We start from the raw sequence: 72089 nt of genomic DNA, 5'->3' as shown, positions 1-72089 counted from the left end.
ATCCCTAATTTTCTACCATTAATCACATGTTTTAGGCCTAAAAATCTAGTGGGTGTAGATAAAAATGGAAGAAAACAAGTTAAAGATTACTTAACCAAGAGGTTATGGTGAAAAAGTTCTTCAAAAATCGCCCAAGAGGTGTGGAGAAGATGAAGTTTGTGAAAAATAATGAAAATCTCGTATGGCATTCTGTTTTTGAAACTTAAAATAACTGGGCGAAATTGTTCATCGCGTTTGCGACAGGCTCATCGCGTTTGCAATGAGTCAGGCCTTAGAGACCTTCACGTTTGCGTAAGTGGGCTCGCGTTCACGGAGAAGAAACTCCTCGAGCCCTCGCGCTCGCATCTAGGTGGTCGCGTTCGCGTAGGGTATAGTACCTCTCCCCCTGCCCAGGCGATAAGCCTTCGCATTCGCGATACCAGGCCCGTGTTCGCGAAGGAAAGGCCCCTCAATGCCTCGCGTTCGCGACCTGGGTCATGCGTTCGCGTAGAAGGAATTTTCCTTCATTACAAATAGCACATCGCGTTCGCGAGGGTCCTCCCGCGAACGCGAAGAAGAAAGTATCAGCACACTAGAACATCTATTTTTTTGCAATTTTCACAAGTCCTAAACCTTCCGAAACACATCCGAGCCCTCGGGGCTCCAAACCAAACATGCATACAAACTCAAAAACATCATATGAACTTATTTGTACGATCAAATCGCCAAATTAACCCCTTAAACAATGAATTAAACCTCAAAATCAATGAAAAATTTCAAAACTTCTTAAAGCATCAAACTTTGCATTTATGGTCCGAATCCCGTCAAACGGATTCCGTTTCTTGCCAAACTTCACAGAATTATCATAAATCACATATAAGAGCCGGAACCAAAACACGGGCCCGATACCAACATGTTCTAATCAAAATTCATTTCAAATTCCTTTAAACAATTTTAGAAAATAATTTTCTTTAAAAATTCATTTCTCGGGCTTGGGACCTCGGAATTCGATTCCGGGCATACGCCCAAGTCCCATTTTTCCTACGGACCCTTTGGGACCGTCAAATCACGGGTCCGGGTCCGTTTACCCAAAACGTTGACCGAAGTCAAATTAATTCATTTTACAGTCACAACTTATCATTTTTATAGATTTTCACATTTAGGCTTTCCGGCTACGCGCCCGGACTGCACACGCAAATCGAGGTGATGGTAAATGAGGTTTTCAAGGCCTCGAAACGTAGAATTTCATTTGGCTTAATTGGGTATTCTTGTGTTGTTGCTGTGTGTATTTACCTTGGGACTATGGGACGGCATCCCGGGAGATCCCCTATATGTATTTATGATCTGAATTGAGGTACAGTATACCAAGAGATCTCTGGCACATATATTGAGGATACCAAGAGATCCTCCGGATACCAAGAGATCCCTAGCATAGATTGAGGATACCAAGAGATCATCGGGATACCCAAGAGATCCCTAGCATATATTGAGGATACCAAGAGATCCTCGGGATACCCAGAGATCCCTAACATATATTGAGGATACCAAGAGATCCCTAGCATATATTGAGGATACCAAGAGATCCTCGGGATACCAAGAGATCCCCGGTTATCATCCTTGTTATGAGTGGTACTTCCTTGTGGTTTGCCTTCATCTCTGTTTCCATTATTGTACTCTTATTATCCTGTGTATATTCTTACTGTAGATTTTCAATTGTACTATTTATCTTATCCTGTCATCTCTATATTTATTTAATCTCAGAAGGGCCCTGACCTTCCCCGTCACTACCTAACAGAGGTTAGGCTTGGCACTTACTGAGTACCGCTGTGGTGTACTCATGCCTCTTCTGCGCATATTTTTCATATGCAGATCCAGGTACTTTTACTCAGGCCAATCATCCTTGAGGGATGCGACTACTTAGAGACTTCGAGGTACATCTGCCACGTCCGCAGACCGAGGAGTCCCTTTCTATTCTTGCCTTTTAGTATTTAGCCCTTATGTATTTTCTGTTCTTATTAGATAAATTCCGGAGTTAGAGCTATGTAGTATTTCCTTTTCTTAGCTTGTGATTCATGGGTTTCCGCGTCTTGGATTTGGATATTGGTTTTGAGATTTATATATGGTATATGCCGAGCGGCACGTATAAACACTGTTATTGCCTTATTTCTGTTTTTAAATTGTTTACTTTCGCAAGTTTTGGTTATCTTCCGCAATTTAGGCTTACCTAGTCGTAGAGACTAGGTGCCATTGCGATGGTTCAAAGAGGGCGAACCGGGGTCGTGACAATAAATCACACTACCTTATTTTTATACATCTCTTCCCTACTATATTTTAAATAGTTTTTATATTAATATTTTACCTATAACCAAAATAATATCATATTTTATTTTAAATTGTAACTTTGAATTAGTCTAAAATATCAATACATAAGTTATTTGATTATTACGTTCCAAATACATTGAGTTCACTTATAATTATTTTTGTATTAGATGCAGTTAAATTTTCTTTTCTTTTTAGTTTTAAGATACAAATTTAATTTTTAATTATCATTGGTAAAATTACCTATATTAGAAATTAATTTATATTTTTAAAATTTTAATTTAATCATAGAAATATATTTCTTAATTATTTGAACACATTATATCTAAATTTTGTAGTAATATTTTTACTGTTTTTTATTTCTTTACATGATATTTCAAAAATAAAAAAATTATGAAATAAAAAAATCTCATCTTATATTTAAAATAATTCTTATCATTCTATTTTATAAATTGGACCGCATTTTCAAAATATTATGCTATGCTTTCAAACTTAATCATAGAAAAATATTTTCTTAATTGTTTGAACACATTATATCGAAATGTTGTAGTAATATTTTCACTCTCATTTTATTTCCGTACGTAAATTTTTTTCTTTTTTAGTTTTAAGATTCAAATTTAACTTCTAATTTTCATTAGTACCTATATTATGTATTTTTAAATATGTATTTATTTTTTTATTTTTCATAAATAAAACTTCAATTTCATGATATTCTCCATAGTTTGAACATTCTCAACATAGTTTTAAGAACTTTCTAATCTCAAATTGAATTAGTCTTACCTTTTCTTTCTAATAGTAAATTTTTAATAATTTAATTTAATTTTGCTATTTATTAAACTAATATATAATTTTATTACATTTTATGTGGCTTTTCATTAATTTGTAACTTTATTTAATATCGTTATCACTACTATTCTTTATATAATATAGATAAATATATATAATTTTTTGTAATCATAAAATAAAAATTTATTTTGTTTTAAAAATATTTCTCGAAAATTTTAAAAAAATTTAAGTTTTGATAATATTTTTAAATATTGTATATTTACATTTATTTTATTTTCTAAACTTATGATTTACAAATTTCCTCACATTATCTCTAATTTATTTTTATTATTCAATATTTTAGTTTTTGGTTTTATCTATTAGACTAGAGTTATGTAGACTTATCCATATTATGATTTTTCTTATCATAATAAAAAAAAATTTCTCATCGCAAATTTAAATAAGTTTTACCCTTTTCTATATAATAAAAAATCTGAATTTTTATTTTTTCTCTATTTATTAATATATATATAATTTGTAATCATAAAATAAATATTTATTTTGTTTTAAAAATATTTCTCGAAAATTTTAAATTTTTTAAGTTTTAATAATTTTTTTAAATATTGTATATTTACATTTATTTTATTTTCTAAACTTATGATTTACAAATTTCCTCACATTATCTCTAATTTATTCTTATTATTCAATATTTAGTTTTTGAATTTATCTATTAGACTTGAGTTATGTGGACTTATCCATATTTTGACTTTTCTTATCATAATATAAAAACTTTCTCATCTCAAATTTAAATAAATTTTACCCTGTTCTCTATGATAAAAAACCTGAATTTTTATTTTTTCTCTATTTATTAATATATATATATATATAAATTTTTGTAATCATAAAATAAATATTTATTTTGTTTTTAAAATATTTCTCGAAAATTTTAAATTTTTTAAGTATTTATATTTACATTTATTTTATTTTCTAAACTTATGATTTACAAATTTCCTCACATTATATCTAATTTATTTTTATTATTCAATATTTTAGTTTTTGAATTTATCTATTAAACTTGAGTTATGTGGACTTATCGATATTATGACTTTTCTTATCATATTATAAAAACTTTTCTCATCTCAAATTTAAATAAGTTTTACCCTTTTCTCTATGATAAAAAATCTGAATTTTAATTTTTTTATCTATTTATTCTTTATTTTTAATATTATATTATTCAATAACTAATATTACTACATTGTCATGTGAATTTTTATTAGCTTGTTTGAATTTAATATCTATTTCTACCACACTCATTGTAATATAATATTTATAAAAATTTAAAAACTTTCTCATCTCAAATTCAAATAATTTTTATCATTCTATTTTCTAATTTGGACCGTATTTTAAAAAAGTATGTTATACTTTCAAATTTAAACTAACTACACTCAGTTCAAATATTAATCATAGAAAAATATTTTCTTAATTATTTGAACACATTATATCTAAATGTCGCAGTAATATTTACGTATAAAATATTCGTTTGCATGATTTATCAATATTAATATGACTTTGTTATTCTTGTTATTAAAATATTTTTTCTTGATTATTTAAATTTTTTACCTTATAAATAATTTGTATACTTTATGTAAGATCTTAATTTGCTGGTTGAATTTATTTAATTTTTAAACTCAATAAATTTTTAATATCATAAGTAAATTTTAGTTTTATTTTATAGCTCCAAAGTACAAATAGTCATAGCTTATCTCAATTTATGTCTTTCTATATTTTCTATTTTTTTATTATAATTTTTAATTAATTTTTTACCTCCATATTTCTAGCTAATATAGAAGAAAATCTATGAGTGAATCAATATATATATATATATATATATATATACACACACACACACATATATATATATATATATATATAAACACACACACACACACACACAAATATAGATATAAAGATTGGATTTGTCTAAGATCTATTTGGATTATGTATAAGATTTATTAAACTATTTTCATTAATTATGTTTCATGTCACGACCCAAAATCCACTAAGGGTCGTGATAGTGCCGGACACCGCTATCAGGCAAGCCAACCAAAACTACTTAATTAAATTCTAATTTTAGTGTTTGCTGAAATCATTTTCCTTATACATCTAAATAATAAATAATGAAATTTACAAAATTAACCATGGAGTCTTTAACAAACTTAATATTGAATAATCCAAAAATCATCCCAGAACCCGGTGCCACAAGTGCATGAGCTATTTCTAGGAAGCAATATAATACAACAACCGTCCGGAATACAATGGACAGGAAGCAAATACAATACGCTAAAAGAGACTATACTAGATGTGGGTAGCCTCGAGAAATGCAGCTGACCTAGTCCCCGTATCATCCACGCTGCTACGCCCAGTAGGCCACTAGAAGTACATGTACCTGTGCAACCAAAAAAAATGCACAGCAAGTGTAGCATGAGTATGAAAACAACGTGTACTCAGCAAGTATCCCGTCTAATCTCGAAGAAGTAGAGATGAAAGGTCGTCTTGATACTTACTAGGGTCAAATAATATAATAAAGTGCTATGCTAAGCATGTGGGCCACCATTAATCAACATTTTATAGCAAGAGGTAAAAATCATGTTCTTAACAATATTCCAGTTAGCTATTTACATTTCAAAGTATTAACATAACAAATCGTGTATAAACTTTCACATAGATATCATGCGCACATTATGCCGAGGTCGACGGCCAGCTCCAACAGGAAATAAACTGTGCACTGCCGAGGGTCAAACGACACGAACCATAGATGCATCTATTTAATCTATCAAGGCGTTCGGCCCGTTCCAGAAATAAACACACACAAACACTCAATCAATAAGTCAACATGGAACAATTATCCAAAAAAAGCCAATTCACTTTTAACAATTTAAGAAAATGAAGTTTAAATCTTTTTAGAAATTTATTTACTAATTCGATGTGATTTAAGCAATTCAAGCTGTCAATAAGATTACAAATAGTCCAAGTATAGCATGCTTTTGGGTCCTAGACTACCCGGACTTAACCATAATAGTAGCTACGCACGGACTCTCATCACCTCGTGCGTACGTAGCCCCCACAAATAGAAGCACATAACCAATTATATCACCTATGGGGACAATTCCCTCTTACAAGGTTAGAAAGGAGACTCACCTCGCTCCGAAGCTCCAAAACCGGTTTCCAAGCCCTTTCAACGACTCAAACCGATGCTCCAATGCTCCAAAACTAGCAAATAATTATGTAAACCCATTAATATATGTTCAATTACTCATTACAACCCAATTTATAAAAAATCCTAACCCCGATCGAAAAGTTGACAAAAACGTCCTCGGGCCCACGTGTTCGGATTCCAAAATTTCTCGAAGATAAAGTTTACCCATGAACTCACGAACTCAAATATATGATTTCTCGTAATTCCATACCCAAAATCGTGGTCAAATTCCAAGAATATCAATTTTCTAGGTTTTCCCTCAAACCCCAAGTTTTCTACAAATTTTCCATGCCCAAATCCGTATATAATCATATATTTAACTCAAGATAGGTGGAGAATAGCTTACCTTATCATTGATGATGAAGATCCTCTCTTGAAACCCTCCAAGAATCGCCCAAACCAAGAAAATATGAGAGGAAATGGCCAAAACCCGACTTTCAAACAACCCACTGCCTTCAGCATTTTCCGCACTTGCGGTCTCTTGACCGCTTCTCCGGTTCCGCAGGTGCGGTTTGAATACCGCTTCTGCGGTTCCTCACCAGGCTGTCCTTTCCGCTTCTGTGCCTTCTCCACCGCAGGTGCGGTCCCGCATCTGCGGCAAAATGACCGCATCTGCGGTCCCAACTCTCCTCCACCAATACCGCATCTGCGGCTCCGCACCTGCGGCCCATTTCTCGCAAGTGTGGTTATGACAACAACCAGCAACTTCAGCCTTCCAAAAATTCCATTTTTGATCCGTTAACCATCCGGAATCCATCCGAGGCCCCCAAGACCCCAACCAATCATACCAACCAATCCCAAAACACATTACGGACTCGCTCGAGGCTTAAATCATATCAAATAACGCTAAAACCACGAATCGACCTCCAATCCAAGCTTTATGAACTTTAGAACTTCAAACTTCTACTCTCGATGTTTAAACCTATCAAATCACATTCGATTGACCCCAAATTTTGTACATAAGTCACATTTGGTATTACGGACCTACTCCAACTTCCGGAATCGGATTCCGACCCCGATATCAAAAAGTCTACTTTCGGTCAAACTTCTAAAAAACCTTCAAATTTCTATCTTTAGCCAAATGACCTACGGACCTCCAAATTCACTTCCGATCGCGCTCCCAACTCCAGAATCACTATACGGAGCTACTCCCAGACTCGGAATCCCAAACGGACATCGATAACGCCGAAATGCACTTCAAGCCTAACTTATGAAATTTCTTACAAATTGCTAACTTCCACAATATGCGTCAAACGCTCCCGGGTTATCCAAAACCCGATACGGGCATACGCCCAAGTCCGAAATCATCATACAAACCTATTGGAACCTTCATATCCTGATTCCGAGGTCGTTTACTCTGAAATCCAATCTTAGTTAATTCTTTCAACTTAAAGCTTCCGAAATGAGAATTCTCTTTCCAAATCAACTCTGGACTTCCCAAAACTCAATTCCGACCATGCGTACAAGTCATAATACCTGAAGTGAAGCTGCTCACGGCCTCAAGCCGCTGAACGACGCGCTAGAGCTCAAAACGACCGGTCGGGTCGTTACATTCTCTCCCACTTAAACATACGTTTGTCCTCGAACGTTCTAAGAACTGCACTGGAGTTGTCCGAAATTACTGTTTGAAACCTCGAGCACCTACCTGTGCTACCACAACTCAGCTGGGCATCCTAGCTCGATCAATCTGAAGATATCCTTTTTCACTTAAGCAAATAAGCCGTAGAGCCCAATTCCAACATCCGAAATCCTCTGCCATGCCTGTTTCCAACATACGCTCACCGTATCAATCACTACACGCTGCACCAAGACATGATTGCATACTTTTGCTGAATTCACACCTTGCACCACTTTACTCACATAACCACAATAACATTCACTAGTCAAATTAGTCGAAATTCCACGAATCTGATACTCCCATTGCACCTCAAGACATACATAGGTCTTGCTCTAACTCTTACAATACCGCCACGACGGAAGAGATGTGTAGAAATTCATAACCAACTGCCGAATCCACAATTCATTGGGTTTATACTCCTGACAGGAACCATCACCTCGTTCTGAACCAAATAATGGTATTTGCTCCTTAATATACTTCGTATAATCAGACTACAATGATCCTAAATCCAATAATCTTGTCTCACCCAGTACGAACTGCTCAGGCGATAAGCCACCCCGGACATGATCAAAAATCCCATATTATGCCATAATGTGCCAATAGGCTACCAATCCGAACGCGATACAAAAGGAAATAAATTCTGAAATCAATTACCCAGCTCGCGAATCATACATGCGATGCGGTCAACATAATTAAACAAACAGTCCGCTCGCGAATCATATATGCGACGCGGGCACACAGCTAATATGAGTTTTCCTCAGAAAGGTAGGAAACAAAATACATAAAAACAGATATAGGAACTTGTACTCAACATCACACTGTTTCGGCGCGCAACCCAACCCAAAAAACATACCCATGGCGGCGTGCCACCCGATCCACACATAAAATTCACAAAGGAGTTACACACTGAGCCAGATTTCTCATTACAACAAAATACCGAATATCGATCACAAGCACGCTAAGTGCATAATACCATCCCTGGGGAGACATATAGTGTCATAAGCTACAAAACTCAAGCACAACTGAGGTGCGACACACGATCTGAATCTCGAGAGCCATCTTGCTCATATAACATCATCTCTACGCAGAACCTCAACACATAAAAAATTCACCAAGCCGTCTCACGACTCACACGGTGCAATACATTATTACATGAAATAGCTGACGATGAAATAACACCCCATGTCTGAATACTCCTCCATAAGGAGCGCTATGCTGAAATGAACACATTCGGCCTGATATAAGGCCCATATTCACATTTAAATCCATCCACAGACCTCAAGCTAATTCTGATCGCACTGAACTAGGCTAATAACCTTTCAAAGGCCTATGATAACTCCTCTTTTTCTCATAACACATAAGAACTACCATCATAACCGGAGTAATCCTCCACAATCCACAACCCAATAAACTGCGTGCCCTCCAGGCATCAATTCTCAATTCAACAACATCACTACAATCTTCATACTAGGTTTAACCTTCCCGTGGGGCACACTCCCACAACCTTCCATAACAGATAACAGGTCTGTACACCCAAACCATCGGTCGTACTAACGCTGCAAAGTGATCAAGAATCCTTAACCAGGATGCAAAGCCTTTTTCACAAAACACTGATCTCAGGTGACGCTGAAGACAATACCAACTTACCTTAAACATCGAAACTCCTTTCCTGCTCATCCGAGCTCGTGACTTCCTTGCCAACACCGAACTGCAACCTTGATCTTCACTTCGGATTCCATACTACTCACTACACCCAACATGCCAATATACGATAGAACACATTTTTTATCATAACTCCGGGACCACTAATAGATTAACACTTCGTAATATAAAAACATTTCAATCAACTCACCTCAGGAGAACCATCAACACACATGTGAATTCCCATATCTGTAAAATATACAAATCTCTAAGTAGTTGACTAAGCCACCATAGCCCTTCCGGGATCCGCCTATACACAACAGGCCATAACAGTAGAATACTTCTGAATAACATCAATTACGGCGGCCGACAAGCCTCACACGTATCCCCACAAATCACTTGCATAACTTGATCACGCTGAACGAACTGATCATTGCCAGCAATAGGCCAATTCAACTATGGCTAACCATCTATCCTCTTTCAATTTACCCTGATTGCCTTAAAATGACAATAACTCCATTCCACACATAACACACTCCATCCGCACTCTCTCCCCGAGTGACCCTGAATCACGAGATCATGCCATCTCAAATCCCACAAACCATTTCATACCTCCCACATGCTACGGTGCAAGTCAAAACATCATAGATCATTTTGTGCCTCTTCTCATAAGCTGCTACTAAGTTTGATTCTTAACCGTACCTATAGGCTCAAAATCATTAGGCATCACACTTTAACTTTGGAATTCACTAGGACCGTTATTGAGAGCCACCCGCTCTGACTCGGCCTCGAATATAATCAACTCCATGAATATTCCATCACATAAATACCCTCTTGGCGAAGCACCCGGTAGAATCACTTCCCTTGACACCCACACTTATACGAGGCATAATTCCTGAATCCTTCCCCAAGTCTGAACATGAGCCAATAAGGCCAACCATAGCACACCTTTAATAATTCCTTTGCTCAAATTACCACTTATGCTCTTTTCCCATAGCTGAAATAACCCATCAATATACTAATAACCAGAAATCTCACAAATAGTCAACTATGCAATCCAACCGTAGGCGGTGGGACTCTCCCACTTAGCTTAAAGCCACTATTATATAACTCTAGAATCCACCAGATTATTTATCTCTTATTGACATGACCTTGCGCAATCAACCGCCAAAATTCTCGGAATCCTTCTGTAAAACCCCCTTGTTATACTCTGTATCATCAACCATATTCGCACGACGGATCTCTTCGCTGAATAGCCAACAAAATTCTTTGCAGAAGCCTCGCCAATCACGCGACCTCTAACCCACTCACAGGGAATAACCCACATGTAGAAATCACTTCCTGACATCTTCCAACGCTGTTGCACGGGGTACAATCACTACGACATTAATAACCCATCCTGAGTCTGAGCTCACTCTTCAGCTGCACAAGTTCATTCACCCCTCGTGGACATCAATTAAATGTGCGGCAACATTCTTCCAATTCAAGGTTATGTTGTATCCTTCTTCATTTCAAGAAGCTCCTTCCCGCTATATCAAATCTCCTGCCGCATAATGACTCATACCTCAAATTAAATCCATAGACCCCAATCACCAATCACTAAAATGCCCAAGTCATCCCAGGTTCTCCTTAGGATGCATAGCCATCCTACCACAATGCCCATATGCAACTCCCCCACTCTCCCACTTTGGCAGAACTCCCCTCTTTAATCGACTACTCGACCTTTGTTTCTTATACTTGGCCTTCTAGAAATTTTAACCACCGTCTGACACACCCCACATATACTTCCTCATCCCTTGCTGCTCAGTTGTTGCCTTAAATAAAATCTATCTTCGTAGCACTTGAACCCACAAATCGCTACTAACTTTAACCCCTTCCGAAGATTATCTTTCTCGAGCCGTCAACATTAGAAACACCAATTCAATCCTGAACCACCGCACACCGCGATATCTAACAGTCGTTTCTCCAATATTATTTCACAATATATTACCCCAAAGGTAAATTGCAGAAAACCATAACACCTGCGAACTTAACACATACAATCGAGGACGACGACACCACGTCGCAGATGAAAAATCCCATCACACTTGAAATCACCAAGTCTTGTTACTCCATCACCCCAAATATAGACATTCATAGGCCAATTGCTTTTCCTCCGCCGAAAATGAAATATCAGATCTCTGAATCATGCATTGGGTAGACTTCCTTTCAAATCATTCACCGCCTGACACATAGGCAAGTATCCTACCCTCAAGTAAATCTGTGCGATAACCAATTGTGAGCATCATAGCAACTTGTGCATAGCCTCCAAGCTCTTAGAGGCACCACTACCAAGCCGAAACGATAGAAAAATCCTCTCGCAAGGCGAGGACAATAGCCCAAACAACTATACCGGGAGAAACATCCCGCACCACATCTGTAATACCATTACAATTCTTCAATTCTCGATTTATAACAAGCGGTTCGCGTCGCACAAGATTGAATAGGAAGGAAACAAGGGCATAAGCCTCAAGGAATCAAATTGCACGATGAGGAATCAAGAAGGGAAGTACTCCTAACAGCCCAGTAGCCTCCCCAGGATAAGTACAGACGTCTCCGTACCGATCTGCAAGACTCTACTAGACTTGCTCATGACTTATGAGACCTAAGACAACCTAGTAATCTGATACCATGTTGTCATGACCCAAAATCCACTAAGGGTTGTGATAGCGCCGGACACCATTGTCACGTAAGCCAACCAAAATACTTAATTAAATTCCAATTTTAGTGTTTGCTGAAATCATTTTCCTTATACATCTAGATAATAAATAATAAAATTTACACAATTAACCATGGAGTTTTTAACAAACTTAATATTGAATAATCCAAAAATCATCCCAGAACCCGGTGTCGCAAGTGCATGAGCTATTTCTAGGAAGCAATACAATACAACAACCGTCCAAAATACAATGGACATAAAGCATATACAATACGCTGAAAGAGACTATACTAGCTGCAGGTCGCCTCGAGAAATGCAGCTCACCTAGTCCCCGTATCATCCACGCTGCTACCCCTAGTAGGCCACTAGAAATACATGTGCCTGTGCAACCAAAAAAATGCACAACAAGTGTAGCATGAGTAAAAAACAATGTGTACTCAGCAAGTATCATGTCTAATCTCGAAGAAGTAGAGACGAGAGGTCGTCTTGATACTTACTAGGGTCAAATAATATAATAAAGTTCTATGCTAAGCATGTGGACCACCATTAATCAACATTTTATAGCAAGAGGTAAAAATCATGTTCTTAACAATATTCCAGTTAATTATTTACATTTCGAAGTATTAGCATAACAAATCGTGTATAAGCTTTCACATAGATATCATGCGCACATTATGCCGAGGTCGACGGCCCGCTCCAATAGGAAATAAACTGTGCACTGCCGAGGGTCGAACGACGCTAACCATAGATGTATCTATTTAATCTACCGAGGCGTTCGACCCGTTCCAGAAATAAACACACACAGACAGTCAATCAAGAAGTCAACATGGAACAATTATCCAAAGAAAATCTAATTCTCTTTTAAAAATTTAAGAAAAGGAAGTTTAAATCTTTTTAGAAATTCATTTACTAATTCGATATGATTTAAGCAATTCAAGCTGTCAATAAGATTACAAATAATCCAAGTATAACATGGTTTTGGGTCCTAGACTACCCGGACTTAAATATAATAGTAGCTACGCACGAACTCTCGTCACCTCGTGCGTACGTAGCCCTCACAAATAGAAGCACGTAACTAATTATATCACCTATGGGGACAATTCTCTCTTACAAGGTTATAAAGGAGACTACCTCGCTCTGAAGCTCCAAAACTGGCTTCCAAGCCCTTCTAACAACTCAAACCGATGCTCCAATGCTCCAAAACTAGCAAATAATTATGTAAACCCATTAATATATGTTCAATTACTCATTACAACCCAATTTATAACAATTCCTAACCCCGATCGAAAAGTTGACAAAAATGCCCTCGGGCCCACGTGCCCGAATTCCAAAATTTCTCGATGATAAAGTTTACCCATGAACTCACGAACTCAAATATATGATTTTCTCTTAATTTCATACCCAAAATCGTGTTCAAATTCCAAGAATATCAATTTTCTAAGTTTTCCCTCAAACCCCAAGTTTTCTACAAATTTTCCATGCATAAATTCGTATATAATCATGTATTTAAGTCAAGATAGGCGGGGAATAGCTTACCTTATCATTGATGATGAAGATCTTCCCTTGAAACCCTCCACGAATCGCCCAAGCCAAGAAAATATGAGAGAAAATGGCCAAAACCCGACTTTAAAACAACCCACTGCCTTCAGCACTTTCCGCACCTGCGGCCTCTTGACCGCTTCTGCGATTTCGCAGGTGCGGTTCGAATACTGCTTCTGCGGTTCCTCACCAGGCTGCCCTTTCCGCTTCTACGTCTTCTCCACTTCAGGTGCGGTCCCGCATTTGCAGTCCCGGCTCTCTTCCGCCAATACCGCATCTACGGCTCTTCTAGCCGCTTCTGCGGCCCATTTCTCGCAGGTGCGGTTATGATAGCAACCAGCAACTTCAGCCTTCCAAAAATTCTATTTTTGATCCGTTAACCACCTGGAATCCACCCGAGGCCCCCAGGACCCCAACCAATCATACCAACCAGTCCCAAAACACATTACGGACTCGCTCAAGGCCTCAAATCATATCAAACAATGCTAAAACCATGAATACACCTCCAATCCAAACTTTATGAACTTTAGAATTTCAAACTTCTACTCTCGATATTTAAACCTATCAAATCACGTCCGATTGACCCCAAATTTTGCACACAAGTCACATTTGGCATTACAGACCTACTCCAACTTCCCGAATTGGATTCCGACCCCGATATCAAAAAGTCCACTTCCGGTCAAACTTCTCAAAAACCTTCAAATTTTTATCTTTAGCCAAATGACTTCAAAATGACCTATGGACCTCCAAATTCACTTCCGATCACTCTCCTAACTCCAGAATCACCATACGGAGCTACTCCCAAACTCGGAATCCCAAACGGACATCGATAACGCTGAAATGCACTTCAAGCCAAACTTATGAAATTTCTTCCAAATTGCTAACTTCCACAATATGTGCCAAACGCTCCCGGGTCATCCAAAATCCTATCCGGGCATATGCCCAAGTCTAAAATCATCATACGAACCTGCTGGAATCTTCAGATCCCGATTCCGAGGTCGTTTACTCTGAAATCTAATCTTAGTTAATTCTTTCAACTTAAAGCTTTCAAATGAGAATTCACTTTCCAAATCAACTTTGGACTTCCCGAAATTTGATTTCGACCACGCATACAAGTCATAATACCTGAAGTGAAGCTGCTCACGGCCTCAAACCGCAGAATGACGCGCTAGAGCTCAAAACGACCGGTCGGGTCGTTACATCCATTTATAATTTTTAATTATTAATGTTGTCCTAAAATTTCCAAGTGGCTTCATTTTAGCTTGTCACTTAGCTTAACCACAATGCATACTACTCTTCTTTTAATATAATATATATATATATATATATATATATATATATATATATATATATATGTATGTATGTATATATATATATATATATATATATGTATAAATATAAATATAGATATAAAGATTGGATTTGTCTAAGATCTATTTGGATTATGTATAAGATTTATTAAACTAATTTCATTAATTATGTTTCCATTTATAATTTTTAATTATTAATGTTGTCCTAAAATTGCCAAGTGGCTTTATTTTAGCTTGTCACTTGGCTTAACAACAATGCATACTACTCTCCTTTTAATATAATATAGATTATAAAAGCACGAATATAATATCAGTTTACAAAAATAACCTTAAAAATAAATTTTATATTAGACAAAATGATCATTTTCTATTTTCCTAATAATTAGGATTTTGAAATCAATTAAAATTATGTTTATAAGTCTTTCCTTATTTGATTAATATTCATTTTGGTTTGGATTCTACGTTGAACAAAACTATACTATAAACTTAATATCATAAACTTTTGCTTTCTCCCGAAACTATATAGAGACAATAAATAGTTATTGTCTGAAGTCCTCCCATCCAATGAAATTGCATTAAAACAACCCTAATTATAATTAAAATATTCTTGAGTCAACAAACGATAAAATACCATTCAATAGCTGTATTTTTTCTTCAAAAGATAATTCCGTATTGGAAAAATTAATTATATTTTGCTACAATATATGCTAGATAAAATTATAATCACCATTAATAATTTAAAATTTAGATGCGTCGATGGTTATTATAACATTTGTTATAAATTAAGAAAAATAAGACCTATTTCCTTCTAATAGGAAGTTTCTTTTGAAGTTAAAGACTGCCCAGAAAATCTACTTCTTCGGAAAGAAAAAATCCTTAATCTTAATTTGAAATTATTATTTTAATTTTCACAATCAAAAGATTGATAAAGTATTTTTAATACAATAACAGTAATAATTATGTCTCGGTCCAAAATAAAAATGAACTAAACAGCTTTAAGTTATATATTAGTTATATACAACCAAACAACTTTAAGTTATATACTGATTATATATAATCAGCTAAATAAATATTTTCAACCAAAGAAGTAATAGTTTTCACAATATTTATGCAAGTTATACATAGTTAAATTATTCCTTTAATCTTGGTAATAGTACTTGAAAACTGAAAGTTCTAGACCGAATAATAGAGGAAAATGAGAATATATGTTTAAATTTGTTGCATTAATAAGAAGTGAAAGAGAATAAATAATAATTACAAGTAATAACTGATATTCAAAAAGAAGTTTATGGCTTTGGGGATTTCTCAGAAACTTAGGCATCACAACTACTTCCAAGGTAAGGGCTATTGTTTTAAAAACTATCTGTATTGAATAAAAGTGTACTAATATTTAAGATTTTGCTTAATTTTAGAACTTTAAATCCAACCAAAATTGTTATTTGATTACAGTAGTAACATTAAAGTCCTAAAACTAAAAATATCGAACTTTCTCCTAAGTCACATGACAATTCCACAACGTGGCAATATTGTGTTAGAATTGGAAAAAAGAAATTAGAGCTAAACCTCAATCACCTTAGAATAATTCTTTTTACTTTTTCTCTTTCAAAACTATATTACAAAAAGTCAACTCTAATATTGCTGGATTGTTCTTTGTAGATAGATAGGATGAATAGAAAGAATATTCTTATATTGTACATAACTTGAAACATCGAAAGGCATGATATTGTTACCTATAATAACAAGTGGTATATATAGCAATAACGAATTTATCAAGAGGTCATATGGTTCACTCTAAATCCGACATACCTCTTTAAATAATCGACACAACCATCATAAAAATATCAAAGTATAGTGAAGATATGCTATATCGATAGAAAAGAAAAACTAATCTGGGATAAACCACTTATATGGAGAAGCGTCATATCATCGACACCAGCGTCATGAGCTTTAAGATATAATGGATGCCGAGGAATTATTGGGAAAAAAGATAATTTTTGAAGGTAATTTATGTCAAGTGCTATCAGTAGTTCCTAATCAATAAATACATAAATTATAAATACAACATGGTAACTTCATATTTATGGCATCAAATTGAAAAGATTAGGCTAACAAAAAAATATAAGAGTGTGAATGAATTGCAGAACAATCTGTATGTTACACTTTCAAGAGGCATATCAAGATCGATAACAAGAGTTCTGGTTAAGGCAAGCAGCCAAATCATTAGGAGGAAACATACACACATAAAAATATCGTCAACAAAGAAGTGTTCGATAAGATACTATCACATTAAATGCTTTTAAACTATACTCTCTCCGATCCATTTTAAGGTCAATATGGTTAATTACATTGTTAATTAATGCTAAAAAGTGAATTCCTTAATATGTCCGAAAGCAATCAAAAAACCACTTAAAGCGGACTAGAGGAAGTAATACATAATTATCTAACTAACATGACAAAATTGATTATTTGTGTAAGTTTGATGTCCTTTTATTTTAAATTCATGTACTATACAAATGTAATAATATTTTTTGGCATTTAGATGATTGTTGTATTATTATACATAAAATTTCTCTCATTAATTAAATTTTATTGTTCCTTCGTATAAATAAATGTTTAAACTATCAAGTGTTGTTATTAACGTGCAACACATGTTCCTAGATACTAGTACTATATTAAAAGTACGAAGGCCCTAGTGAAATACCTATACTATATTAAAACGACATACCTATATTTGAGAATAATAATAGTTTATAGTAATAATAAATACTATAATATACTTTAATTTTTTTTACGTGTTGTAACATATACTTGTATTAATTAGATAAGTGAAGCATATATAAGATACTCTAATTTATATATTGAAATTAATAGAACTAAATTGTACTGTAATTTATAAGAAATTTAAGTTAGTTTTCAGTAATCTTCCTACATATTTCTTTAAAAAATTTCCTTATTTGAACAATGTAGGAAGTTCGAATTTTTAAGATTGTAAAGTTAATTAATATAATTATAATACCTTATATGTTATTCTTTAGGATATTGAGACAATTTTATCGAGTATAAAATTTATTTTTAAAGAGTAACGATATATGACGACCCGGCCAGTCGTCTCATGAGTTACCGCTCTGTTTCCCCCATTTCTTCTTCTTTATGCTTCGTTATCCGTATTTTATGGTATCGGGTGGGTTGGTCGGATCGAATCCGGAATGATTTTGGTAAGGTTTGAGACACTTAGTCTCTTTTAAGGAAGTTTGAGTTGGAAAAGTCAACCGGATGTTGACTTATGTGTTAAAGGGATCGGATACGAGTTCCGATGTTTGGTTAGCTTCGGGAGTTGATTTATGGCTTAGGAGTATGATCAGAATGGGTTTTGGAGGGTTGGAGTAGTTTTAGGCTTGAATTGGCGAAGTTGATATTTGGCGATTTTCGGTTGATAGGCGGGATTTTGATATAGGGTCGGAATGGAATTCCGAGAATTGTAGTAGTTCCGTTGTGTCATTTGGGATGTGTGCGCAAAATTTCAGGTCATTCGGACGTGATTTGGTTGGGTTTTTGATCAAAAGCGTAATTCGGAAGATTTTAGAAAGTTTGGCTTGAATCTGATGTGTTTTGGGTGATTTGATGTTGTTTGAGGTGTTTTGGTGATTGGAACAAGTTTGATAAGGTTTTAGGATATGTTGGTGCCTTTGGTTGAGGTCCCTAAGGCCTGAGTGAGTTTCGGGTGGTCTATCAGATCATTTTTGGAGTTAGGAAATTGTAGAAAATCTGTTCAGCTGTTGTAGAGATTTTACCCTTCGTGTTCGCGAGTGGAGCCTCGCGTTCGCGAAGAGGCAGTTGAGGGAGGCAAGGATTAAGCCTTCGCATTCGCGAGAAGGGCTTCACGTTCGCAGAGGGCTGGGAAGTGGTGCATCGCGTTCGCGAGAAGGTCTTCGCGATCGCGTAGAGGAATTTGGGTCAGATGAGTTCGAGGTCAAGTATTCATCGCGTTCGCGAAAGGGTGAGCGCGCTCGCGAAGGGTAAGGTAGAGGAAGCATCGCGTTCGCGATGGTCATGTCGCGTTCGCATAGAGGAAAAGTTGGTCAAAGTAAGTTTGTGCTTTGCGAACGCGAGGGTTTGACCGCGTTCGCGAAGAGGAAAATACGTCTGGGCAGAAATGTTTTTAAACCCATCTTGTCCGCGAGGATTGGGTTTATTTCCTCCATAGTTGGTCATTTTGGGAGATTTTTGAAGGAGATTGAAGAAGGATTCAAGGGGAATCATTGAGAGGTAAGATTTTTGGACTTAAAACTCGATTACTATGTGAATTTCACCTAGAAAATCATAGAGTCTAAGCCTAAAATTGAAGAACTAGGGTTTGAAATTGGAGACCAAATATTTGGTATTTGAAGGGTCATTTGTGTATGGAATTTGATGTTCTTGGTATGTATGAACTCGTGGGGAGATAAGGAATCCGTTGATGTGAAAATTTTTGAATTTTGAGATGTGGGCCTGGGGGTCGGGTTTTGGTAATTTCGGGATTTATGCCCTTTGTTGATTGTTTTCGCTTGGGCTTGGTTCCCTTAGAATATGTTGACGTACTCGTTCTGATTTTGGATAGATTCGACGCGCGAGGAGGCCGATTCGAGGGGCAAAGGCGTCGCGAGCTAGAGATTTAGCTGGTTCGAGGTGAGTAATGATTGTAAATGACACTTTAAGGGTTTGAAACCCCGGATTGCACATCATAGTGCTATATTGAAGTGAGGCACACGCTTGATGACGAGCGTGGGGTTATGCACTATTGGGGATTGTGACTTGGTTCGTCCCGGTTGATGGTTTTACCGCGTATTTGATTGAAAACTATTTGCTATCATCGTTATTTTGGCTGAATGCCATATTTAGGCTTAGTGCCAACTATTTGAACCCTTCGGGGATTTTTATTGATATTTTCTCACTGTTTTTACTTTATACTTAAACTCAGACATGTTATTTTTTACTGTTTTACTACTCAGCCAGTTTACTCAGTTTTAATACTTAAATGATATTTTAATTGATGTTTGGGCTGAGAAAAACCGTTTTACTATTACCCGAGAGGCTTGAGATGATTTTTGACAGAGTAAGGCTGAGGGACTACGTTGTGAGGAAACATTGATACTGATATGAGGCCGAGGTCCTGAGATATGTATACCACGAGGTGTGATAGGAGGCCTAGGGCCTAGTTCGATGCCACGAGATGGCTTGTTATTGCACTTGGGCCGTATGGGGCCCCTCCCGGAGTCTGCACACTCTCAATGAGTGCGGGTACCCATTGTGATATGAGATTGAGCCCGAAGGGCTGGCATTGTTCTGAGATATTGCCCGAGGGGCGGATTTGTTGATACTGTGCCAGAGGGGCGAACTTCTATTTATTTACTTGACCTTAATTACCTGTTAATTACTTGTTTACTTGTTGAAGGAGAATTTACTCGACTTTCCACTCTTTTTTTGTGTTTAAATGGTTTTACTACTTCATTGTAGAATGCCTTGTGCCTTACGTATTTTCTTACTTTCAGTCGTTATTTACATTTGTTACTCACTGAGTTGGAGTACTCACTTTACTCCCTACATCCCTGTGTGTAGATTCAGGCGTAGCTGGTTCCGCTCTAGAGTGCTGATCCCTCTAGCTTCAGGCGGACTTCGTAGATTACGAGGTAGCTGTTGACGTTCGCAGTACCGTGTCTCTACTCCTTTATTGCTTCTATTTCCCTTCAGATAGTTGTACTAGTTATGGATTTACCATAATTGTATTATGACTTATAGATGCTCATAACTAGTGACACCCCGGTTAGGATTGTGTATGGGTGTTCTTCCGCGTATTAATGTTATCATTGTTATTTTGGATTTATTTTATCATGATTTGACTCCCACTGCTCGCACATTTGAGCAGGTCGTGCAGGGACTTCAGACGCCGGGGTCGCATCCAGCCCAGTCGGTTGCAGCTGCTCAGGACTATGTAGTTCCTGCCATGCCGGAGGACGAGCAACGTAGGTTGGAGAGGTTTGGTAGACTTCAACCTCCGTCATTCAGTGGTGCAGAGGGCGAGGATGCCCAGGGTTTTCTGGACAAGTGTTAGAGGATGCTTCGTACAGTAGGTATTCTGGAGACCAGCGGGGTCGCTTTCACTACATATTAGTTTTCAGGAGCTGCTTTCACTTGGTGGGAGGATTTTGAGAGGCGTAGGCCTGTTGGTGCAACACCCCTTACCTGGCAGCAGTTCTCCATTCTCTTTTTGGAGAAGTATGTGACGCAGTCTCGCAGAGAGGAGCTGCACATGCAATTTGAGTGGTTGCGTTAGGGGGAGATGATCGTGTCGCAGTATGAGTTGAGGTTCTCTGAGTTGGCTCATCATGCCATCTGGTTGGTCCCAACAGATAGAGCGAGGATCAGGAGGTTTGTTGATGGTCTTACTTATCAGCTCCGTATTCTCATGACCAAGGAGAGGGTGACTGGTGCTAATTTCAAGGAGGTTGTGGATATTGCCCGTGAGATTGAGTCTGTTCGCCGTCAGGAGCGAGAGGAGAGGGAGGCCAAGAGGCCTCAAGGATCTGGCAGCTATAGTGGCACTCCTTCGAGGGGCCAGTTTCAGCACGGCAGAGGCCATTCATTCAGGTCTGCTCAGCCAGCTCGCCCAGGTTATCGTGGGGCATCTTCAGATCATGGTTATCATGGTTCTCAGCAGGGCCAGTCATCACTTAGTGCCCTTCCAACTCATAGTTCATCCCGTGCTCCATCAGTTCAGGGCTCTTCTATGCCGAGTGCATCTGCTAGTCACTTCGATGTGAGAGGTTTCCTTCAGTCCCCTTTTCCAGCACCTTGGGTCACATGTGGAGGTAGTGTCCTCGTCGTTTTGCTAGTTCATCCCAACAGAGGGGTTAGTCATCAGCTTCAGCGCCTGTTGCTTCATCACCACCCGCTCCGCCAGCTAGGGGTGAAGGTCAGTCAGCCAGGGGTCTCCCTAGAGGGGGAGGTCAATTAGGGGGCGGTCAGGCCCGTTTCTATGCACTCCTAGGCAGACCCGATGCTATTGCCTCAGATGCTGTCATTACAGGTATTGTTTCAGTCTATCACAGAGATGCCTCTATATTATTTGATCCTGGTTCCACCTTTTCCTATGTGTCATCATACTTTGCTCGTTATTTGGGTACTCTCCGTGAGTTTCTTGCTTTACTTGTTCATGTATCTACCCCGGTGGGCGATACTGTTATTGTAGACCATGTGTACCGGTCGTGTGTGGTGACTATTCGGGGTCTGGAGACATGCGTGGATCTATTGCTATTGAGCATGGTAGATTTTGATGTCATTTTGGGCATGGATTGGTTATCTCCATGTCGTGCTATTCTGGACTGTCATGCTAAGACAGTTACATTGGCTATACCGGATGTGCCACGGATCGAGTGGCGAGGGGTGACTGATTATGTTCCTAGTAGATTGATCTCATTCTTGAAAACCCAGCGTACGGTTAGGAAGGGTTGTCTTTCATATCTAGCGTTTGTAAGGGATGTCGGAGCTGAGGCTCCCAATATTGATTCTGTCCCAGTTGTGAGGGATTTTCCTAATGTGTTTCCTGCAGACCTGTCGGGCATGCCCCCGAACAGGGATATTGATTTTGGTATCGACCTAGTGCCGGACACTCAACCCATTTCTATTCCGCCGTATCGTATGGCACCAGCGGAGTTGAAAGAATTGAAGGAGCAACTTTAGGAACTCCTAGATAAGGGGTTCATTCGGCCTAGTGTGTCGCCTTGGGGTACACCAGTTCTGTTTATGAAGAAGAAGGATGACACAATGAGAATGTGCATTGATTACAGGCTTGAACAAGGTAACAATTAAGAACAAGTATCCTTTGCCTCGCATTGATGATTTATTCGACCAGCTTCAGGGAGCGAGGGTGTTCTCCAAGATTGATCTCCGTTCAGGTTATCACCAGTTGAAGATCAGGGACTCGAATATTCTTAAGACGGCTTTCAGGACCCGATATGGTCATTATGAGTTCTTGGTGATGTCTTTTGGACTGACCAATGCCCCAGTAGCGTTCATGAATTTGATGAACAGCATGTTCCGGCCTTATCTCAACTCGTTTGTCATCGTCTTCATTGATGATATTCTGGTGTATTCGCATAGTCAAGAGAAGCACGTGGAGCATTTGAGAGTCGTGTTGCAGAGATTGAGGGAGGAGAAGCTTTATGCAAAATTCTCCAAGTGTGAGTTTTGGCTTAGTTCAGTGGCTTTCTTGGGGCACGTGGTGTCCAGCGAGGGTATTCAGGTTGATCCAAAGAAGACAGAGGCGGTTCAGAGTTGGCCCAGACCGTCCTCAGCCATAGAGATTTGCAGCTTTCTCGGTTTGGCAGGCTATTATCTCCGGTTTGTTCAGGGATTCTCATCTATCGCACCGCCTTTGACCAAGTTGACTCAGAAGGGTGCTTCATTTGTATGGCCGGACGAGTATGAGGAGAGCTTTCAGAAGCTTAAGAAAGCTTTGACCACAACTCCAGTGTTAGTTTTGCCATCAGCTTCAGGTTCATATACCGTGTATTATGATTCTTCGAGAGTTGGGATTGGTTGTGTGTTGATGCAAGAGGGTAAAGTTAATGCTTATGCTTCTCGTCAGTTGAAGACCCATGAGAAAAACTACCCCGTTCATGATTTGGAGTTGGCTGTCATAGTTCACGCATTGAAGATTTGGATGCATTACTTGTATGGTGTATCTTGTGAGGTGTTCACTGATCATCGCAGTCTCCAGCATTTGTTCAGGCAAAAGGATCTTAATTTGAGGCAGCGAAGATGGTTGGAGTTGCTTAAGGATTATGATATCACTATATTGTACCATCCGGGAAAGGCCAATGTGCTGGCCGATGCTTTGAGCCGAAAGGCAGTGAGTATGGGGAGTTTGGCATATACTCCAGTTGGGGAGAGACCTCTTGTGCTTGATGTTCAGGACTTGGCCAATTGGTTCGTGAGGTTAGATATTTCGGAGCCCAGTTGGGTATTGGCTTGTGTGGTTTCTCGATCTTCCTTATATGATCGCATCAGAGAGCGCCAATATGATGATCCGCACTTGCTTGTCCTTAAGGAAAGATTTCAGCATGATGATGCTAGAGATGTGATCATTTGTGATGATGGGGTGTTGAGGATGCAGGGACGGATTTGTGTGCCCAATGTGGATGGGCTTCGGGAGTTGATTCTGGAGGAGGCCCATAGCTCGCAGTATTCCATTCATCCGGGTGCCGCGAAGATGAATCAGGATTTGAGGCAGCACTATTGGTGGAGAAGGATGAAGAAAGATATTGTGGGATTCGTAGCTCGGTATCTCAATTGTTAGCAGGTGAAATATGAGCATTAGAGACCGGGTGGTTTGCTTCAGCAGATAGTTATTCCTGAGTGGAAGTGGGAGAGGATCACTATGTACTTTGTTATTGGACTTCCACGGACTTTGAAAAAGTTCGATGCTATTTGGGTGATTGTGGATCGGCTGACCAAGTCCGCGCACTTCATTCCTTTGTGTACTACATATTCTTTAGAGCGGTTGGCAAAGATCTATATCCGGGAGATTGTTCGTTTGCATGGTGTTCCAGTTTCCATCATTTCAGATAGAGGTACTCAGTTTACTTCGCAGTTTTGGAGAGCCGTGCAGAGAGAGTTGGGTACTCAGATGGAGTTGAGCACAACTTTTCACCCTCAAACGGATGGGCAGTCCGAGCGCACTATTCAGATATTGGAGGACATGTTGCGTGCTTGTGTCATTGATTTCGGAGGGTCATGGGATCAGTTTCTACCGCTTGCAGAGTTTGCTTATAACAACAACTACTAGTCGAGTATTCATATGGCTCCATATGAGGCTTTGTATGGGAGGCGGTGCAGATCTCCAGTTGGTTGGTTCGAGCCCGACGAGGCTAGGCTATTGGGGACAGACTTGGTGCAGGATGCTTTAGAGAAGGTGAAAGTGATTCAGGAGAGGCTTCGTACAGAATAGTCGAGGCAAAAGAGTTATGCTGATAGGAAGGTTCAAGATGTGTCCTACATGGTTAACGAGAAGGTTCTGTTGAAGGTTTCACCCATGAAGGGTGTTATGAGATTTGAGAAGAAAGGAAAATTGAGTCCTCGGTTCATTGGGCCTTTTGAGGTGCTTCGGAGGATTGGGGAGGTGGCTTATGAGCTTGCTTTGCCACCCAGCTTGTCGAGTGTGCATTCGATATTTCATGTTTCTATGCTCCGGAAGTATATTGGGGATCCATCTCTTGTTCTGGATTTCAGCACAGTTCAGTTGGATGATGATTTGACCTATGATGTGGAGCCAGTAGCCATTTTGGGTCGTCAGGTTCGAAAGTTGAGGTCAAAGGATATAGTTTCAATGAAAGTGCAGTGGAGAGGTCGGCCCGTGGAGGAGGCTACTTGGGAGACCGAGCGGGAGATGCGGAGCAGATATCCTCACTTGTTTGAGGCTTCGGGTATGTTTCTTGATTCGTTCGCGGACGAACGTTTGTTTAAGTTGGGGAGGATGTGACAACCTGGCTAGTCGTCTCATGAGTTACCGCTCTATTTCCCCCATTTTTACTTCTTTATGCTTCGTTATCCGTGTTTTATGGTATCGGGTTGGTCGGATCAAATCCGGAATAATTTTGGTAAGGTTTGAGACACTTAGTCTCTTTTAAAGAAGTTTTAGTTGGAAAAGTCAACCGGATGTTGACTTATGTGTTAGAGGGCTCGGATACAAGTTATGATGGTTTGGTTAGCTTCGGGAGGTAATTTATGGCTTAGGAGTGTGATCGGAATGGGTTTTGGAGGGTTAGAGTAGTTTTAGGCTTGAATTGGCGAAGTTGATACTTTGGCAATTTCCGGTTGATAGGCGAGATTTTGATATAGTGGTCGGAATGGAATTTCGAGAGTTGCAGTAGTTTCGTTGCGTCATTTGGGATGTGTGTGCAAAATTTCAGGTCATTCGGACGTGGTTTGGTTGGGTTTTTGATCAAAAGCGTAATTCGAAAGATTTTAGAAAGTTTGGCTTGAGTCCGATGTGTGTTTGGGTTATTTGATGTTGTTTGGGGTGTTTTGGTGATTGGAACAAGTTTGAATAAGGTTTTAGGATATGTTGGTGCCTTTGGTTGAGGTCCCGGGGGCCTCGGGTGAGTTTCGGGTGGTCTATTGGATCATTTTTGGAGTTAGGAAATTGCAAAAAATCTGTTCAGCTGTTGCAGGGATTTTACCCTTCGTGTTCGTGAGTGGAGCCTCGCGTTCGCGAAGAGGCAGTTGAGGGAGTCAAGGATTATTCCTTCACGTTCACGAGAAGGGCTTCGCGTTCGTGGAGGGCTGAGAAGTGGAGCATCGCGTTCGCGAGAAGGTCTTCGCGATCGCGTAGAGGAATTTGGGTCAAATGAGTTCGAGGTCAAGTGTTCATCGCGTTCGCGGAAGGATAAGCGCGTTCGCGAAGGGTAAGGTAGAGGAAGAATCGTGTTCGCGATGGTCATGTCGTGTTCGCATAGAGGAAAAGTTGATCAAAGTAAGTTTGTGCTTCACGAACGCGAGGGTTTCACCATGTTCGCGAAGAGGAAAATATGCCCGGGCAGAAATGTTTTTAAACTCTTCTTGTCCGTGGGGATTGGGTTTATTTCTTCATAGTTGGTCATTTTGGGAGATTTTTGAAGGATATTGAAGAGGAATTCAAGGGGAATCGTTGGGAGGTAGGATTTTTGGACTTAAAACTCAATTATTATGTGAATTTCACCTAGAAAATCATAGAATCTGAGCCTAAAATTGAAGAACTAAGGCTTGAAATTGGAGACCAAACAATTTGGTATTTTAAGGGTCATTTGTGGATGGAATTTGATGTTCTTGGTATGTATGAACTCGTGGGGAGATAAGGAATCCGTTTATGTGAAAATTTTCGAATTTCGAGACATGGGACCGGGGGTCGAGTTTTGGTAATTTCGGAATTTGTGCCCTTTATTGATTGTTTTCGCTTGGCCTTTGTTCCCTTAGCATATGTTGACGCATTCGTTCTGATTTTGAATAGATTCAACGCGCGTGGAGGCCGATTCGAGGGGCAAAGGCGTCGCGAGCTAGAGATTTAGCTGGTTCGAGGTGAGTAATGATTGTAAATGACACTTTAAGGGTTTGAAACCCCAGATTGCACATCATAGTGCTATATTGAAGTGAGGCACACGCTTGATGAGAGCGTGGGGTTGTGCACTATTGGGGATTGTGACTTGGTCCGTCCCGGTTGATGGTTTTATCACGTATTTGATTGAAAACTATTTGCTATCATCGTTATTTGGATTGAATGCCATATTTTGGCTTAGTGCCAACTATTTGAACCCTTCGGGGATTTTTATTGATATTTCCTCACTGTTTTGACTTTATACTTGAACTCAGTCATGTTATTTTTCACTATTTTACTACTCAGCCATGTTTACTCAGTTTTAATACTTAAATAATATTTTAAATGATGTTTGGGCTGAGAAACACCGTTTTACTATTGCTCGAGAGGCTTGTGATGATTTTTGACTGAGTAAGGCCGAGGGACTACGTTGTGCGAAAACACTGATACTGATATGAGGCCGAGGGCCTGAGATATGTACGCCATGAGGTAGCTTGATTGATATGAGGCCGAGGGCCTGAGATATGTACGCCATGAGGTAGCTTGATTGATATGAGGCCGAGGGCCTAGTTTGATGCCACGAGATGACTTGTTATTGCGCTTGGGCCGTATGGGGCCCCTCCCGGAGTCTGCACACCCCCACTGAGCGCGGGTACCCATTGTGATGTGAGATTGAGCCCGAGGGGATGACATTGTTCCGAGATATTGCCCGAGGGACGGATTTGTTGATACTATGCCCGAGGGGCGAACTTCTATTTGTTTACTTTACCTTAATTACCTGTCAATTACTTGTTTACTTGTTGAATGATGATTTACTTGACTTTCCACTATTTTTCTGCGTTTAAATGGTTTTGCTGCTTCATTATAGAATGCCTTGTGCCTTACGTGTTTTCTTACTTTTAGTTGTTATTTACATTTGTTACTCACTGAGTTGGAGTACTCACTTTATTCCCTGCACCCCTGTGTGCAGATTCAGGTGTAGCTGGTTCCGCTCCCCAGTGTTGATTCCTCCAGCTTCAGGCGGGCTTCAGAGATTACGAGGTAATTGTTGACGTCCGCAACCCCGTGTCTCTACTCCTTTATCGCTTCTATTTCCCTTCAGTCAGTTGTACTAGTTATGGATTTAGCAGAATTGTATTATGACTTATAGATGCTCATAACTAGTGACATCCCGATTAGGGCTATGTATGGGTGTTCTTCCGCGTATTTATGTTATCATTGTTATTTCGGATTTATTTTATCATGATTTGACCGTTTCTTAAATGCTTAACTGTTAATAATTGAAAAATGGGAAGTGTCGGCTGACCTTATTTTCACGAAAGGCACCATTACGACCGGATCCGGATTTGGGTCGTGACACGATTAAAACTTTGTAAGATTGATTCTTAATGAAACTCCAACATGAAAATCTATTTGATCGATTTTCTATCCTTTAAACATATATTTGGCCAACTAAACATTTTTTTAGCGCATAGCATTTATCATTTTCAGGAAGTTTTCTTTAATTTTTATTTTATAATTTTATTTAACTTCAATAATTTGTCTAATAACATTTAAGCAATGTTTTTAAAATATGTGTTCTTTAATATGAGTACACGCGCAAGGTGCGTATCCTAAGACTTGTTAACCTCTATAGCGGAACAATCAACTGCTTAAATTAAAATAGTCAAAAAATATATAATATTTTTATAAGTAATATATAATAGTATAATTATATATAATTAATATATACTTTATGCATACCGATTAGAAAGTAAACATTGAATTCAGATGGCTATTTGCGTAAAGATCACAGATTTCCGTTCCTTCTATGTTTTCCATTTTTGTAGTGTTTTACTCGTCCCAAAATTCCTTATGACGAACTACTCCATTAATGATTCTTGATAAAATTGATTTGATATATTAATAATTAAAAGGATACTTAAAATGGCGTGCATTAATACATGCATAGTTACACATGACACAAGATACTCTTGCATAGTTTATTAGTGTTACTCTTAGCCTCTTAACCCTTGCCTAAAAACAAAGGCAAAGTTTGTCCTTCTAAATAAAACTAGCCCACCTGTTAAACCTAAATTTAAGATTTTAAAATAAGCTAGCAAAATACGAAACTTGTTTTCATAGTCCCCCTTCCAAATACTAGTTTTTCAAGGAAATGGACCGGTTATATATCAGCACTGAAAATTAGTCAATAAGGAAGCAGAATTCTCCTCAGTCAATATTGCCGTCTCCGATCCATGCCCATAAAAGAGTATTCAATGAATCAGAAACTGATGAATGAATGATTTAACACCCCATCCTCCTTGGCCCCTTTACTATTTGCCGTATATAGACAACCCAACTTCTATCATTATATTGACACCTTGCAATTCATTGACGATATTGTTACAGCGGGCCAAGTGTGGAGTTGCGATCAAGCACTGCATTTGCCTTGAACTATATACTATAGGTAGTTCGCACGCGCATACATAAAATTTCGATCATTGATCACATAGTAATTTATTTACAATATTCACGCTTATGTGGCAGATATTGAGATGTAGTCAAGGCGCTACATTTGCCATACACATATCTTGTTGCCTCACGTAGAAATCGTTGATAATATAAAAAATAAGTTTAACGGAATCAGTTGATTTTTGTATTAGGTCGACGTTGTAATAGAGGACCATTATTAATATCTTATAAGAATGCCACGAAGGAAGTTAGTAAATATTGTATTATACATGTACTCTTACGTCTACTAACTTAAAATTTTAAATATGTTTCTATAGACATTTATCATTAATTAACAAATTGGCCTTCCGCTTTCTCACTAGTAACAAGTGGTCAATAGATAGCTTTAATTCTACTTATAGCATTCAAATTAAATCAAAGAAAGAAAAATAAATATAACTGTAGGACTAATCTTTGTACGAATTTCATTACTTTTAGAATTATACCATGGATTCCAATGCTCGATTATCAAATAATATGGAACTAGCTCTAACAGTAATTGGAATTGCGTAGCATGATTGTTTACATAAGGAACAAAAGTTTGGTACCATACTTAACAACAAAGTATTGACCAAAAAATTGGTTGTAATTTCTTTATACGGCAGTCTAAAAACTAAAAAGTCATACGAACAAACTAATCATATCAAATTCCTAAACCAATGATGACCATAAGATTTTTAGAACTCAAGTATTACCCATAGTGTAAAACATAATTTAAACAATCAAATTACTTAGAACTAAATATAGAAAAAATCTACACTGAGGATGGTCAGTAATTAAAAAAGAAAATGTATAACATGGTTGAGTCAGTCAAATTACAGTGCACATGGTTTTGAGTCACACTCGTTCAACACATTGAGAGTTAATTGAAATGAGTTGTAGAAAATGTGATGAATGTTAGTTGGATGTCGGGGTGCTTTTAATGCTCCCAGAAACCATAGGGGTGTTAATGATAATTCAGTAAGTACCCTCCACTCTCCGTTCTTAAGGGCATGTGTTAGCCATGTGGAGGTGGTTTTAAACCGAAAGCGACATATTCCATTAATTCATCTTAATTAAAAACAATATAATTTGAAGACAAAGAATCAAAGATTAAGAGGGTGTTTGGCTAAGCTTATAAGTTGATCAAACTGGCTTATAAGCACATTTTGGCTTATTTACACGTTTGGTAAACATTCAAAGTGCTTATAAGTCAAGTGCTTATGAGTTAAAATCAGTCATACATCATAAGTTGGTCACCCCCAACTTATGACTTTTCAGTTTATAAGCACTTTAGTTTGACCAAGGCTTTTGCTAGTTTATCCTTAATAATATATTTTAATTCATAAAATATTTTTCCCAAAATAAATTTTCTAACTTTCTCTTCATTCCGTATTGGTTGTTCACCCTTTTCTTTACAAAGAAACTGTTTACCGTGAGAATGATAATATAAATTTGATTATGAGACTCTAAAAATGCGTGATCTATTTTTATGCTAGTTGTTAAGCAGATGATGCTATGTGTGGGACTTAGAAACGATATAAGAGTTAGGAATAAGATGATAACCAGACCGATAGATTAACGATCGGGGCCTCGAGCTTGTCGATTCGGGACCTCGAGGTCGATTCCGGGGCTCGACTGGGAGCTATCGTAGACAGTCGAAGTATGACTAACAGTTATAATAAAATCAACGAAGGCTCTTTATGGCCAATGATAAGCAATAAATGATGAACAATAACGAAGATAATAAATGAAAACAATAATATCAAGAGAATATGTTAGAGAGAAAGGAGAATGTTCTTGTATATTTTGTGTGGAACAACTGAAGCAACAGAGATTTACAAAATGACAAGGATCCCCTTTATATAGGAGGGGAATCCCAACATAGTACAAAATACATTAATGACAAAGAAGCGGAGATGGGACAGCTAGATGACACCCTGATTCAGGTTTAGAGTAGTCCACTAGGCTCTGTCAGTCCTTGTCGTATACCTTGGGAACTTCCCATTTCTACCATTACCTTAATCACACTGCCCCGGGGTCGACTGTCGACGACTCTCGAGGGAGGATACTCGGTCGTGGCCTCGAGCCTTCGAGGTGATCTTTCGAAGTGCCTTAATGGTGAGAAATTAGACCCTTCGATTTCACCGTATACAGAACTTTTTAATTTACAATTTTTTGTAAAGTTTGTAAGAGTATTTTAATCATTTCAACAAAATAACAGCTTATCAGTACTTTTCTACCAAACATATCAATTGATTATTATCAGTTTCAACACGTCTATCCAAACACGTAAATGTTTATTTAAAAAATCAATTTCAACACTTAAAAATACTTTTCAACACTTCAAGCTTATTAGCTATTTACAATCAACTAATCCGAAGGGGCTCTAACACATCCATAAAAATAATAATTACATATTAAAATCAAATTTTGATATTAGAAATACTTAAAAGTATAAAAAATGATTATTGAAGAATCAATCACTCAAGATCGTAATAGTACCTTTTTTTCTTCTCCAAAACGGAAAACTAAAAGAAAAAAGATACACATAGTGACATATATGTTGAATAATAAATAGTATATGAAATGTGTCTTTTGTATAAACTTTTATCACTTAATTATAGTTAATTAATATACACATTGCTTCAATTTGTGCTCGTGTTAATTAGTTTAACTTTTAGCAAGCTATTTTTCCTCACATTATCAAATTGTTTTCTAATTTTAACGAACCTGCAGTACATTCATCTTCTGAATAGTAATATTATGACGATATTAGTTCAAATGTATCCAATATTTATATTAAACTAAACAGTTAGCTTAATAATTACTCCGTCCATCATAAATTAACAATTGTTTTAGCTTAGAAAATTATCCTAAAATAATTATCACTATAGAAATTTAAAATTAAATTTATTAATTACTTTAAATTATATCATTAATATTAAAGAAGTAGTAATTTCTTTTTAATATTGCTTATTTCTCAATAAATACTTAATAATTATTCTGGTGGTCTCAAATGGTTACTCTGGTGGTTACAAGGAAGACTGGTGATGGAATGGAGAGGTGCAAGGTAAAGTAAAAACCAAAAAACAACGTATTTGAAGCTAGTGGAAAGTGTAGATGAGGAGAAGAAGAAAGCGAATAGGGAACATTATAAGTTGGCTAAGAAAGAGCAAAGCTAGCAGTTACGGCGGCCAAGACTGTAGCTTTTAGTCATTTGTATGAGGAACTCGAGGGCCGAGGTGGGGAAAAGAGGTTGTTCAAGTTAGCTAAGGCGCGAAAAAGGAAGGCGCGTGACTTGGACCAAGTGAAGTGCATCAAGGATGAAGAAGGTAGAATTTTGTTGGATGAGGGGCTTATCCGTCAGAGATAGCAGACCTACTTCCATAGTCTCTTGAACGAGGAGGCGGACATGAACATTGTACTGGGTGATTTGAAACTCTCTAGGAGTCGTTGTGACTTTGGGTATTGTAGGCGGATTAGTGTTGATGAAGTTGACGGGGCTATGCGTAAGATGAGCAGAGGCAAAGCGATCGGGCCGAATAAAATTCCGGTGAAGTTTTGGAAAAGTGCGAGCAAGACAGGCTTGTAGTGGTTCACTAGGTTATTTAATGTCATTGTTAGAACGAATAAGATGCCTGAATAGTGGAGGTGGAGCATGATGGTTCCTGTATATAAGAACATGGGCGATATCCAAAATTGCAATAACTATCGGGGGTATTAAGCTGCTTAGCCATACTATGAAAGTCTGGGAAAGAGTGATAGAGTTAATGGTGAGGAGGAGCGTGTCTATTTCTGAGAAATTGTTCAGATTTATGCTGGGGCGTTCGACTACAGAAGCCATCCACCTTGTTAGGAGATTGATGGAGCAATATAGGGAGAGAAATAAGGACTTGCATATGGTGTTCATAAACTTAGAAAAGGCGTACGATAAAGTTCTGAGGGAGGTTTTGTGGAGATATTTGGAGGCTAGAGGTGTACATGTTGCCTACGTTAGGTTGATTAAGGACATGTATGATGGAGCAAAGACCCGAGTGAGGACAATGGGTGGGTTCTCGAACCATTTTTCGGTTATGATGGGGTTGCATTAGGGGTCGACACTCAGCCCTTTTTTTATTTGCTCTGGCGATAGACGTACTGACGCGCCACATCCACGGGGAGGTGCTGTGGTGCATGCTATTTGCAGATAATATTGTATTAATTGATGAGACGCAAAATGGTGTGAACGCGCAGTTAAAGGTATGGAGGCAGACACTGGAGTCTAAAGGTTTCAAGTTGAGCAGGACCAAGACAGAATACTTGGAGTGTAAGTTCAGTGGCGAGACTCAAAGAGGGGAAGGGGAGGTGAGGCTGGACTCGCAGGTCATCCCTGGGAGAAGAAGTTTTAAGTACTTTGGGTCTATTATTCAAGGGGATGGGGAGATTGTTGAAGATGTAACGCATCGTATTGGGGCGGGATGAATGAAATAACACCCGCTTCCAGTATTTTGTGGGACAAGAAGGTGGCATCGAAATTTAAAGGTAAATTTTACAAAGTTGTGGTCAGACCAGCGACGTTGTATGGACTGAGTGTTGGCCAATCAAGATCGCACATGTCAAAAAGATGAAGGTAGCAAAAATGAGGATGTTGAGATGGATGTGCGGGTACACCAAGTTAGATAGGATCATAAATGAGATTATTCACGATAAGATGAGTGTGGCCCCTATTGAGGACAAGACGCGGGAAGCGCGACTTAAGTGGTTTGGTCATGTGAGGAGGAGGAGCACAAACGCCCCAGTGAAGAGTGTGAGAGGTTGACATTTGAGGGACTATGGAGAGATAAAGGTAGACCAAAGAAGAGGTGGAGAGAGGTTATTAGGCAAGACATGACGCAACTTCAGCTGACTGAGGACATGACCTTTGATAGGAAGGTATGCAAGTCGAAGATTAGGGTAGTAGAGTAGGTAGTCTAGGGTATTTATAATAATAGTATTGGCACGCAGTCTCGCTTTCTGTTGGTAGTAGGTTTTTATGACTAACCATTATTTTCTTTCATTGTTGATCACCTTACTATCTTGTTATTTTATTCCGCTTTTATATGGCTTTTGGGTATTGTCCCTTCTTGTCTATATTTTTATTAATGTGGTGCTTATACTTTCATGAGCCGAGGGTCTATATGAAACAACCTCTCTATCCTCACCAGGCAGGGGTAAGGTCTGCGTACACACTACCCTCCTTAGACTCCACGATTACTGGGTATGTTGTTGTAGTATTTTGTACTCCCTCCGTTCACTTTTACTTGACACGTTTTGACTTTTCACGCATCTTAAGAAATAATAAACGAAATACATAATTTATCATGATACCCATATTAATTGATGTATATTTTATTGGATTTGAGAAAATGATTTGAAATGAGTAATAAATACTGTGGGTATAACAGGAAAAAAAGTTTATCTTCTCTTAATATGCGTAAAGTGACAAGTAAAAATAAAAAATTATTTTTAGTATACCTACCAAGTAAAAGTGAACGGAGGTAGGAGTGGTCATCGGTTGGTTCGATTATGAATATTATCGGTTTTGCCTATCGGTTATCGGTTAATAAATATCATAACCCGATAACCAAACTAATAAGATATTGGTTATCGATTATCGGTTAATCGGTTATCGATCATTATCGGTTCGGTTATCGGTTTACCCGATAAGATAAAACAACTAAAACAATTTTGCAATGTATAAAACAGTTTCGCAAAACAGTTTTATAATATTTTAAGAACTTTTTTGCTAAAACTTATTTTTGCTAAAACTTTTTTCAAAACTGTTCTATTTCACAAGAATTTAAATTTATTGCAACATCCAATAAAATAAACACTAACCAAAGTTTCTATCTTTCATTCTTCAACCCAAAAAATATAAACAAAAATTCCAATATCAGTCAGTGACAAAAAAATAGAATATCAGTCATATTTTCACTTCGACACTTTCTGCAAATACAAGGGATCTAAATGAATAACAAATACAAGTGTCAGCCACGATGCACATGTTTGTGATGCAATTTTTGTAAATGTCAAATGAAAAAGTGAGAAGTTTAGTCACTACCCTTCGACTGCTTTGAAGACTGAACAACTTCATCAAATAGTTATGAAATACAAATTTTATAATAACTGACACAAGATAACTTTGTAACAGCTCAACAATTAAAGCACACGACAAATCTCACTTCAGCTTTCAAACAAACTAAGAAAAATCCAGAGCCAGAATGCTTTCAAACAAACTAAGAAAAAGATGAAGATGAAGCAACTAAAAACTTACACGAAGAATCAAGATGAAGCTGAAGAATGCGGCTGAGAAATGTGACTGAAGAGTAAAGTGAAGATGCGATTGAGAAATGAAGTGAAAATGCGACTGAAGAGTGAAAGAAAGAAGCTGAGAAATGCGACAGACCTCGGCGTGAGGGCGTGATGCGACTGATGCCGGCCTGAGTCTTGACGGGTTGACTGGTGAGGGCGTGAGGCGGAGAAACTGAGAAAGAAGGGAAATCAAAGAGTGAAATATAAATTATGAAACCCTAGTATGTATATACTTAAGGGTAAACTAGTAAATTAGTTAATCCTTATTGGGTTATCGATTTTACCTAATAACAGAATTGTCAAACCGAGTCCGAACCGATAACCCAATAAATTTTTTTAACTCGTTACTGAATCGTTAACTCAATACCGATAACCCAATAAATAATTAACGGTTCGGGTTATCGGTTTTACCCGATATATGCTCACCCCTAACGGAGGGAGTACTATTTTATTTTTTATTAATAGGCACGAAACCGTTTAAAATGAGATAGAGGGAGTATAATAAATGCGGGATATACTTATATCCCTCTGTCTCAATATGATTTGTATATCGCTATAATTTGGTGTAATTATGGAAGGTAATTTATTTTTTTATTTTTTTTGAGTTTGGGGTCCACTTTATCGGTCCAAGGGCCCAGGGGTCAAGGTGGGAGGAGCTGCACAGTGCAGTTGAACCACCTTTTATCTGCCTGCAATAAATACGACGTCATTTTCACTTGCAATTAACTCCATCATATTCCAGTTTCCCAAAATTATAATAACAACGACGCACTTCCCGGGATTGCTTCACTCACACACCCTCCTCATAAATTCTCCTACCACCACCACCGCTACCACCTCCACTACCTTCCACCGCCGTGGTGGCCTACCGAAGCCCTTTCCTTAACTCCTAATCCATCTCGAAAAAATTATTCGCAATTTCTCCATTTTCTAATTAGAACTTTTTGAATATAAAATGCATATCGCTATGATTTGTTGATCGATTGATCTAGAAGGAAGTTAAATTTTTTTTTTTTTTTTTTTTGGAGAATTTGTGCGGATTTTGAAAGACGAAAGTTATGGAAGTAGAACAATTGAAGCTTGAAAATACTCCGGCGATGACGTTTGATGAAGTATCAATGGAGCGAAGCAAGAGTTTCGTTAAAGCCTTACAGGTTTCACTACTTCTTTCTCATTTGCCAAATTCGAGATCAGATCTGGTTCTTGTTCAACTGTCTACAATATTAGCTTCGTTTTACTTGGAATATTTTAGCTATTTAAATAATAATGTTGACTGTTGACATTGCAATGTAAATTTTCATCTGCTGTGCGAGATGCTCAAATGAAAAAACAAACTATTATGATGATAGCTTGGGTAATGAAGGATACACTTTACAAGTTCAAATTACTTTAAATCTGACTGATTCGCTTGACTGTTTAGCTACTCCTTTATGTATCTTGTTTAGTGACTTTTAACTCCAACCATTTCGTGAAGCATACCCAGTTTCCAAGTCAGGCAAAAAGATGAGGGTTGTGGTAGGCTGACAACTAGTATATAATATAGCAATGGTCATTTATTGAATTCATTGGAACGTGTTCAATGAAATGGGTCTGGATATGGTAGAATTGGTACAACGGATTCATATAATGTTAAGAAATGTTCATGAGGTGAAGATTTTTCAAGATCATATAAGGACACATATTGCCCATCCCACAACTGATGTGGGACTTCGAACACTCTCCGGACGCCCAAGACTCAGGACTCGACATTTGGAGCATGAACATGGGAGCCCTAAATGGGTAAACAAAGACTGTGCTCTGATAACATGTTAAGAAATGGACATTGGGCCTAACTTAATCACAAAAGTTCATCTTCCGCACAACCGATGTAGGACTTCTAACATATAACCGACCCAACTAGTTTGGGATTGAGATGTAATTGTTGATTGATATGTGGAGGTGCAGTGTTGTTTGCATATTGCATCATTTTGTTTATAATCCGTCTCCTTTGTTACTATTATATAACCTCCTCCTCCTCGAAGTAAAGAAGGGAAGGAATCAGAATAGGCTCGGGAGCTAAGAGAGATTGGAAATGTTTAAATAAGATTTTGTATATGTGTTGGTCAATTGTGTGCATCGAGTAGGCCGTTGGAGGGTTGAAGCTGGAGCTGTTGAGTGGCTGCTTATGTTAACATTCTAATGCCAGCTTATGAATACTACATGCAAAATGGTTTGTCACTTTAAAGGTGCAGTTAGTGAACTGTGTATAATAACACTGCTTCATTTTCTCCTAATATATTACATATAAAAAGTACGTAGTAGTTTTGGGCCCGAGTAGAGCAGAATGATTTCAGAAGATTGTATGGCCAAACCCACCCTTCTTTTTAGGATTGAGGAGTGTTTGGTTGATTGATATTAGTATTGTTTTGATAAGCGATTGATTGATATTGACATATATATGTATAAAATGTACTATAAGCACTTTTATCTGGTTAAGATGACAGGAAAGATATCTCAGATTCTATTAAAAGTTTCCAAGTTATGTTTCATATCTGCTTACAACTTGTTTCCATCTTAACCATTTGTCAACTTTTGCAATAACTTTGGTCTAATTTAGTGTGTTGCCTGTCTCAGGAACTCAAGAACTTGAGGCCGCAACTCTATTCTGCTGCAGAATATTGTGAAAAGTCTTATCTTCAAAACGAGCAGAAACAAATGTAAGAGTATTCCCATTAGCTTAATATTTTCCACTCAATCTCTCATGTTTAGGTTTGCAGCACTCTAATCAAAAGTTAGAAGCTCTTTGATCTCTGGCTGTACGGGCTCTTTTAGTTTTCTCAGCAAAAATCTTTACTATGTTTAGGCAAGCTCCAAAATGCTGGTGCATTTATTCTTGGTCATGCTACGCTCTTCCTTTGCTCCTTTGTGCTCTTACTCTAATACTACGTTTTTTCAGGGTTCTTGATAACCTGAAGGACTATGCTATAAGAGCTCTTGTCAATGCTGTCGACCACCTAGGAACTGTTGCTTATAAATTAACTGACTTGGTTGAGCAACAAACACTGGATGTCACAAGCATGGAGCTAAAGGTCACTTGTCTTGATCAGGTAACTTAGTGGAACTTTCCCTAATGAAAATTGTCTGATCGAGAATGAAGACAGATATAGCTGAACTTAGTCTTTTGATTTAAGCGACTTCTCACGTGCAAAACATACACCGAGAAAGAAGGCCTCAGGCAGCAACAGCTATTAGCTATCATCCCAAGGCATCACAAGCATTATATTTTGCCAAGTACGGCTACTTTTTGGTCCTTGTTGCATTTCTTTCAAAGCTCTTGCTGTTTTCAGACCTTTTTGCCTGACTCGCACACTTCTCTCTCTTCTGATTGGCACACAATTAGATTCCGCTGGCAAGAAGGTGCACTTCAGCCCTCAAGTTAAGGTGGATTCGAGGCAACATTCACAAGCAAGACCCCGCCTTTATCCTTCAGGTGGCTGACTTCTTGATGATACTGTCCTGTCATCTCTTCAGCATTTTATTTCGTCGTTCTTATCATATGTTCTGTATTAGGTACACCTGCTGCAAAAACTCTCTCTTGGCATCTGGCAACAGAAACTAAATCGACATTGAAAGGGACTTCACGTACTTTTATGAGGTTAGTGTTGGTATTGATCTTGAAGGTTCGAGGAGATTACTGTCATTTTATTTTGGATAATATTCTCAAATATTTCTAGAGGTTGTAGAAAACTGATCTTTCCTTACATTTCAGTCCTGAGGAAGCAAAAGGTTCTGAAAAAGCATCTGCCGCATTCAACTTATTAGGTATATTGTGAAGGTTCTATGTTCACTTGTGATTTCCGTGGTGTAGATATTTGATGCAATAGACTCTTGATTTCTCACTGTCAATTTTCATTGAGCAGATGAAGAGAATACACGGAAAAAATCATATGCAGCTCGTCCTCAGTCACCTAATGTTGGTCCTGCATCAAGTCTAGCAATGCAGACATTGGGTGTCACGCGGCAGGTAATGTCAAATGCATTGGAAGTGAAAAAAGAAATAAATTGAAAAGAACAGTTCCATATATTATGCCATCTGTTCCTTATATTACATGATGTCCTTCCTGAAACTGCGCTATAGTGTTGTTATATGCCAGCTGCTTATAGAACGCCTTCACAGAGCTGTCAATTTTGTGGGTGTATGCGCTCTTGCTTTATGTAAGCCAAAGCTAACCTCACTTATAACTGAATTACCATATTTCAAATCTACCTTGATAAATGTGAGAGTTGTGGAATTACGGAATAGAAAATATAATTCAGACGAAAGTGTATTAAAAGATTTTGGTGAACATGCAGACGTGAGTATCATTGTTAAACAATGCTATCTGAGGATCATAACATTGTTGTACTATGAGCATCTATGTGATTTAGTAGTCCAAATTTTGTGATCTGTCATTGTCTTGTTAATCAACCAGACAAGTTAGCAATTAATATCTCAATTAGTTAACAGTTTCATCTCTGCAAAAAATTTAATTCCAAGGGGGTAAAGATGCACCTTTGGAGAGGTGAGATCTATATCTGGGAGGTATATTTTGGGGTAAGAAAAGTGGGAACAATAATGTTTGGATTGCAGTCAGTTTGTCTGCAGTTTCATCTCATCTCTTCAGATATAAAACATTTGTGATCATCTGTCTATGTATGTTTATATGGTTTGCCTCGTTTCTTTTTGTAGTCTAATTTAATATGTGGATTTCTTATATCTCAGAAACTTTGCTTCATATTGCATCATTAGTCTTGACCTGAACGTTGTTCAGTCTTATAGTCTGTTTGAAGTTACCTACTTTGCTTGTGGGCATCTAATAGGACCAGACTGAAAGTGCAAGTCTTAAATGATCAAGCATCCCCCCTCCTCTCTTCCCCTCTCCCCCCCCCCCTCTCTCTCTCTGTGTGAATTGCTTTCCATACTTATCAAAAAAAATAAAATGAATTCCTTTCATCGCAATAGCTAAAACGAAAATTTGCTTTTGCAGGGCACCCTGGAGGGTAGCAAACCTCTAACACCATACAGATCATTTGATAATCCAAGACGGGACATCATCCGTGCACATAATCGCAGCAGGAGTATGCTCTCGGCTTTCTTTGTCAAGCATAAGACACCGAAATTGAAGACCAGTGCTGTCTCGTAATCTACTCAAAAATGAGAGCGAGCAAGTTCAGAGGTCCCATCCATCTAACTTTCCATCTGTAAAACAGAAGTTGTACTAAGCCATGACCTCGAGAACACCTACTTTTAAGATCATTCACAAACTTTCCACGATTATAGGCAATTTGTTTCATCATCCATTTCTTTCGTTTGAGAATCAATAAAGAGCAGTGTGTATATTTGTAAGGTAAAAGAGATGTTAATATCCGTCTGCTTGTAGAACACATTGTTGGAAAAGAATGTTGGAAAAATAAGAACACATTGTTGGAAAAATAATTCTCTATAACTGCATTGTCCAGTATTCTTGAGCCGAGTGATAAATCCTCAATGGTTATCAATGTTCTTGCAATCATGAAATGAATCATGCCTCTTAACCGTGCTGATTTTAAACAAAAAAAGAAAAAAAGTAAATAAGAATGTCCGGTAAATCTGACCAATTTTGTAGAGTCGTTAAATTTTCATTGGTAGTTACATTTTTCCAGCAACACAAGTATAGTAATTAAATTTCTTTTCCCACAACAAAATACTGGAGATAAAAATGGGGAACTGAAAGGTTTCGTGTAGTTTAACCCTTCATTTAGTTTTGATCAGTTGTGTCCCCGCTAGAGAAAATTAAAATGCGTCTTTGGCAGAACGAATGACATAATATACGATTCGCCACAAGTTGAAGCACACAAGACAAAGGCTCTCATAATCCAATTTGGATAATCTTTTGTCGGAAAAAATTTAGAGAAGTGTTTTGGAAAACTTTGCCACAGAAACATAAAAACTTACTCCTTCCGTTTTAATTTATTAGTCCTTCCTATAAAGAATATCATTTTCCAAAACAACAATAACTCCGACTCAGTCCAAAACAAGTTGGGATTCTAAGGATTTTTTTTTACACTTCAACCAACAAATAAATTTTTGTACATGTGACATTTGTAATCTGAAAAATTAGACCCACTACATTGATTGGGTTTCTGCTTTATCAGTATATATAAATTATTATTTTTTTAAAATAATACTCGAGACAGTAATTAACAAAAAGCTTATATCTCGAAAAAATGATTAAAGTGTCAAACCGAACAAGCTCAATTCATAAAAAGATCTCTCTTATTTTATCTTTTCTCCTTTGGCACTCTGTTTTCACTTGAACCAACGCCAAAAAGTTAACTCAGCGAGTGGGGATCCGGTTCATAGTAAGCGCCTCATCAGATTCATTACACTGTGTTTTCAATCCCGGACCCCATCTGAGATCTGCGTTTGATTTATAGAATTTCCCCAAGTTCTTTCTTTGTAATTCCACAGTGTAATTAACTTCCCCTTTTTGCTATTGCAATTCAATCCAAATCTAGCAACAATGTCATCAGCGTCTTTACACCAAAGACCTCTTCACAATCCTCTAACAGACTCAAATCCAGTATCCCCACGATCCTCTCAAACTTCCCAAAAACCCACCTCATTTCTTCAATACCGCACCACCCTTTTGCTCCTTCTTTCCCTTTTGGTAATTCTCGGAGTTCTTTATCCATATATTCAATTCCCTCAAAATGGGTTCCTCTCTTACACCTCAAAATCCAATCTTTTTGAATCCAAGTGGCGTGACTATTCCTTGCCTAAAGCTGCTGCCTTTGTGGCCAAGAATAATACCCTTATAGTCTGTATTGTTAGTGAACCTTACTTGCCTTTCTTGAATAACTGGTTGATTAGCATTGTGAGGCAAAAGCAACATGAGAAAGTGCTTGTTATTGCTGAGGACTATGCTACTTTGTTTAAGGTTAATGAGAGGTGGCCTGGTCATGCTGTGCTTATTCCTCCTGTTTTGATGTCTCAGACTGCTCATAAGTTTGGGTCTCAGGTACCTTTCTTGAGCTTTTGCATCTGTGTTTATTATACTGTATTTAGTTTCTCCCCCTAATTTGACTTAGAAACTTACCAGTATTTGGAATGAAATGGACCCGATAAGAGCACGAACATATGGAATGTTAATTTCACTGACTTCAACTAGTCTAGGATTGAGGATTAGGTAGTTGATTGTTTGTTGTGTTTAGAGAACCTTTAGTTTTACAGAACCCCTAATTTGCCATAAAAGATAAATTGCTTACTAGTATTGGAATGAGATGGGCTCAATAAAGCAGAATGTATAGATTCTTTTTGGGATGAAACCTTGTTGATTGATTGATTTGCTGCTGGATTTGTTGTATTTCTCGCTTTTTTTGTCGATTGGTTTGAACAATTTTTAGTTTCGATATGCTTGTCTGCCTGCAAATGTGCAAATAGATTCTCAGACTTTGTCCATTAATATTTTCCATTTATGAGTATTGGAATTTAATAATGACCATCATGTAGAGTTACTGCATAATTGGCATTTTACCCCTTCCATATTTGAATGTTTACAGTTTGTAGGTAAAATGTGTTTGAGAGTGACAAGATCCTTGCATTGTCGTTTCTTCATCATTCAGCCGATTAATGCATTAAAGCATCCATGATACAAGTCGAATCCTAGATGTAGAAATTGAAGAAATTGGAGTGCTGATGATTAAAACTTGAGAATAATAACAATAATGAACATTGTGTTTCCACTGATCCTTTACTATCTGTCTTTGACTCTCCTGAATCACAAACTTGTCTTAGAATTATAGAGGAAACTTTTAAAAGAATTAGAGAGGAAACAAGCGTTTTTCTGGAATGTTCTACTTGCTTTGAGTTAGTTATTTGTTTTCTACTGAAATGACATTGATAGTTCTATTTTTAAGGGATTCTTCAATTTTACGTCCAGAAGGCCTCGCCATCTTCTGCAAATTCTGGAGCTTGGTTATAATGTCATGTACAACGATGTTGATATGGTTTGGTTAGCGGATCCATTTCAATATTTAGAAGGAAATCATGATATATACTTCATGGACGACATGGCTGCGGTAAGTGCTGAAGAGGATGCAAATGCTTTAACTTTTCCTTGTATAGTTTTGGTAATCAATGTTATGTTGCGTCATTGAATTGGAGAAGCTGGATTTATTTATTGCGGTAGTTTTTAACTCTCATCATCTTGCTTCACTGCAAACTATGTCCTTGTTTTCTTTTCCTTTAAATTTTACTTCTCTGCTTTTTTTTAACTGAGAACACAGGTCATTCTCTGGTAGTTATGACAGTTTTTAATTGGTTGCATCAATTTATACTTTGTATAAACTTTATTGTCATGACATTGTTGATTTGACTGTTAGTGATGAAAGATTTGCTCTCTTCCTTTCTTCTGGAATGCCAGGTAAAACCTCTGAATCACTCTCATGGTTTGCCACCTCCAGGGAAGAAGGGTCGACCTTACATTTGTAGCTGCATGATCTATCTGCGACCCACCACTGGAGCAAAACTAGTTCTGAAAAAGTGGATTGAGGAAATGCAGATTCAACCATGGTCCAGAGCAAAAAAAGCTAATGACCAGCCTGCTTTTAATTGGGCATTGAACAAAACTGCTGGACAGGTGCATTGCTTTCTTTTATTTCGTATTCTACTGCCATGCTTCAGAACCAGCTCAAGAAGCCTTATTTCTATTGGAGTCCCTTGTTGCTTTTGCATTTCATGACTTATCAGGTCTTTGTTTTTCCATGCCTCATTGAATGGTTTCAGCAGGAAGTACTAAATATGTAGGCTTATTTCTGATCCAAAATTAAGCTTGATCTAAACATAAAATTAAGCTAGGTTCTCAAGTAGCGATGTTTTCTTTGAAGCCAACTGATGTAGGAAGGCATAACCAACTTCGTCTATTTAACCCCTTTCTATCCTTTCTTCTTCTGTCCCTTGTTCCTTTCCCCCCATTTTCTCTTTGTAGTTTGGCCCTGTCGGCTGAATAATTATAGGCTAATTGTATGTGATTGAGGTTGAAGAAGAGGTGTTAAAATTAGATGTAAGATATAATCTGATCAATGCAGTTGCCTGGATCTCGTTTCAGAGGCAAATTAATTGTTTTTTTCTCCTGCATGCTGGCTGCAGTTTCACAGATAAGCAGGTCTGGACCCAAATATATAATCAATGTACATATACACAACCATATTTTTTACTTGTGCTTTCTCTCCTTTGTAATAATTAGTCCTAGTAAATATGTAGATGTCCCTCATTTGTAGCTTAATAACTGTTGTTGTAATCCTACTCACTTTTGTACGCAATAGTTATGAGAAAATATTGAGAAAAAGACGATCACATGGAGCTTCTCAAGTGTTAATTTAACCAACTTTTGAAACTACAAACATATGTCATGTCCTTTCTAAGAACTTAAATTACACATATGTCATAGGTTGAGTTTGCACTTTGATTCTAAAAGTTTCCTGCACAATATATGCAACGGCTCTTCCAGTTTTTGTTTGATTGTTTACTTTCGTGCTTTCTTTTTGCTTACTTTGCATCCAACATTTTTTTTATTTCATTTCATTTTTCTTTTGGCGTAACTGGTAAAGTTGCTGCCATGTGACCAGGAGGTCACGTGGAAACAACCTCTTGCAGAAATGTAGGGTAAGGCTGCGTACAATAGATCCTTGTGGTCCGGCCCTTCCCCGGATCCCGTGCATAGCGGGAGCTTAGTGCACCGGGCTTCTCTTTTTACTATTTTAGTTACATTTGATCAGGGTTAGCAGATAACCTGTTTGTGTAATACATGATACTGCTGCAGGTCGACATGTATCTGCTTCCTCAGTCAGGATTCCCGACAGGTGGTTTATACTTTAGGAACAAGACTTGGGTGAAGGAAACCAAGGGAATGCATGTAATTATTCATAATAACTATATTGTTGGTTTTGAAAAGAAGATAAAACGATTCCGTGATTATGGTCTCTGGTTGGTGGATGATTATAGCTCTGAATCCCCACTTGGCAGATTAGAATAAATAGGAACGCCTTTTTATCTGGTGTGTAGGGGCAAATATCCCATGATGTCCTTTTGGCAAACAAGTAGAGCAGTTATTGAAACAACAGCAGCCCAGATTTCTGTCTCCCATAAGGCTTTGGAAAGTTTTAGCAGCTGGTGCACCTACATTTCCAATCTCTCAAATCACTTCATTGTGTTCTGTTATGCAAAGCGAGGCACGACACAGTATCCCCTACAAGATGCATACATTTTGTACTTCCAACCCAGCTTTGAGGAGAATTTTGCTGTTAGTTTGTATTAGTGTTTGCTTCTTTTCTCATAATATACGAGTCTCTGTGCGGAACTTCAAAATTTGTTCGGTCCTATTAATTATACTCCAACATTGATTTATTTGTTCAGTCCTATTTATTATATAGTCCGATATTGATCTATAGCTTTTCAGTGTGCAGGGATAAGTAATTTCATGGAAATATTGAATGAAATGTTTAATATTATTGCACGAATGCATCCAATTTGATTTGTCAACTACGCAAGTCAATCTTTAACACAGGGTGTGTTCGGCGTGATGGAAGTCATTTTTTGCGGAAAATTCTGAAAAATGTTTTCTGGTGTTTTATTGATAAGTGGAATTTGGAAAAAAATATATATATTGAAGATTAAAAATGATATTAGCAAATCATTCCCGAACACACCCATGCTATTGTTAAGTTTTCTGTGCAATGTTTTTTACTAAAATAGCAGGTGCACTTTCATGACGGTTTACAAGCCTAACCTTTTTCATTCTCTTATTACCATATTCTTTAATTATCTTTAACCTTGTAGTCCCTCCATTCACTTTTAGTTGTCAAATATTCTAAAAATAAATTTTATTTTTACTTGTCACTTCTCGCATATCAAGAGAAAAATAATTTATTTGTTCTGTTTTGCCCATAACATTAATTACTCGTTCTAAATCATTTTCCAAATCCATTAAGACTATACACCAATTAATATGGATATTATGGTAAATTCAGTGTTAAAAACAGCGTTGTCACACCTCCTTTTTCCGCCCCCGCGAGGGTGCAAGGGAGTTTTCTCCAATTAAAGGACAGTCGAAACGAGATTTGTTTGTTTGTTTCAGAGTCGCCACCTGGGAATTTTAAGGCGTCCCAAGTCACCGGTTTTAATCCCTGAATCGAGGAGAATATGACTCTGTCTATTTAACAGTCTGCGCACCAGAAATCCGGATAAGGAATTCTGTTAACCCGGGAGAAGGTGTTAGGCATTCCCGAGTTCCGTGGTTCTAGCACGGTCGCTCAACTGTTATATTCGGCTTGATTATTTTGATTTGTAAAATACATTTTTATTGCATGATTTTATTGTTACCGCTTCTATTTAGATTTAAAGACCCTTCTTTGAATCGAATCACGCGTACGTATATTCGTGTTATAAATTATATATTAAAAAAAACATGCAGAGTTGTGTCACGCGCACGTGTACACAATAATATAGATAATATTTTTATTAAAATAATTATTTTCGAAATTATGCTTTAATAAAATCAAGAACATTCGCCCTTTTTGTATAATTAAGTAGTGAACCTCACATCTCGGGTTTTTATGAAATTAATAATGATATTCTCCGAGGAATCCCTTTTATTAAATATTCGATCGAAGTTGCGCGAACGCATAATCCGAATTGCTTTTAGAAATATAATCAGGTTACGCGAACGTATCCCTAATCACAAAAATATTCTTGATAAGGTTCTCTACAAATTGTTATTATGTGTTGACCGCGAGCCTTGTTTTACACATATGAATCATATACCTCAAATTTTAAAGAATTAATGACGTGAAAAAGAAAACAGACAATATGTATCTAAAACTAACATTTTTTCGTGGATACAACATTTGGATGTCCATAAATCGAATCGTGTATAAAATTGGGAAAGAACTTAAAATGATAAACAAATTAATAGTTTCCGCAGAATCTTCATTGTTTCATTTAAGGCGAACTCTTCTTCTATATATCTTTTACATAAAATGCCACGATTCGTTTATAAATCCCATGTCCTTCTCATGTATTTGTTTTAGTCCAAAGTTGCAATGGTTTGGTTAATGTTTGCAATGGAAGATAAGAGTCAAGTTGATAAGAAAGAGAACTATTATACAAATTGATTCAATAAAATTACATCACATGCAATATAGTTGTACGTTTGAACCATTCCTAATATTCTAAACTCGTAACGAGCTGTATCAACTCACCTTCCACATATGATTATATATATACTCATCATCATGCCATATATGAACATGCAACTTATATCAATCTAAACCAAAATCAGATTTTTACAAGATATACTAATAATGTAATTTATTGATACTTCCATTCTACTTTACATTTAGCTAACAATATTACGGGATGTAATTAATGGCCCATTTTATGCCATGTTCCCTATCTTGATATTTCAATCATGACTTCACTTAATGAAAATTCCGAAATAGATGATATTATTACAACACTTAAACGAACTTTAAGAGGTAACAATTACCTTATATTCATTACGCCAAACGTACTACTATATTAATCAACTGAAACAAAAACCAAATTTTTAACTAATGAACTTGAACGAATGAAAAACAGAATTATAATTCCCGAACTTCATTAATTTGTCATGTTGAAGCTTTTCGTGACATGAATTTACAGATATGTACCTGATATTGGAAGCAAAAGAAAATGAAGATGAGAATCAGCAGCAGTAATAACAGTACAACACAGCAGCAACAATCCAGCAACAGTAACAACCCAGTAACAGACCGGTGGAGTAGTAATCCCAAAAACAAAAGCTTTAAGCTTTGAATGAAACAACAACCATTAATACTAATTTCAAACAAAGAAAGAAAGCAAAAGATTTTTAGTTTTTATTTTTATTTTTGAAAGCTTAAATATTTTTCGGAATTTTTCTTTCTCTTAAATGTTCAGCCCTTTTTTCTTCTCTCTTTTTCTTCTCAGATTCGTGTGTATTTTTTCTTGTCTGTCTCTCTCTATTCTCTCTATGTATTCTGATTTCAAGACTTCTCTTTTATAACACATCCCATAAATCTTTCAATTAATTAAAATCAATACTTTTTCTCTACCCAACCCATTATCTTCTCACTCATCCCCATTACATTAAATAAACATATCACACCACCCCATTTCATTTTGTCCCCCATGCCTAACATAAAATAATGCAAGATTCCCCCTTTAAATTTTGTCTTGTCCCCCCTTTATATTAAATAACCATATCACAACCCACCCCATTTCATTTTGTCCCCCATGCTTCAAATAAACAATTACAAAATGTACAATTCCTAAACTACCCCCTCCGACCTTACTGAAATTACCAAACTACCCCTGAACGTACTACAAATTTACCAAACTACCCATCAGCTATAACACATCAATTAATCAAACTTAACCAAAATATAGACAATATGATCAATTTCTAACAATGTTCAAACAACAATATGAACACGGATGAACATCATAACAACAATATCACATGAACACGATTTTAACAACATTTCAACAACAAATCACATGAACACAAATTGAACAACAAAGAACAACTAAAATTTGATTGAACAATATTTTAGCAACAAACAATCCTATTTTCGGATTCAACAACTACAACAAACAAGTATATTTAGATTTCTAACTTCAATCATATTGAACTTAAAATCAATTCTAACAACATTACAACCAACAATTCCTATATTAAACTTTATGAGACAAATTCAAGAAATAATCACAAATGGTAAACAAGAAATCAAGCTATACAAATTTCGGATTCAAGAACAATCAAACAAAGTATGAACATGAATTAAATCTATTTTAAACAACAAACATGATGGATTTAAACGATTAAACCAACATATTTCTCTAACACAACTAAATTCTTTAAACAAATAACAAGATCGACGAAGAAACAATTATGAACTTAAACTTGAACTTAACAATATTAACAATTTCTAACAATACATAAACACATGAAACAAATTGAAGAAATAGTTAATTAAATTTCAATTTGAATCTAACAAACATCAAACTAACAAATATTCACTTAAACAATAATACAAACATGAAATGAATATGAAAACAACTAATTAAACTTCTATTTTGAAATCTGAAAATTAATTTAACAAACAACATGAACATGAACAAAACCAAAAATCAAATATCTAACCATAGACATGAATAAAACAAACATTCGCCGATTTTAGATTCGAAAAATATCAAAACAAAATACGGACAAAATAAAATTCAAAAACTACTAAACGGATTGAAACGACGAATGACTAACCAACGACGAATGACATCGACCAAAACTCATCCGTGTATGCGAGGCCGAAGTGAAGAGGACGAAGGTGAGGCGGCAGCGTCGGGGGCAGCTGAAGCCACTGCCGCGACAAAGCAGCAGCGGCGACGACCCAGCAGCGGTGACGAACTAGCAGCGGCGTCCAAGCAGTGATAGCAGCATCAACGACAACCATGGAAGCAGCAGTCCATCGAGGAGGACGACGGGGAGAATAAGCAACATCGGCAGAAGCAGCGATGGGGAGGTTGACGATGAAGCAGCTGCGACAGAAGTGTTTGGACGTAAAGTTGCTGAATGCAGCTGCGCGAGCAGCAGCAGTTCGGTCGCGTTCGGAGGTCGTTTGGTCGAAACAGAAGCAGCATGGTCAGCCATGGACGTCGAGCTCAAGCTTGAGCTCGACGAGCTTCGTCAATGGCGGATAAGGCTAGGAATTTCGGACGAAGAAGAAGGAGATGAAGACGATGTAGCCATGGGTGGTCGGATTTAATGGAGGATCGCCGGAGAGGTTTTGGAGAGGAAGAAGATAGGGTGGCCATTGTTGGCTTTCTTGAAGCTTGAGGAAGAAGAAGAAGATAGGAGGGGGGGGATGGCTTAGCTCTTAAAGGGTTTTTGTCTTTTTTTTTTTGTTTTGTTTTGAAATGCAAGATAGGGGTATTGGGTCTTTTGGGTTATGGACTGGGTCGACCCAGTTCGAAATGGACTGGGTCGTAGGGAAGATTGGGCCATTTTTTGGGCCTGTGGCTTGAAATTGAAGAAGAGGCCTAATTCCGACTTTCTTTATATTTTCGCTCTCTTTTCTTCTTTTATTTTTTCTAAAACTAAATTATAAAAATACTTAAACTATTATTAAGAACTAAATTAAGTTATAAAAGCGCAAATTAACTCCCAATAACAATTAACGCACAATTAAGTATTAATTAAGCATAAAATTGTATATTTGGACATTAAATGCTAAAAATGCAAACGATGCCTATTTTTGTAATTTTTAATTTTTGTAAAACAAATTTAATTACTAACAATTGTAGAATTAAATCCTACATGCAAAATGCGACATATTTTTGTATTTTTTATTAATTTAGCAAATAAACACGCACAGACAAATACAAATAATTATTCAAAATATCACAAAATATCACAAAATTGCACACCAAAGAAAAATCATTTTATTTTTGAATTTTTTGGGAGTAATTCTCATATAGGGCAAAAATCACGTGCTTACAGCTGCCCCTCTTTGCCCGGAGACACGAAGGGTTTTCGTGCAAAGATAAAGCGAGCGATTTTTGCCCATCCGAGTACTCCGTTGAAGCATTTTTTTGAAAAAGATTTGACCGAACCTTTGCTTCAAAGGTTTCCTACATATCCTGGGCTAAACAGGAATCAGGTCAATGTAGTTCGAGAAATTTTGGTAGCTGGGACTACCGTTGGACTGCAATGTTACTGTTGTTGCATGTTATTACTACTGCTTACCGATCTCCTTGTTACACCGTGCTTAAAAAAAACAAGAAGCTAGGCTAGAGTACAATTTGTTTTTGTTGCCTTGCTTCCTTGTCTGCTTGCATTTCTTTCGGTGCTTTACTTCTTTTGACACATGTACTTGAGTTTGTACTGTGACCTCTTGTTGCAACCTTCTGTTTCCCGGTGCCGGGGAATTTTATTGTTTCCTGCTGGGGATTCCTATTGTAACCCTCTGTTTTATTGTCCTCTGACTTGATCTTGAAATGTATGCCTCTGTTCTATGGGCGGGCTCCCAACTTCAATATTTGAAAATTAAAGACTTGAATGTATGCCTCTGTTCTATGGGCGGGCTCCCAACTTCAATGCTTGAAATGTAAAGACTGAATGTATGCCTCTGTTCTATGGGCGGGCTCCCAACTTCAATGCTTGAAATGTAAAGACTGAATGTATGCCTCTGTTCTATGGGCGGGCTCCCAACTTCAACAACAACTTTAAAAATAAATGCCATTCCTCTCTTCAGGCGGGCTCCTGACTTCAACAACAACTTTGAAACTAAACTGCCATTCCTCTCTTCAGGCGGGCTCCTGACTTCAACAACAACTTTGAAAATAATCGACATTCCTCTCTTCAGGCGGGCTCCTGACTTCAACCAATACATAGCCATTCCTTTCTTTAGGTTGGCGAGATTTCAACAACTTTTAAAAACGCCTTTCCTCTCTTCAGGCGGGCTCCTGACTTCAACGACAACTTTGAAAATAATCGCCATTCCTCTCTTCAGGTGGGCTCCTGACTTTAACCAATACATCGCCATTCCTTTCTTTAGGTTGGCAAGATTTCAACAACTTTTAAAAATGCCTTTCCTCTCTTCAGGCGGGCTCCTGACTTCAACAACAACTTTTAAAAACGCCTTTCCTCTCTTCAGGCGGGCTCCTGATTTCAACCAATAAATCGCCATTCTATTCTTCAGGGGGCTCCTGATTTCAACCAATAAATCGCCATTCTATTCTTCAGGGGGCTCCTGACTTCAACCATTTTTTTTTCAATTCAAACTTCTTTTTTTTTTAAATTATCCTAGGAGAAAATTCATCAGACTAGGATTTGATATCTTATCTTAGGAGAAAGATTCATCGGACTAAGATTTGATATCTTATCTTGGGAGAAAAATTTCATCGGACCAAGATTGTGACTCTAGGAGATAAATCGTCAGACTAGGTCCATTTTGTTGTGATCTTAGGAGAAAGATTCATCCGACTAAGATTTTATTATATTATCTTGGGAGAAAAATTTCATCAGACCAAGATTTTGACTCTAGGAGATAAATCGTCAGACTAGGTCCATTTGTTGTGATCTTAGGAGAAAGATTCATCCGACTAAAGATTTTATCTTGGGAGAACAATTTCATCAGACCAAGATTTTGACTCTAGGAGATAAATCGTCAGACTAGGTCCATTTTGTTGTGATCTTAGGAGAAAGATTCATCCGACTAAGATTTTATCTTGGGAGAAAAATTTCATCAGACCAAGATTTTGACTCTAGGAGATAAATCGTCAGACTAGGTCCATTTTGTTGTGATCTTAGGAGAAAGATTCATCCGACTAAGATTTGATATCTTATCTTGGGAGAAAAATTTCATCAGACCAAGATTTTGACTCTAGGAGATAAATCGTCAGACTAGGTCCATTTTGTTGTGATCTTAGGAGAAAGATTCATCCGACTAAGATTTTATCTTGGGAGAAAAATTTCATCAGACCAAGATTTTGACTCTAGGAGATAAATCGTCAGACTAGGTCCATTTTGTTGTGATCTTAGGAGAAAGATTCATCCGACTAAGATTTTATCTTGGGAGAAAAATTTCATCAGACCAAGATTTTGACTCTAGGAGATAAATCGTCAGACTAGGTCCATTTTGTTGTGATCTTAGGAGAAAGATTCATCCGACTAAGATTTTATCTTGGGAGAAAAATTTCATCAGACCAAGATTTTGACTCTAGGCGATAAATCGTCAGACTAGGTCCATTTTGTTGTGATCTTAGGAGAAAGATTCATCCGACTAAGATTTTATCTTGGGAGAAAAATTTCATCAGACCAAGATTTTGACTCTAGGAGATAAATCGTCAGACTAGGTCCATTTTGTTGTGATCTTAGGAGAAAGATTCATCCGACTAAGATTTTATCTTGGGAGAAAAATTTCATCAGACCAAGATTTTGACTCTAGGAGATAAATCGTCAGACTAGGTCCATTTTGTTGTGATCTTAGGAGAAAGATTCATCCGACTAAGATTTTATCTTGGGAGAAAAATTTCATCAGACCAAGATTTTGACTCTAGGCGATAAATCGTCAGACTAGGTCCATTTTGTTGTGATCTTAGGAGAAAGATTCATCCGACTAAGATTTTATCTTGGGAGAAAAATTTCATCAGACCAAGATTTTGACTCTAGGAGATAAATCGTCAGACTAGGTCCATTTTGTTGTGATCTTAGGAGAAAGATTCATCCGACTAAGATTTGATATCTTATCTTGGGAGAAAAATTTCATCGGACCAAGATTGTATCGGGAGGTAAATTCATCAGACTAGGACTTTTTATCCTAGGAGAAAAATGTAAAGATCAATGATTTGAGAAACTTACCTTCGTAATTTCTTCTTTTCTTTTTTCTCCTTCCTTTGCGCTGCTTTGTTCTTGCTTGCTGGGGATAATACCACTGTGGGAGTCTCCTTTCTTCCCCTCCTTCAAATTTGTTTTTTTTTCAACACTGCTGGGGATAAAAGTGTTATCTTCTTGGGATAACGTTGTTGAGGATAACGCTGCTGGGGAATTTTATCCCTTCAAATCGATGCTTCATTCTTTTGGAAGCTGCTGGGGATGATAATGGCTCTTTGCTTTTCTGAGCACAAGTGTCATCCCTTTATTCTGTCTGCTGGGGATAACTTCCTCCATTGGAAACTTATTATGTTGGGGGCAACCCTGGTTCAAAGACCACTTCCTTGGTGCTATTTTTATTCTTCCCCAAATGGGTACCTGATTTTCCAGAAAATTTTCTAACTGAAAAGAAAATTTTCTGCCCCAGTTTGACAATCTTTCTTGTGGCATGCATTTCCGACATCAATGCCATTTCCTTTCCGTCATCAATGCCATTTCCTTTACCTGTTTCAAATCAAAAATTTGTTAGCTTAAAGCGTTGTAGTTGGCTGTGATACTCCATTGGGATGGTTTTCTCTTTCTCCTTCTTTGCTCTGCGTCCCACAACTTGTTGGGGATGATATTATTTGCTGGGGATAATCTATTTCTGCTGGGGATATCCCTCTTCTTTCGTGGCATGGCTCGGAAACTTGCATTTTCCCGACCTTTTAGTCTCGCATGAATTTCCCAAATCATGCTTATTGCTCTCCTTGTTTTGTCCACGGGCTTTGGCCTTGAGGTTTTAATAACCTTTGATTTTGGCAAGGATATCCCTCTTGACACTCGTCAATTCCCTTTTGCTGGGGATATCTTTCTTGACACTGGCCTCGCGTTTGTTCCTTGCTGATTATACTACTTGGATGTACTAGTCAGATCTCATCTTGCATGATTGGAGAGTTGATGGCTTATTTTGAAGTCATTTCCCACTGGTACTGACCAAACAGACTCTACTGGGGAATTTTCTATGAAAGAAGAAAGATAAAAAGGAACAGAATAAAAGACAAAGGAAAAAGATGACTCTTTAACAAAAGAAACTATAAATAAAAAAAACCTATCACACGCAGACACCGATTCTAATGGTCATGACATGCATATGTGGCCTATCCTCTGCTGTCAATCATCTTTCAAGATCTTCAATTGGCAATTCCTCATCTGATTCTTAATCTTATTCGACTTGTAGTGCCCGAAGGGTTTTCACTATCAAGCCTCTCTCATTTTGGGTTTTTCTCTCAGCTTTCATCGCCTTATGGTGTCCGTGAAGATTTTCACCGATAAGACTCTCTCATTTGTATCACTTTCCAGCTGGGGATTTGGAGTGTTGCCGGTATGACTCTCTCTGCTGGAGATTAGAGTCCTTTCTGCTGTGGAACAGAATGTTATGTTCGCCGGTAAGACTCTCATTTGTCTGACTTGGCATCTTTTGAAGACTGGTCAGAAGGTCTTTCTTTGGACCGTAATGTGGGTTTTGGATAGGGCTAGAAAAAAAAGGGTATTAAAGGCTCAAAAATGCATTAATTCTGGGTTATTAGTTACAACTTTCGGAACTAGATTTATTTACCACAAACGCAACTTTTGCCCCAGTTTCTTGCTTGGGGATTATTTATTTATTATTTTTAATTTCTTTTTACACCATGACCGAGCGTGAGGCGCCTACGTATCCTTTTTGAGGAATCAGGTCAAACGTAGTTCCCAATTCCTCTTTTTCATTTGACTTTCTTTTGTTTTTTTTTCATTTTTCTTTTTCTTTTTCGTTTTTTTTTTAATTTTTTCTTTACCTTCCAGGCTCGTATTTCCTAGTCATTGCTATTGATTCCGAACGAGGGGTATGAAAGAAAATAAATAAGGCTCAAAAGGGGTAACGAAGGATAAAGTGTTTAGGTAGCAGAACAAAATGCCTTCGTCATTCCAGTCTTCAAAACATGCCAAGTGCAAACAACACAATTGAACATAGATTTATAGTCTCTTCCGATGGTGCTGGACTTGACAATTATGTTAAACACTTGCTTTTTCATTTGTCATTTCTAAAGCACTGCTGGGCGACACTCTCACTCTCATGCACGACCCTCATGCCAATTTGGCGAATCTTGCATTTAACGGTTTTCTTTATGTTTTACTTGCCCCAGTTCCACATGACTCGGGCTTCAAATAATCTCAAACCGTTCTTATTTCCTTTAAATGCTTTGATCACCTTCCCAGGGTTTTATGATTAACTTTATAGACTAGGCCCAAACTGTGTGCGCATGTCATGTCCCTAGAATCGGCATTGAACGAAAATGACAAAAGGACTAAATAAAAAGATGACTGGAAATAATAAAAGACCGGCTTTTGTATTAGACTACTGGCGAAATGATTTGAATAATACAATAAACAAAACAAGCAGAATAAAATCCTAACACAGCCTTGACAAAACTTAAACAAACTGATATGACAAAATGGAAAGATAAGAAGGTTTGACACAAGACAATATTCGGATTACAACCCTAAGAATAATCCGGACAACAGAAATGACAACAAAATAAGCCACCACAAGCTTCTCTCTTGCTAACCAAGGAACGGAGCGTCCTCCCATTTTATCAAAGTTGGCATCTTTAGCCACTGAGCTTTGCAGTATTGTCCAGACCATTTCCAACTTCGATATCATTATCATCAGTTAGTGGCTTTCCGGGATGACTCTAAAATCCCATGTTACCAGGCATCCTCCCCATAAAGTGTGCATCATGATGTGCAGGTAAAGGATTCTGCGCGATATTCTGGGTGTCATTACCTTGGATCACAATCAGATTTTCCTGGATCATCCTTTCTATTTCTTTTTTCAAATCCCGACAACTTTCAACATTGTGCCCCTGGGCATTGGAATGGTATTCACACCTTTTAGAAGGGTCAAAGCTTCTTGCACGTGTGTCCAGATGATTTGGAGGAATAGATGCAATCATGTCGTGATGCTTTAACCTCTCAAATAAGCTTTCATAGGACTCTCCTATTGGTGTAAAATTATCTTTCAACCTTCGTTCCCCTTTATACTTCTGGCTTGGATGTGGGTTATAGGGCACCTGAAAGTTATGTGGAGGCTTCTGGAGATTTTGTGACGCTCGTGCTCGCCTTCTGGGGCGTTTTGGTGGCCGGGCAACATACTGAGGTGGAACAATAGAGTGTTGTGGGTTCTGAGGGGGATAATATTGCTCAGGGGATTCATAGATAACTTTAGGAGGCTGCTCATACCTTCGAGATGTTCTCCTAGGACCTCTTCTTGACCCTGATGTCATCATGATTTCTTCAATCTTCTCATTTGTGTCGCAAAAATTATCAGACTCAACCCGGACAGCGTGAGTTGCAGCTTTAAAAACTGCTTGACTCATAATTTTTCCTGTCTTAAGACCATTCTCTATTATTTCTCCCATTTTGATTGCTTCCGAGAAGGATTTGCCAACTGCGGACATCATGTTCTGAAAGTAATCTGGCTCTTGCGCTTGAAGGAAGACAGTTATTAGCTCGTGGTCATCCATGGGTGGCTTAACTCGAGCTGCTTGCTCTCTCCATTTAATGGCATATTCCCTGAAACTTTCACTTGGTTTCTTCTTCAGGTTTGAAAGGGAAATGCGGTCTGGGGCAATGTCGATGCTGTATTGGAACTGTTTGACAAATGCTTGTGCCATGTCGTCCCAGACATACCAGCGAGACGTGTCTTGATCCATAAACCATTCGGAAGCTACTCCCGTAAGGCTTTCCACAAAATAAGCCATCAACAATTCTTCATTTCTTCCCGCACCTCTCAGTTGATTGCAATACCTTTTCAGGTGGGCAATGGGATCTCCATGTCCATCGTACTTTTCAAATTTGGGAGTCTTGAAACCAGGCGGCAAGTGGACATCGGGGAACATACATAGATCTTTGAAGGCAACACTCTTTTGACCAGACAACCCTTGCCTGTTTTTCAACCATTGTTCTAAGTTTTTCACTCTTTGGGTCATTTCTTCTTGTACCATCTTTCGGGCAGGCTCTTCAATCTTTGCAGGAAGATCAAACGAGTACGGGTGGTACTTAGGAGAGTGGTACTGCTCTTGTTGTGTCGCAAATTGTGACTCATGACGAGGCTGTCCTTGCCCACTGGCCCATGCTTGACACACTCCGGTCATTTACTGTTTCAGTATTCTATTTTTTCCCGGCACAGTAGACTCTTGTTGAACCCTCTGAACAAACCGACCAACTCAACTTTCTTCACAATTCAAAACAAAACATGTTAGAATGGACTCAGTCGGTTCTTATTACTAGCAACATCTTTTTCCCTTTTTTTCATTTTCTTTTTCATTTTTTGTTGTGGTCGAATCCTATGGAGATTGCCTACGTATCATGACCCCGCATGAATCAGACCTTGCGTAGTTCGGACCAATAGACTGGGTAAGAACAATGAAACACATTTTTTCTTTGGAATTATCAATTTTCATAATAAAACAACTGGATTTCAAAGGTTTAAAGATGACCTACAAACTTGAAAATCAAACGACCCACATATTCTAATCAAAAGATTTATAACCTCAAAACAAAAAGGTCAGCTTCCTTTCCCCGTTTTGACAAATGCAACCAAACGGTTATTTTTGCAAATGTGGCCCCTTCCAAATTTTGAGGCCGGAGAGGATTATTTTATGACACTTTATACACTTGTCCGTCTTTTACGAAAATAGCCTTTCGACAACTGAAAGATACTCTGAGGCTATTTCGGCAAGAACAGTTTAAGACGCGGTCGAAGCTGGCTCGGCTTATTTTGACCAAAAATCTAAACGGTATTCACCTGACCGTTGACTCTTTGTTTTTTTTTTCAAATTACAATAAAAACCAGGTGTTGCAACACGGCCCTTCAGCGCCTCGGGGACGAAGATTTTTTAAGGCTGTGTGGGTCAACTGGACAAAAATCCTAAACATGACCCAAAAGGTGGCTGTTTATGCAAAGTCAGCCTTCCGGCGTCCTTTTCGGGAACATTCGGCTATGTCTTGACAAAACAGCGTCACCCGACTTCTTTATGACAAAATTAAAATTTGACATATTTTTTTTTATATATATTTTTAGCAAAAAGGGGAGGCTGGACACCGCCCGACTTATTTATGACAAAATTAAAATTTTGACACGTTTTTATTTATTTATTGGTTTTTGGCTATTTTAGCAAAAAGGGGGTTGGACCCGATGAGGGTTGCCTACGTATCTCACATCCGGTAAGAATCAAACCCGCGTAGTTCGGGCAGGTCATGAATAAAGTAAGTAAACTAATTTTAAATTATTATTATTATTTGATTTTGTAAAAGAACTGCTTTAAAAGAAGAAAAGAAGTATATATATATATATATATTTGATTTTTGATTGATTTTCTTTTTGAAAGAAAGACTTCTAAGAATTCCTTTTCTTTTGATTTGAACTTTGAGAATTTCAAAAGTAAAAGGAAGATATTTTTTTTGTTTTTTCTTATTCTAAGAAGAAAGAAAATATTTTTATTTTTGAATTTTACCTTTAATAAAAGAAATGCTTTCTAAAAAAAAATATTTTTTTGAATTTTGAATTTTCTTTTCAATTTTTAAAGAAGAAGGAAAATATTTTCGAATTTGTTTTATTTTATTATATATATATATATATATATTTTTTTTATAATTAAAAAGACTTTCTAAAGAAGTCAATAATGGAAAATATTTTTGGATGTTTTGTTTTGAAAATTGGGAGTCTAAAAAAAACTTTTCTAGACTTTTTGGCAGGACAAATATTTTTGCAACAAATAAAGATATATATACATTTTTGGAAATAAAGAGAAACTTTTTGGATTTATATATATATATATATATATATATATATATATATATATATATATATATATATATATATATATATATATATATTTGCAACAAATAATAAAACCACTTTCAACGCGACTCTTTTTATTTTTTTATTTTTATTTTTATTTTGGTATCTAAACAAATAAAAATCCATTTTAAAAACAAGACTCTTTTTCATTTTCATTTTTTATGGCAAGACAAACTATTTTTTTTTCTAATTTGTTTTTTTTTTAAAAACAAGACAGACTGAACAACGACTCTTTTTTTTTTTCTATTTTTCCTTTGCTTTTAATAAAACAAACTAATAAAACATTTTTTTTTCTCAAAATTTCGGCAGAGTTTTGACAGTTATTTGGGCATTGTTTTTTTTTCAAAAATAAACAGTCAATTCCCTAACCGCTATTTCTTTTTTTCAATTTTAAAATATTATTCCTGATATTCAAAAGTCAGTCAACACACAAATCCGGATCAAATAAATGCGCAAGTAGCAGCAAGTAAGATGCATCAGGATGGTCATTTTTTTGGTACACCTGTCCTAGACAGACCCAACCCCTGTGTTGAGTCTCCAAAGTCAAATGCACGTGATGCAAACAAACGCTCCTACTAGGGATCCGGCATGAAGCTGAGTTATTCTAAGTGAAAAAACCTGAGGCATATTGATCTAGCCCTGGCTTACCCAAACGGACAGTTTGAGCCGAAGCGGGGGCAACGTACCGGGAGCACGAAAGTCTACCCGGCCTAGTTACTTGTCCCAACTTCGTCTTATTTGGTATGACTTTAACAGAAAGGTGGGCCACGCGCACGTGTGCACCATAAATTTAGAAGACTCAGAAAGAAGGGGGTTTCGTAGCAGTTGTATATATTCATAATTCAAATAATATTAAAGCGGTAAAAGTGTCATTTAGCACATTGGGCATATATCATGTAAAAAAAATCAGATAATAAATAAAGCCAACTATAACAATTATTTTAAGCTCGAATTCTTGAACCCTGAACCAGTGGTTCTGGGTTTTGTCCCCAGCAGAGTCGCCAGAGCTGTCGCACCTCCTTTTTCCGCCCCCGCGAGGGTGCAAGGGAGTTTTCTCCAATTAAAGGACAGTCGAAACGGGATTTGTTTGTTTGTTTCAGAGTCGCCACCTGGGAATTTTAAGGCGTCCCAAGTCACCGGTTTTAATCCCTGAATCGAGGAGAATATGACTCTGTCTATTTAACAGTCTGCGCACCAGAAATCCGGATAAGGAATTCTGTTAACCCGGGAGAAGGTGTTAGGCATTCCCGAGTTCCGTGGTTCTAGCACGGTCGCTCAACTGTTATATTCGGCTTGATTATTTTGATTTGTAAAATACATTTTTATTGCATGATTTTATTGTTACCGCTTCTATTTAGATTTAAAGACCCTTCTTTGAATCGAATCACGCGTACGTATATTCGTGTTATAAATTATATTTTTAAAACATGCGTGCAGAGTTGTGTCACACGCACGTGTACACAATAATATAGATAATATTTTTATTAAAATAATTATTTTCGAAATTATTCTTTAATAAAATCAAGAACATTCGCCCTTTTTGTATAATTAAGTAGTGAACCTCACATCTCGGGTTTTTATGAAATTAATAATGATATTCTCCGAGGAATCCCTTTTATTAAATATTCGATCGAAGTTGCGCGAACGCATAATCCGAATTGCTTTTAGAAATATAATCAGGTTACGCGAACGTATCCCTAATCACAAAAATATTCTTGATAAGGTTCTCTACAAATTGTTATTATGTGTTGACCGCGAGCCTTGTTTTACACATATGAATCATATACCTCAAATTTTAAAGAATTAATGACGTGAAAAAGAAAACAGACAATATGTATCTAAAACTAACATTTTTTCGTGGATACAACATTTGGATGTCCATAAATCGAATCGTGTATAAAATTGGGAAAGAACTTAAAATGATAAACAAATTAATAGTTTCCGCAGAATCTTCATTGTTTCATTTAAGGCGAACTCTTCTTCTATATATCTTTTACATAAAATGCCACGATTCGTTTATAAATCCCATGTCCTTCTCATGTATTTGTTTTAGTCCAAAGTTGCAATGGTTTGGTTAATGTTTGCAATGGAAGATAAGAGTCAAGTTGATAAGAAAGAGAACTATTATACAAATTGATTCAATAAAATTACATCACATGCAATATAGTTGTACGTTTGAACCATTCCTAATATTCTAAACTCGTAACGAGCTGTATCAACTCACCTTCCACATATGATTATATATATACTCATCATCATGCCATATATGAACATGCAACTTATATCAATCTAAACCAAAATCAGATTTTTACAAGATATACTAATAATGTAATTTCTTGATACTTCCATTCTACTTTACATTTAGCTAACAATATTACGGGATGTAATTAATGGCCCATTTTATGCCATGTTCCCTACCTTGATATTTCAATCATGACTTCACTTAATGAAAATTCCGAAATAGATGATATTATTACAACACTTAAACGAACTTTAAGAGGTAACAATTACCTTATATTCATTACGCCAAACGTACTACTATATTAATCAACTGAAACAAAAACCAAATTTTTAACTAATGAACTTGAACGAATGAAAAACAGAATTATAATTCCCGAACTTCATTAATTTGTCATGTTGAAGCTTTTCGTGACATGAATTTACAGATATGTACCTGATATTGGAAGCAAAAGAAAATGAAGATGAGAATCAGCAGCAGTAATAACAGTACAACACAGCAGCAACAATCCAGCAACAGTAACAACCCAGTAACAGACCGGTGGAGTAGTAATCCCAAAAACAAAAGCTTTAAGCTTTGAATGAAACAACAACCATTAATACTAATTTCAAACAAAGAAAGAAAGCAAAAGATTTTTAGTTTTTATTTTTATTTTTGAAAGCTTAAATATTTTTCGGAATTTTTCTTTCTCTTAAATGTTCAGCCCTTTTTTCTTCTCTCTTTTTCTTCTCAGATTCGTGTGTATTTTTTCTTGTTTGTCTCTCTCTATTCTCTCTATGTATTCTGATTTCAAGACTTCTCTTTTATAACACATCCCATAAATCTTTCAATTAATTAAAATCAATACTTTTTCTCTACCCAACCCATTATCTTCCCACTCATCCCCATTACATTAAATAAACATATCACACCACCCCATTTCATTTTGTCCCCCATGCCTAACATAAAATAATGCAAGATTCCCCCTTTAAATTAAATCTTGTCCCCCCTTTATATTAAATAACCATATCACAACCCACCCCATTTTATTTTGTCCCCCATGCTTCATATAAACAATTACAAAATGTACAATTCCTAAACTACCCCCTCCGACCTTACTGAAATTACCAAACTACCCCTGAACGTACTACAAATTTACCAAACTACCCATCAGCTATAACACATCAATTAATCAAACTTAACCAAAATATAGACAATATGATCAATTTCTAACAATGTTCAAACAACAATATGAACACGGATGAACATCATAACAACAATATCACATGAACACGATTTTAACAACATTTCAACAACAAATCACATGAACACAAATTGAACAACAAAGAACAACTAAAATTTGATTGAACAATATTTTAGCAACAAACAATCCTATTTTCGGATTCAACAACTACAACAAACAAGTATATTTAGATTTCTAACTTCAATCATATTGAACTTAAAATCAATTCTAACAACATTACAACCAACAATTCCTATATTAAACTTTATGAGACAAATTCAAGAAATAATCACAAATGGTAAACAAGAAATCAAGCTATACAAATTTCGGATTCAAGAACAATCAAACAAAGTATGAACATGAATTAAATCTATTTTAAACAACAAACATGATGGATTTAAACGATTAAACCAACATATTTCTCTAACACAACTAAATTCTTTAAACAAATAACAAGATCGACGAAGAAACAATTATGAACTTAAACTTGAACTTAACAATATTAACAATTTCTAACAATACATAAACACATGAAACAAATTGAAGAAATAGTTAATTAAATTTCAATTTGAATCTAACAAACATCAAACTAACAAATATTCACTTAAACAATAATACAAACATGAAATGAATATGAAAACAACTAATTAAACTTCTATTTTGAAATCTGAAAATTAATTTAACAAACAACATGAACATGAACAAAACCAAAAATCAAATATCTAACCATAGACATGAATAAAACAAACATTCGCCGATTTTAGATTCGAAAAATATCAAAACAAAATACGGACAAAATAAAATTCAAAAACTACTAAACGGATTGAAACGACGAATGACTAACCAACGACGAATGACATCGACCAAAACTCATCCGTGTATGCGAGGCCGAAGTGAAGAGGACGAAGGTGAGGCGGCAGCGTCGGGGGCAGCTGAAGCCACTGCCGCGACAAAGCAGCAGCGGCGACGACCCAACAGCGGTGACGAACTAGCAGCGGCGTCCAAGCAGTGATAGCAGCATCAACGACAACCATGGAAGCAGCAGTCCATCGAGGAGGAGGACGGGGAGAAGAAGCAACATCGGCAGAAGCAGCGATGGGGAGGTTGACGATGAAGCAGCTGCGACAGGAGTGTTTGGACGTAAAGTTGCTGAATGCAGCTGCGCGAGCAGCAGCAGTTCGGTCGCGTTCGGAGGTCGTTTGGTCGAAACAGAAGCAGCATGGTCAGCCATGGACGTCGAGCTCAAGCTTGAGCTCGACGAGCTTCGTCAATGGCGGATAGGGCTAGGAATTTCGGACGAAGAAGAAGGAGATGAAGACGATGTAGCCATGGGTGGTCGGATTTAATGGAGGATCGCCGGAGAGGTTTTGGAGAGGAAGAAGATAGGGTGGCCATTGTTGGCTTTCTTGAAGCTTGAGGAAGAAGAAGAAGATAGGAGGGGGGGCGGATGGTTTAGAAATTTTTTTAGGGTTTTTGTCTTCTTTTTTTTGTTTTGTTTTGTAAAATGTAAGACAAAGGGGTTTGGGTCTTTTGGGTTATGGACTGGGTCGACCCAGTTCGAAATGGACTGGGTCGTAGGGAAGATTGGGCCATTTTTTGGGCCTGTGGCTTGAAATTGAAGAAGAGGCCTAATTCCGACTTTCTTTATATTTTCGCTCTCTTTTCTTCTTTTATTTTTTAAAACTAAATTATAAAAATACTTAAACTATTATTAGGAACTAAATTAAGTTATAAAAGCGCAAATTAACTCCCAATAACAATTAACGCACAATTAAGTATTAATTAAGCATAAAATTGTATATTTTGACATTAAATGCTAAAATTGCAAACGATGCCTATTTTTGTAATTTTTAATTTTTGTAAAACAAATTTAATTACTAACAATTGTAGAATTAAATCCTACATGCAAAATGCGATATATTTTTGTATTTTTTTATTAATTTAGCAAATAAACACGCACAGACAAATACAAATAATTATTCAAAATATCACAAAATATCACAAAATTGCACACCAAAGAAAAAATCATTTTATTTTTGAATTTTTTGGGAGTAATTCTCATATAGGGCAAAAATCACGTGCTTACAAGCGTGAAACGAGGAAAAGTGACAATCCCTATTTCACGAAAAGCGAGAAGCGAAGCGCCCGCTCTTTTTAAGTGAAGCGGAATTTAAAAAAAATAAATTTAAATAAATAATTGGGCAGAAATTGGGTAGCAGAAACTGGGCAGAATTTTTCTGAAAAAAAATTCGCCAATATTTCGGCGCTTTTTAGACGTTTAGAAAGAAAAAGAAGAAGAAGAAGAAGAATAAAAATAAATCTGGAAAACATACCTATTGAAACTAAGTTGTTGTTGTACCGTTGAAGTCTTGAAGAAGAAGAACCCTAGTTTGCTCGAACAAATCGCTGCTTGAAGTGAGGAAGAAATCACTGGTTTGAAGAACCATAGTTTGCTGCTAAAGAAGTCGAAGAAGTGCTAAAACAGAAACATCGATTTGGGTCTTTTAATTGAAAAAAGACTTTGGGTCTTTTAATTAAAAAAGCGTCTGCTTCGATCGCTTCTGGGCGCTTCACCGCTTCTCGCTTTTTAGAGAGAAGGGGTCGCTTATGCATACTTGAGCCGCTTTTAACACTGGTAACAATACCCTTCCCGCTCCGCTTCTCACTTTTTTTAATACTGGGTAAATTATGCACTTTATTTATTATTTCTTAAGGGTGTGAAAGGTAAATAATGGACAAGTAAAAGTAAACGGAGAGAGTAAATTTTTTCGGAGCATTTATTAGAATTTTTAGTATTGAATGTTTTAGAGCACCATTCTACTCTAATTTGAACTAGATCCCCGTCCGGTCTCGTTCCCAATTTCTTTTTACAATGAAAAAGTTGTGCAAAGGTAAAAAGAAGTGCGTCTGCCGGGAGTCGAACCCGGGTCTATTGCTTGGAAGGCAATTATCCTAACCGTTGGACTACAAACGCTTGTACTAGTTCTGAGAGTTCTTTTCGTATTAGTTACCTAAAGTGAAAAAGGACTACTAAAAGTTCTTCTTATTCACAGTCAATGTGACTGAATCTTACTGTCAAATCACATAGAAAATAAATGCAGAAGATATCAATAATAAGTGAAATCAGTAATCTAAAAAATATGTCGTGTAAGCAGCTAGTACAAGTTAAAAAATATTGATAGTACATAAAAGTTCTTGTCAGTTTATCTAATAAATCCACAAAAGAGTCCATACTGTTCTTTCATTGTGATAGCTGACGATGAAGATTTTCTATCATACATACTGTTTAGTACTACTATATATGTGGAGTGTCGGTCAACAGTTTGTCAGCCACAAGGATTGATTTATTGATGATATATACGAGCTATCGTATTCCCCAATATATTATATAAAAATTAACCTAGCTAATATATTCTCATTTATGTGTACTTGATAGAATTTGGAATCAACTTGCATGTCTGGTTACATATAGTTTATATTTACAACCTCTTCACGTAGCTATATCTTTCCCTTTTTAAGAAATATCCATTTATTATTGTCGCTACAGCCACAAGATTACCGATTCCTTTTATTTTACCATCAATTCTTATACTTGTTACATCACACGATGTTGCCATTTCGTGTGACTAAGCTTGATGGACAATGAAATGGAAGCCTTACTGGATTCCTTATCAGAGAATTATTACGAGAGATTTGAGATTTACAATCGGCACCTACTGAATTGACATTCTGTCTTATCGCCTTTTTGGCCAAAAGTATTTTCTTTCTAAAATTAAGGTATTTGGCCAAACTTTTAGAAAGAAAAAAATATTTTTTAGTAAAAGCAAAAATAATTTTTGAGAAGCAGAAAAAAATAACTTCTTACTCAAAAGTATTTTTTTTTAAAAACACTTTTAAAAGTTTGAGCAAACAAACTATTAGAGTTTAAGTATGTTGCACGAGTCTCATCTAATAAATGTTCCATTAGTACCTTTAAATATTAAAATATGTTCCTTCTTAGATTTTTATGCTACTCAATTTATACATGCACTTATTTATACACATCGTTGGAGTGAGGAGGAAGAGGAGAACATTGTCTCTTCCTTTCTCTTTTACTTGCAAATGAGCAGTCCACCAATAAGGTATTGAAATTTCAAGAGAAAAAGAAAGTAATCAAGCATGTCCATCACTGTGGCGCTTTTGCAGATGTCAAACATATATAATAAGTATGAACAATATCAACAAATGAAATGTAATAGTTTCTCTATTTTGGAAGATTATTCTACTGAATATTAAGCTTGACTTTATTATGCAATTATGTTAGAGAAATTTTCTTTTAGTAGTAATATCTATAGATACTATTTGCTATATTACTGATTATAGATACCTTTTATGTGGTTATAAAATGTATTTGATGTATTTAAGCTATTACAACAACAACAACAACGACCCAGTATAATCCCACAAGTGGGGTCTGGGGAGAGTAATATGTACGCAGACCTTACCCCTACTCCGAAGGGTAGAGAGGCTGTTTCCAGGAGACCCTCGACTCAAAAAAGCAATAGGAGATGATATATTAGTACCATAAAAATGCGTAATAAAAATAACAACAATATATAAGAGATATGGAATATGAAATACAGGATACGAAATACGAAATACAAAATACGAAATAGATGGCTGGTATAGTACAACTAGAAGGTAAAGCCCTGCATCAATAGACGACCAATGACATTCCTAGTCTAACTCCTAACTAGATAGTCTCCCTCTATTGTGCTGTAGAAATATTCACACTCTCCCCTAACCTACAACCTTAATGCTCGACCTCCATAATTCCCTATCAAGGGCCATGTCCTCAGTAATCCTAAGTCGCGCCATGTCCTGTCTGATCACCTCTCCCCAATACTTCTTAGGTCTCCCTCTACCTCTCCGCGTGCCCACTACAGCCAGTCGCTCACACCTCCTCACCGGTGCATCAGTGCTCCTCCTCTGAATGTGCCCAAACCATCTGAGTCTTACTTCCCGCATCTTGTCCTCCATGGGGGCCACACCCACCTTCTCTCGAATATCTGCATTCCTAATCTTATCCATCCTTGTATGCCCGCACATCCACCTCAACATCCTCATCTCTGCTACTTTCATCTTCTGGGTGTGTGAGTTCTTTACCGGCCAACATTCAGTTCCATACAACATGGCAGGCCTAACCACTGCTCTATAAAACTTACCTTTTAGTAACGGTGGCACTTTCTTGTCACACAAGACTCCCGACGCTAACCTCCACTTCATCCACCCCACCCCTATACGGTGTGTGACATCCTCGTCAATCTCCCCGATCCCCTGAATAACCGATCCAAGGTACTTGAAACTACCTTTCTTGGGAATGACTTGAGAGTCAAGCCTCACTTCAACTCCCGCTTCCGTCGGCTCAACTCCAAATTTGCACTCGAGGTATTCCGTCTTCGTCCTACTCAACTTGAAACCTTTAGACTCAAGAGCATGTCTCCAAATCTCTAGCCTCTCGTTGACGCCGCCTCTTGTCTCGTCAATTAGAATAATGTCATCAGCAAATAGCATGCACCATGGAACCTCCCCTTGAATATGATGAGTCAGTGCATCCATCACCAGGGCAAATAGGAATGGGCTGAGCGCAGACCCTTGGTGCAACCCCGTAATAACTGGAAAGTGTTCAGAGTCGCCTCCTACTGTCCTAACCCGAGTCTTAGCTCCATCATACATGTCTTTAATCACCCTAATATAGTTACTCGGGACCCCTTTATCCTCTAAGCAGCTCCATAAGACCTTCCTAGGAACCTTATCGTACGCTTTCTCCAGATCAATAAACACCATGTGGAGATCCTTCTTCTTATCTCTGTACTGTTCCACCATCCTCCTAATAAGGTGGATAGCTTCTGTGGTAGATCGTCCCGGCATGAACCCGAACTGGTTGTCTGAAATAGACACCGTCCTTCGCACTCTCATTTCTACCACTCTCTCCCAAACTTTCATGGTATGACTTAGTAATTTGATGCCCCTATAGTTGTTACAGCTCTGGACATCACCTTTGTTCTTATACAACGGGACCATTGTACTCCACCTCCACTCTTCAGGCATTCTATTAGTCTTGAATATAACACTAAACAATGCAGTAAGCCATTCCAAGCCTGCTTGACCCACACACCTCCATAGTTCAACCGGAATTTCGTCTGGCCCGGTAGCTCTGCCCCTTCTCATCTTACGCATTGCCTCCATGACTTCATCGATCTCAATGTCCCTACAATTACTTACTTCATGGTGACTGTAGGTATTCCTCGATTCCCCAAGTATAATATCCTGATCCCCTTCTTCACTTAGAAGTTTATGAAAGTAGGTCTGCCACCTCCTCTTAATCTGGTCATCTCCCATCAAAACTTTGCCGTCATCATCTTTTATGCACCTCACTTGGTCCAGATCCCGAGTTGTCCTCTCTCTCGCCTTAGCGAGTCGGAATAACTTCTTCTCCCCACCTTTGTTCCTTAGTTCCTCATACAGACGAGCAAAAGCTGTCGTCTTAGCCTCCGTCACTGCCATCTTCGCCTCCTTCCTAGCTACCTTATACCTTTGACTGTTCTCTCTCTTCTCCTCCTCGTCAGTGCTCCCTACTAACCTTAGGTAAGCCGCCTTCTTTGCTTCCACTTTACCTTGGACAACTGCATTCCACCACCAATCTCCTTTGTGTCCACCATAGTGGCCCGTAGATATCCCTAACACCTCTCTCGCCGCCTTTCTTATACAGTCCGCCGTCGTCGACCACATTGTGTTTGCGTCCCCACTACTTCTCCAAGCTCCCATTGCCGATAACCTTCCTTCCAACTCTTTAGCTTTATCCTTAGTTAAGGCGCCCCACCTAATCCTGGGGCGTCCTTGTACTGACCTCTTCTTCCTCCTTATCCTAATACAAATGTCCATCACCAAAAGCCTATCCTCCTTATTTAAGCTATTGTATTCATGAATACAGTAACAAAAATAAGCGTGAATCAGGGAAGTCCAGCTAATCAGTTGTTGTATTCGAGTGTATTCGACTGTATTCATGGAGTGAAACATGGGATTACAGCTGGACAAATTATTGTATTCGACTGTATTCACGGCGTGAAATAGGGGATTACACTGTTTTTGAAATGGAAAGTGAATCAATTAATATAGTAGACTCCTAATATAACTCAACAAACGCAATTATAACACACAAAATTTATATTTTCAGTTATAAAAAAGATTCTCAACCAAAAAATACCCCAAAAATATAGCTATCTTCAGAGAAATTATATAATACATCTGAATACATAAATTATATTAATAAAAAAAAAATTTATGAATACATTCATGGCATATAGCGAGACAGTAAATACAATGAAATACATAGAATACAACGGGATATATTGAAATACAATGAAAAAAAGACAGAGAATACAATAAAATACATGAAATACAGAGACAAGTATGGATGGTCGATTAGAGGCCGGTGCAAAGCTCGAGTCCAATGGTTTATTCATGAAGGCATGGACGTTAAATCGAATGGACTGCTTGAAAACACTGTGAATTTTCGGGACGGCAAATGCTACGGTGGCGAATGAGGCTGATGAATTGGGAAGTAGTAAGATTGAAAGAAGCATCATGCATTTGAAAATGGATAATTCAGACAGAGAGATGATTTGCAAAGGAAGTGACAGAAGCACCAGCAGTGGGAGGGTTACACTCGAAGTCCACAACAATTGGGCCTTGAAGATTAAGATTAAGATTAAGAGAAATTATAGCAACAAATGACAATAATCGAGCGAAAATTAGGATTTATGCCGAGATTGAGGAAGAAGGAAGCGGTGTGGGTGAGAGTTTCTCTGGTTTTGGGCAAGTTTACAGTGAATGGGAAAGAGAATAGAGTGTATCAAAATAAGAGAGAGAAAGAACGTGTATTGTGGCTTAAGTGTAGGATATAACCAAAATTAAAATTTTTGCTATAAATCATAAAATATATGTATAGAATATAATTTATTTAAATGGTATTTATTTAATATAAATAAGGTGTTAACCTTTGCTATATCAAAGTAGTATCCACTTATAAAAGGTCATAAAGGGAACTAAAGTTGAGGATTTTCTTTTCTTTTTTATACTTGTATTCCCGATTACAAATTAAGAAATCTTTATCAATAAGAATGAGTTTCTTCTTCTTCGTGAAATAGATAAATATGGAGGTAATAAATAAAACAGTAGAAATGTACTTGATGAAGTATCAACCTTAATTTATCTCCTTTG

At 37.3% G+C, this 72089-nt stretch overlaps 3 protein-coding genes and 1 non-coding gene across 4 annotated transcripts; 3 read left to right on the top strand and 1 right to left on the bottom strand.

The window, feature by feature from the left end:
* Positions 1-33476: 33476 nt before the first annotated feature.
* LOC138876453 (uncharacterized) lies at positions 33477-34167 on the top strand. The gene is made up of 2 exons (XM_070155392.1): positions 33477-33753; positions 33893-34167. The coding sequence occupies exons 1-2, from the start codon at positions 33477-33479 to the stop codon at positions 34165-34167; spliced, it is 552 nt and encodes a 183-aa protein (XP_070011493.1).
* A 2577-nt stretch (positions 34168-36744) lies between these two features.
* Positions 36745-41501, top strand: LOC104247178 (protein ABIL1). The gene is made up of 9 exons (XM_009803135.2): positions 36745-37190; positions 38650-38732; positions 38972-39122; positions 39207-39306; positions 39416-39505; positions 39586-39670; positions 39785-39837; positions 39936-40039; positions 41043-41501. The coding sequence occupies exons 1-9, from the start codon at positions 37095-37097 to the stop codon at positions 41196-41198; spliced, it is 918 nt and encodes a 305-aa protein (XP_009801437.1). The 5' UTR covers positions 36745-37094; the 3' UTR covers positions 41199-41501.
* Positions 41502-42272: 771 nt separating this feature from the next.
* On the top strand, positions 42273-46484 carry LOC104247177 (UDP-D-xylose:L-fucose alpha-1,3-D-xylosyltransferase MGP4). Its single transcript, XM_009803134.2, has 4 exons — positions 42273-43055; positions 43954-44115; positions 44460-44675; positions 45858-46484. The coding sequence occupies exons 1-4, from the start codon at positions 42558-42560 to the stop codon at positions 46068-46070; spliced, it is 1089 nt and encodes a 362-aa protein (XP_009801436.1). The 5' UTR covers positions 42273-42557; the 3' UTR covers positions 46071-46484.
* A 20245-nt stretch (positions 46485-66729) lies between these two features.
* On the bottom strand, positions 66730-66801 carry TRNAG-UCC (transfer RNA glycine (anticodon UCC)). Its single transcript has one exon. It is a non-coding gene; the product is annotated as a tRNA-Gly (tRNA).
* Positions 66802-72089: the final 5288 nt, after the last annotated feature.

The sequence above is a fragment of the Nicotiana sylvestris genome, chromosome 1 (genome assembly GCF_000393655.2).
Source record: "Nicotiana sylvestris chromosome 1, ASM39365v2, whole genome shotgun sequence".
NCBI classification, from domain to species: domain Eukaryota; kingdom Viridiplantae; phylum Streptophyta; class Magnoliopsida; order Solanales; family Solanaceae; genus Nicotiana; species Nicotiana sylvestris.
Note: the sequence above shows the minus strand (reverse complement) of the source record. Positions and strands in the feature narration are given on the sequence as shown.

Coding starts and splice junctions, on each gene's coding strand:
- LOC138876453 (XM_070155392.1), top strand. CDS start 33,477: ATGGTGAGGAGGAGCGTGTCTATTTCTGAGAAATTGTTCAGATTTATG. Junction 33,754..33,892: donor GACCCGAGTGAGGACAATGG/GTGGGTTCTCGA, acceptor TGCTATTTGCAG/ATAATATTGTATTAATTGAT.
- LOC104247177 (XM_009803134.2), top strand. CDS start 42,558: ATGTCATCAGCGTCTTTACACCAAAGACCTCTTCACAATCCTCTAACA. Junction 43,056..43,953: donor CTCATAAGTTTGGGTCTCAG/GTACCTTTCTTG, acceptor TCTATTTTTAAG/GGATTCTTCAATTTTACGTC. Junction 44,116..44,459: donor TCATGGACGACATGGCTGCG/GTAAGTGCTGAA, acceptor CTGGAATGCCAG/GTAAAACCTCTGAATCACTC.
- LOC104247178 (XM_009803135.2), top strand. CDS start 37,095: ATGGAAGTAGAACAATTGAAGCTTGAAAATACTCCGGCGATGACGTTT. Junction 39,307..39,415: donor CAAGCATTATATTTTGCCAA/GTACGGCTACTT, acceptor GCACACAATTAG/ATTCCGCTGGCAAGAAGGTG. Junction 40,040..41,042: donor CATTGGGTGTCACGCGGCAG/GTAATGTCAAAT, acceptor TTGCTTTTGCAG/GGCACCCTGGAGGGTAGCAA.